The sequence below is a fragment of the Falco peregrinus genome, chromosome 6, assembly GCF_023634155.1.
Source record: "Falco peregrinus isolate bFalPer1 chromosome 6, bFalPer1.pri, whole genome shotgun sequence".
Taxonomy (NCBI): Eukaryota; Metazoa; Chordata; class Aves; order Falconiformes; family Falconidae; genus Falco; species Falco peregrinus.
In genome coordinates this window covers 33851792-33923880 of record NC_073726.1, presented here as the reverse complement: position 1 = coordinate 33923880, position 72089 = coordinate 33851792, and the positions used below count along the sequence as shown (strand labels likewise).

The 72089-nt window shown below is 43.2% G+C and overlaps 2 protein-coding genes across 6 annotated transcripts; both read right to left on the bottom strand.

Moving 5' to 3' along the window:
- Positions 1-22918: 22918 nt before the first annotated feature.
- PHLDA1 (pleckstrin homology like domain family A member 1) lies at positions 22919-30851 on the bottom strand. Of its 2 annotated transcripts, XM_055808975.1 has the most exons (3): positions 30033-30634; positions 29554-29811; positions 22919-24026 (listed from the first exon to the last, which is right to left on the bottom strand). In XM_055808975.1, exon 1 carries the CDS (start codon positions 30488-30490, stop codon positions 30038-30040), a length of 453 nt encoding a protein of 150 aa, XP_055664950.1. In that variant the 5' UTR covers positions 30491-30634; the 3' UTR covers positions 22919-24026; positions 29554-29811; positions 30033-30037. The 2 variants fall into 2 exon arrangements, with proteins under 2 accessions (XP_055664950.1, XP_055664951.1); XM_055808976.1 differs by lacking the exon at positions 22919-24026 and having other exon boundaries at positions 25950-29811; positions 30033-30851.
- Positions 30852-38474: 7623 nt separating this feature from the next.
- NAP1L1 (nucleosome assembly protein 1 like 1) lies at positions 38475-70317 on the bottom strand. Of its 4 annotated transcripts, none has more exons than XM_055807893.1 (15): positions 70170-70317; positions 56243-56277; positions 55461-55549; positions 51212-51314; positions 47993-48134; positions 47467-47547; positions 47097-47225; positions 46527-46598; positions 45736-45875; positions 43869-44014; positions 43766-43785; positions 42441-42563; positions 41392-41424; positions 40938-40988; positions 38475-39192 (listed from the first exon to the last, which is right to left on the bottom strand). In XM_055807893.1, the coding sequence occupies exons 2-15, from the start codon at positions 56257-56259 to the stop codon at positions 39157-39159; spliced, it is 1182 nt and encodes a 393-aa protein (XP_055663868.1). In that variant the 5' UTR covers positions 56260-56277; positions 70170-70317; the 3' UTR covers positions 38475-39156. The 4 variants fall into 4 exon arrangements, with proteins under 4 accessions (XP_055663868.1, XP_055663870.1, XP_055663869.1 ...); XM_055807895.1 differs by having other exon boundaries at positions 40878-40988; positions 70170-70300; XM_055807894.1 differs by having other exon boundaries at positions 47097-47222; positions 70170-70300.
- Positions 70318-72089: the final 1772 nt, after the last annotated feature.

Genomic DNA, 72089 nt, shown 5'->3' with positions numbered 1-72089 from the left:
CGCGCGGATGCAGTGGCAGGCAGCCATCTGCGGCTGCTTGGTTTCCCCCCCCCAACCCCCGGCGGGGGGGTCTGTAAATACCAGGGGCCGGATTGAGGACCCTGGGGGGCCATATCCAGCCCACGGGCCGTAGTTTGAGGACCCCTGTCATAAGCCTAACCAGCAAGCAGGATCTTTAACAAATATGTAAGTGGAGAAGTACCTAGGATGAACATCGGTAAAGCCAGCTCCGGACAGTACAGGCTAGACTCCCCACCAAGACCATGGCCCAGCAATGGCAGCTCTTCACCCCATCCCCTCCAGGAGCCAATGTCAGCTGTTGTTGCACAAGGATGTGAGAAGCCTCAGTGGCTCAAACACAGGATCATACTAATACTGCTAGGCAAAGCTGACTTGGGACTAGCTGGCTAGGGACATGCCACTGCTGGCACACATCCATGCAGGCACTCCACTGAGGACCTTGCAATTTTAGGCACCTCTAAGATTGATTAGCATTTTAGCAAAGGCTTTGAAGAGTGCATTTCTCAGCTGATGATCTTACAGTGGTACTGAGGTGGTTCCTGTTTGTTTGTCTGCCTAAACCCCAATTATTTGAGAAAATGTTCCTAGCAAAGTTACAGAGTGAGCTTTACTCTTTGTGCACTTAACACATGGCTAAATTTTGTTAAAGCCACTTCCAAACCCCATAGTCCTTAAAGACCTTGGAATCTGAACCATCATACCAACTAATTAGTTAATATCTGTGGCCCAATTTGAAGTAATTATGGTAGTTTCACCTTCATTTACTTGAATCAGAGTTTATCCTGCGTACAGGCTACGTAAATTGTAAGAGACTTCCAAGGATTAACCAGGTTACAAATGATCCCTGCATAATTAATTTTTGTTCAAGTGCTTACTGAATTACACATGTATGCCCCATACAAGATCCAGTAATTTCAGAAATTTCATCTCCGTGGTAAAAGTGCTCTGCCATAAGGACTGGTCAGGTTCCCAAACTGCATCCATTTGTTTGCTGAAGAGATCTCTGGTTACAGCCTCCCTCCAAGACCCCCGTCCAACACAGGACAGTTAAAATCTCTCCGTTTCCTAGTGAGAAGGTTTTGTGGCAAGGAAATCTGGGGGGAAAAAAAGAAAAGGTCTTGTATTGTCTGTCTTTTTTTTTTTTTTTTTTGCCTGCAAAATCTAATCGTGAACGTCACTACATACCAACTCTTGTTTGAGCATTGAGAAATGGAAACAGCATCCTGCTGTCCCTCTTTTTTACAGGAGTACTTTCCCACATGAAGTTGGTTTATGCTGTTACATGTGTCTGTACAGGCAGCCATCCACGGTGTCCACAGGAAACTTGGTATGTTATGGGGATATCAGGGTGAATGAGACAAGTCACCTGTTAACACTACAATCCCTTTAAACAAAGCTTTAAACAAAGCATCCCAAAATATGAACCTTGACTTGACCTTGAACTAGTTGCGTTCAGGCCAAAGTTCTTTTACCTCTCTCTGCCTCTGCATTTCTGCCCCTCCGGGTGTCACAACATCCCTAAGGTCCAGCCCTCTCCTACTGGCATCATCAGGACTCTCTCCCCATGGGAACAAGACAAAGCCTCTTATTGATACCCTTGTCCGGCATCTCACTACCCTGTGACAAGCTACCTGAAGTACCATGGCATGGAGGGTTAGTCTGCAAATCTCAGGGATCTTGGTTCAGAGGAATCCTTATTCCTTCACCCTCCCCTACATCTCTTCCTCACCCACGGTCATGGGGATCTGAGTCCCTATTGGCACAGTCCCACAGAGAGATGTTCAAAATAGAGACGGAGGCAGGCCAGGGAACCAGCTCCCACAAGTTCCTGGCAATACTGGTGCAATCTGCAGGAAGCTTAATGGACCCGTGGAAGGAGGGTGGGAATCAGAAAGCTACTTGCCTTCAAGATGGGCAGCCCAGAGGCACTGCAGGAGTGGGGGTAACTTCCACTCAGTGGAGGAAGAAACGTGGTGAGAGGATATAGGTGGGTTTTGTGAAACCATGCTCATACCCACTGTTATCCAATGCACATGAGGCTGTGGGGGTGCTCTGCTCTTTAACCACTGCTACACAATCTGTGTTTTAAACATCCTTAAACTGAAAACTGTGTTTATCCAATGTTGCCTGAGGGTAGCTCTCCATTTTCCCTCATAACACCAATCTGCTACCAAGACAAGGAAAACAAATAAACCAAATGTTACAATTAAGCAGGTAACAGCCTCTCTGGCCTCTTGTTCAATGGAAAAACTAGATAAGAGACATGTCGGTCAGCCCAGGAGGATGTGATGCTGCAGGCTGGACTGGGTTTCCCTCTCGGTGCTGTGGGGTAGGGCTTGTGCCCAATGGCAACAGCGTGTCCGCCGCAGGAGAGGGGCACGTCCTGGCCTCCTGACCCGCGAGGGGGTGAGCCTCCAGGGCAGCCAGGTTTCGGGATTCAAACATGTGCGGAGGAGCACAAAGAAGCCCTTTATGCCACTGCAATTGCAACATTAGATTTCAGTTTTATTCCCAAACATGAGCTGAGCTCTCAGTCATAGACAGGCTTTTTAATCAGCCCTGGCAAAGATGAAAAGCCTGAGAAAGAGAGGCAGTGTCTGTGCAAGAAGGCCTCATTTACATTAAATAATTATCCTGAAGGAGAGAAACAGCAAGGGAGCGATTTTTTAATTATAAAGAAATAATTGCCATCTGGAGGAGTATCTAGAGTCCTAGCTTTGTTCTCTGTAAGTTACCTATTTGCAGTAAAACCCAAACAGTAAGTTTGAGAGCTAGGAAATATTTGTTTGTTATTATTTTCAAAACAGAGTATCATATGAGAAGGAGACAGGGAAATACTTCTGTACTCCCAAAAGGCTGCTGCTTTTATAATGTCTCCTCTGCACAGCAGGACATAAAATCAGTATCGCAAACATAAATGCTAAAAATACAAGAGCTGACATACAAACACATTCTGTAATAGGTTAGGAATGATTCTGCCGATGAGCGTGTGCATATGTATGAGAGAGAGAGAGATACAGCGTTGTCATACAAGCGTATCTGTCTGCTACACAGCCTGCTTGTGCAACCTGGTATGGGCTCTCTCTTTTTTGATATTGCTTATTTAGTAAAAAACAGAAATGATTTGACTCCAACATTTCCCCACAAAAATGACTTTTGAGCTGAGATGAAGAATAATAGTACCAAGTTTCCAGATTAGGAACTTTTCGTAAAGTTCTGAGGAATTTACATCAGGGGCTTCAATCTGCGCTGTGGTTTTGGGATTAATTCCCTGGATAGAATAGAAATCCTGAGCCTCCTGGCAAAGAAGAAAAGCTGAGTTTCTACCTAAGAGTACATGGCAGTTCCTGCTTTGCACCTCAGCTTTGCCCTGTCACCAAAATCAGGTGTTGGCATGGTTTATCAATTCACATAAGCCTGACTTTTTACACTGGTAAGAATCTGAAGTACTGGTTTCTACCTGTAAGCGAAAGGGGGCTGCGAGCTAACAGTCAAATACCATCTTCCCGTGATGATAAAAATGGCTGCTGCTGAGTCATGGCAAATGTAGTATTAGTACATAACTATTGTATTGCACACAACATAGCTTTTGTATTGCACACAATAGCAGAAAAATATATAGACAAGTTATACAAAAATTGCCCTACAGAATAAAATGAGCAACGTTAATTCCTTCATAAGCCCCTCTAAATTTTTCTTGTTTTCTTATATTCCCAGCAAACCTCCTTTTTCAGGCCCTTCAAGCTACTGTGTTTGGAAATTTAAAGGCTTACAACAGCAGATACATAAATCAGACTGTAGTGTCCATCTATACAAATGTCACTGGAATGTGACCACCAGGAACACTGATTTACATTTAGAGCTCTAGAAATAGGATTTGCTGTCATGGACTGTGTCAAGTACCCAGAAGAGCATAGCAAAAGTTAATGCGCACAACACATTAAGCTAATGGGATTCAGTCAAGGGTGAATATGTCTCTTTGAGCTAAGAAAGCATCAAGTCTGCCCACGTTTTCTGAACACTCTGCAGCCTGCCGAGTGCCTCTGCTATGGGCATGAATGGGAAACCAGATCAGGAGAGGAAAAGAAGCAAGGTGTATCTGAGAGAACAGGGCTGAAAAGCTGTCAAGGAACACTAAAAATGGACAATTCTCTTCAGCTGGGAAAAACAGAACAAGTTTCTTTCATATGCCTATTCTGAACCGAATCCAGCCTTGAGAGGCTGACCCCTCTGCCTCTGAGCAATATGGTCACAACAGCATTGTTTAAGGTGAAGTGGATTTAGAGCAGCAAACTTATTGTTTCTAAACACAGGTGAAAACGTACTTCCCTCAACTCTTTTATACAGGTGACTTCCTCGCACCTCCACTCCGCCATGGAAGGTAATAGGGAAGAAAGTTCAAAGACTGAAAATGAAATCTGAAGAATAAAGATAAATACCTTTGATTCAATCAATTATATTTCAACCTGAATCCATAATATTTCCACAGATTAATAGAAACAGAAGCTCCCTGCCTCTTAGCCAGGGCTTCCAACAGCCTGTTCCTTGGCTTCGTCCCCTGCCTATAAGGAAGCAAGGGAAGGGGGAATTTACTTTTACTTAAAGACAGCAGATGAGTGAGTTTTCCCAAACACACAGAGCAGTCTGGAGTACAGCCAAGAGTTTCTCCTGCAAACTCTCTGCTTGCAAAGACTGAATTGGCACTTGTCTTCAAACATCCACACATACTTTTTGAGGTCAGCTCCTAAGACTACAGCTTTTCAGCTGTTTCAGATGCTAATATAGAATTACATTTCCTGTGTGGCTTGGTCAACAACTTTTTTTTTTATGGTAATGCGTTTTATTGCAAGATTTCAGTATTTTTTTGTTATTCTCAAAGAATTTTAGTTTTAAAAGCTGAGGAAATTCTTCTTCATAAAGTGTGAGAGAAAATACGGGTAAAACTTCCAGCAGAGCACATTCATATAAGTATTAGTAGGTCCCTGATACGTCTGTGTTTGAATGCAGGGGTCTAAACTCAGCATGTCTTCTGATCCAGCTCCTTGCATTCATACTCTTGTTCCTTGATATCTGCTGTTTGCCTTGTCCATATCCCACCAGCCCACTCAGGTGTGCCTCTGCCTTCTCTTTTCTGGCTGGCAGTCTGATCTCAGGTACTTGTAGCTCCCCTGTACCATCGTATGTGCTGGAGCCTTTCAGGAAAGGTTTTGCCACATGGTGCCATCACAAAGACATGTAGAATACATGTGGCAGGAGGACCTCCATTTACACCTCTGCTATGAGATGGGTTGAGTTTTCTCTACAGGTGTTCCCTGAAGGTTGTGGGCTTTCCTCCCTTGGCTATAGGGTTGCATCAACACACTTTAGAAACAAGGCAAGTTTAAACGCATATGTGGATGAACATAACAATGGTGAGGCACTAAATATATCAAAGGAGATGATACTACGAAACACTGCTATTCCTCAAGTCTTTCTAACCTGACTGCATAATATAAATGGGCTTGTTTCTTCCACCCTTCCTTTTTTTCCACCAGCACTTTATTACTCCAGCTGTCTCTGAACTTACAGTGTTATTTGAGGAGTGAGCAAGTGGCTCAGAAACATATGTGCATGTGCAGGTAAACATATGCACAATAATAAAAAGAGGTAAATTAAAAGTTGGGGCATTTGGAAGTGCTGTCACCCCAGTCCCTCTGGGCAGAAAGAGCAGACACTGGCCTTTGGAATGGTGCTGTGGCAGGAGCCCCCTTCCCGCTCACTGTGGGCTGCACACACACACGTACAGGGGAGTAGTGAATGTAAAAGCATTTCTCTCCCAGACTGTACCAAATACGATGATATTCTCAGGCATACCAGATTCACTTTTAAATGAGGCTCACAATTAGTCAGCACAATGGAAACCGTACAGTATTTCCCAATGGACAGAGATTTTTCTAGTGTGTTGATAGTGTTTTCCTGAGTGCAAAAAGGCCAGAATAAATTCAGATACGATCATATCTCTAAGCTAAGCACTAACTGGTCATCAGACTGCAACGCAGATGTGGTTACGGGCTTAAATATTGGTCTAAAATGGAAGAAACCTGGTTGCCTCTGGAAGATGTATCATACGTCATCAGTGACCTCTTCAAGAACTCAGGAGAAAACTTAAAAAATGATATTTTTTATTTGGCTTCGTGATCTAGCAGCCAAATTCTAGCCACATTTTTAGGGAAGACGGAGAGATCAGGACAGAAACAAGCTATGAAATGTTTTAAATACTTGGAAGCCTAGAGCAGTAATGCTTCCTTGTCAGCAAAAAATATTAAATCGTATAGGTGCAGATTATGCTGCACTGAGTCTTGCCCTGGAAGTAGATCCACAGAAATAAATAAAATGAAACAGGACTATTCAAAGACTTCATTATTGTTCACCAGAAGGATGTCAAAATATGGTCTCAAATGAAGTATGATCTGTTCCTTCCCCTTACTAATCTTACAGTGTGATTTGCAAAGCTATGATAAGTCACATGGGCCAGTTTTTAATTTAAAAAATTAAACGTTAAAGTATTGTGCTAACATGAATACTGGTCATGACCCGAATGGCACCAAGTTCTGAAATAAGAGAAGAAATTTACTGTGGCAAGTAAGACCGTCCTCTGAAAACCCCTGTGGAGGCTAGGTGCAGGAGAGAGTGCACAGGCATGTTGTCGGGGCAGGCTAAGCTCTTGCCACGGGACACGGGTGAGCAGCTCTGCATTCAGAGGCTGGCAACCTACTGGCTTCATTCAATCTTTACTAAATCCCTGAACCTGAATCCTGATTACAGGTGGTCATGCACAAATAAATCCAGGCTGAAAGGCAGCAAGTGGCGGAAGATCTTTCCTAGAAACAAGAAGTGTACTATTTTAGTGGATTTCAGTTGAGACTGATGCCTGATATGCAAGGAAACGAGCATGAGATAACGCTTTCAAAATAGACTGTGACACTTCTGCTGCATCGGGTCCATGGTATTCTGATGAGTAATGTCCGTCCTTATCAACGTGCCCAACGCGCCGTGTGATTCATGCCCAGGAGCCGCGCAGCCATGAGCAGGGTCCAAATGCCAGTCAGTGCCACCATGCCCGCCCTGTTACACAGAACAGCCAACGTCAGCTGATATAAACCTAAATTTGCTCCCTCGAGAACAAAAAAAATTGTTTGCCTTGTTTTCACAGCTCTCCTTGAACAAGGCACCCTAGTCAAGAGGGTTTGGGGGTGCAAGCACTTTCCCGAGATGCCACCAGCCCAGCCATGGGGCCAGAGTGGCATTGGTGGCCCTTCATGGCAACCCCGACACCAGACCTATGCGCCCCCTGCGCAGGGCTGTATCACAGCACAGCTACTGCTGGCACCGGCACAGAATCTGGGAGGGCCTGTCTGTGCTAAATTAAAATTCTCATACTCTGGAGACATGTCAGCTCTCCCACATTGCCAGGATGGCCAAGCACACGGTATGAATTACTGCAGGGAAGGAAGTCAGAGACAAGAGGCGTATGGAGCACAACCAGAAGGGTGAAAGCCATATCCCAACAGGATTTTGTTGTGCTGGTCCTGATAAGCTGCCTGAAAGGTCTGGCACTAAACCCAGCTGGCCCTATGGGCAACGTGTCTTCACGAAAGGTGGAGTACTGCTGAAATCCTTGTAGCAGCCCACATCCTATGCCATGTGTGGAAAGAAAATAATTCAAGGACTGAAAAAAATCATGGCGTCTTCTAATTAGAAAGACATGAGCCAGGTTTTCAGTGCCATGATATACATGTTCTTGTATTCGGTGTTTACAGTAGCAATAGAAATGTTTTTGTCACTCAAAAGTAACAGTTTACATCAAAAAAAGTTATTTCCTTTCTTATAATTTCTCTGGATATTCATTCTTGTTCTTTTCTCTGGACAGATAGTACTTGTTAGTCAAACCCCCAAAATGATAGAATTTTTTCCCCAATAAAAGTACATTTTTCTCTTCACTTGATCCTAGCCTGAATTTTTTCCCCTAAAAAAAAGTACATTTTTTTCTTCACTTCATCCTAGCCTATTCTTCTCCCTTTCTCCTTCATTCCCCTACCTCATAATAAAAAATGTAACGTGGAAAATAAGGAAAACCAGATTACATATCTAAACAGATGGAGAGGTCCTTGACCCTTTCATAGCCCAGCCATGATTCTGGAGTAGAGTGAATGGGGAGGGAAGCAGCTCAGTCCAGGTTACCTGTGTCGCATTATGCTTTAGGAATTACTTTTTCTTATTTGAAAGAAGTTACTAGGTAAAAGGAATTTCACGGTGCACCGATAGTCTTTCCAAACAGATACTCTCCTTCATGAATCATTTCCTCTGAAGTTAAGGAGATGAGGTACACAATCGTATCATTGCACACGCTTGTATAAAAGGTACAAAAGGCCTTTTCTTTTAAAGTTAATAGCAGGAGAATGAAATAATCTCTTCTTTTTTACAAGAGAATAGTTTCATTGTTCTGCCCACATACTCTATTTGTTGAACTGACATCTGTAATAGTAAAATGGAAGAGGAAAGGGAAGCGGATGAGAGAAATACGTTAATTAAAATATTTGGGATAAGCTTTTGGAGAACACTATAGGACTATGTTTGAGTAAACTTGACATGATCTAAGCAATAGCACAAATAATCAAACACTGAAGGAAACAGTCCACTCTGATCTGGTTGCAATCGTTGAACCTCTCTCATACATCACCCTTCCTACAGTATTATTCTGATTTGCTTATAAGGCTGCTCCCTGAAGGCCCAATTCCCCTTTGTGAGTAGAAAAAAAAAATTCCACTGTGGTCCCAGAGTTGTTTTTTACTCTAATGTGTTTGTTTCTGATAGCAGCTCACTGTGCTGGGTTAACTCTTTCAACTTACATTTGGTTCCTCAGTTCTAGATGCCCTGTGGGGTTCACACCATACTGCTTTGGGATGGTGCTGAAAATATCTACTCCTCAGCAGGGCTTGGCAGTCTCGTCCTGATTTCCAACCCAGAGTCCAGGAGAGATGTCAGCTTCATGGCCTTGCAAGGTATGAACCAACAGGTGGGTGAAAACGGCCTTTACATCCCTCTTCTGCCACAGAGGACCAACATGTGCCCAACACCAGCATCCTCAAGCCATCACTGCCAGGAGTGTGAGGTCCTGCCATGATGAGCGCCCTTGTCAGGGCGATAACTCATGAAGAATGGGGCTTTCTGGAGCGCCAGCAGATGTCTGACTTGATGGCTCTGCTCCGGCCACTAGGCACTGGCATTTGTGATGGAGAGAAGGAAGCGGCAGCTGAACTGCAATAGGAAAAAAAATACCCCAAGTTCTGCAAAGTTATTCTGATGAAGGCAACAGTCTTTGCTTTCCTTCCTAGTGCCAAGGACCTTGCTGAACCAACATGACTGAGGACCTTGTGTAGCAAGTTAGAAGAATTTGATGATGTGCAAAGAAGTCCCCCAGATTTTGCCAACGTTTCTCAGCAACGCTCCTGCTTGTTAAATATTCTATGGGTGTAATGCAAGGGATAGGTTCATTAACACGTACGTTTTTATGTGGACCAGCTGTCTACTCTGTCCGTTGTCAGAAATGCAAAGTCCTTTGGGAATCCCTATGAGAAAACACACTTTGTCTTCTAGGAACAGACTGGTTTTCTTTTAATATCCACTTCAACTGTAACTCATTTAGCTTATAAATCTTGACAACAGATTCTGGCCACTGATGTATTGTTTTCTTATGCTAAGCCTTTTTTTTCTCTCCTTCCTCCTTAGATACCTTATACTCTGTGTTTAAATGTGAGACACAGCTGTCTCTGCCAGCAGGAGTTCACATTATAAAAATCACCAAGATTTACACAACAGGTGTTCTACCAACCCACTGCACTAACATTTTCTCCATGCAATGAAACAATATACTGGGCTGGGATAAAAAATAAATCAAATTAAAGGAAGAAGAAAACATTGCTAGCTGGAGGTTAGACTTGGTGCAGCTTCAGCTTATTTTTCTTAAATTTCAGTCTTTATTTTTCTCCTACAGAAAAACTAAATAGCTTCCATAGAAGTGGATGGGTGAAATTATTCAGGCAGAGAGAGAGAGAGAGAGAGAGAGAGAGTGTGTGTGTGTGTGCGCACGTGCGTGCGTGCGTGCGCGTGTGTGTGTGTGTGTGTGTGTATTTAAAGGAGTGACAACTCTGGGACAATATATACATATCATTTGTCCTGATGCCACTTCATTGACTAGTCCAGGGACACTTAACAAAGCAACAGAAACAAGGCCACAGACTAATGCATTTCAACCCCGTGCAACTTTCAGTCCTGTAAGATTTTTCCAGCCTATGATGTGCAGAGTCGTGGGTAGAGATTTTTAAGACTATTGGCTTTTTTTTTTCTCTTGTAGTCCCTTTCTGAAGATCTTTCAGTTATCCACAGACCACTAGTTTAAAACCATTGCTCCAGCCAAACAAGCCTCATAGCTGATGAGAGCTCCTCACATCCCCCAAAAGCTGACAACAGCTACTGATATTTTTAAAATATATGCTGTGTGTATACAGTATATGTATATATACAGTGTCTATATATAATGTAGAATGTTATTATATTTAGACACATGATACATAATATTATAGCAAAAATGCCCCTGCTGCCGGGCAGTGGCAGAGAGAGGAACAGTTTATGTGTTTTATTCAGTGCAGTAATGAAACATTCAAAACTGCATACAGTGTGTATATAGGAGATACATTGACACATGGTACTCAAGCTTTCGGCTGGATCAGATTAACTGTCCCTCAGGAGGCAGGGTTACGAGCTCAGGAAATGCTTGAGCACTTATCTGCACGCTTTCTTCTGACAATGTGTTGGAAGGCAGAAAGTGGGGACAGCAAGAAAAACAGCCATATCATGGGAGAAATGAACAGTATAGAAAATGGCACCCAAATTCTGGGAACGGGGTCCTCCTCTTCACACTTAAAAGAAAGCCAGATTTGGAAACTCAAAACCCTTTGCAAAAAGGATTTTCACCCGGGCATGTCTCCCCATCTCTTTCCTCTCCCCACAGCAGTGCCAAGTGCTTGAATTGCCTTAATTCACACTCAGGAGTAGGACCACACTCCCTCGAGAGCTGAGCGGTTTTGAAGGCAGGTGGAGTATTTCACTCTGCCTTCTCCAAAGAGGTTTATGACAAGAGATTTCAAGCAAAGAAAGAAGACAAGCCAAAAAGGAAAGCTGGAAAAAAAAAAAAATCATTGTTGGCTTGCACACAAGATGGTTGATCCGAAGAGTGATCATATTGAAAATATGAGCTAGTGCTGACCATGACCATACATGTGTGTCCTTAACGCCTAGTAACATATTTACAGTACAAAGTCTTGAGTATTTTGTTCAAACCAGAGGATTCACTATCAAGCCATGTAAAGAAAAACATGTCAAATAGCTGTAACTAGGGGAGAGAAAATGAAAATGTGGAAGGATTTTTGAAGTGCAGTCACTTCATGTTACTGACTTGTGGGTACCCAGTGGAAAATTGGAGCGTTAAGAAACCGGGCACAGTCCAACCTGGAAGAGCATTGTGCAACCTCAAAATTATTTTATATCCCTTCCTCAAATATCACTGATCAGCCCAGTAATATAAACCTACTGCCTTTCATTAGGCACAAAAGAAGCAAAGTCTCCAAGAATTACTGTGCACCTGAACAACAGTATCGATAAGCTCTTGAGGGAAAGAAAAAGAAGTAGCTCCAGCCAAATGTTGACTTTGAGGATTTGAAACTTGCTGAAACATGTGTTTCACATTCAGGCTTTTCCTGTGAATTAGTGTGCTGTTCTGAGGATACTGAAGATATATGAGAAAGTCTTAAAGTCCTAAACTGAATGGAGGGATTATATTTGTTAATACTCTGCCAGAGAGCTCTAAATCCCTGAGGATGAACAATACCTTCCCGTATATGTGACAACTGCCGTGGCGATTTGGGGTGCCTCTTTGCTAATCGCGATGCAGCCATCAGCACTAAAAGCATCCAGCACAGGACGTTACATTATTCAGACAACCTTTGTTTTTCTGCAGTGATCGGAGGTGGCTATGGATTTGCTTTCAGAGGAAACGATCTGGCCTTCAGATGTGTGAAATGCTGAGACTTCATGCTGCTGGTTATTTTAAAAACAAGGAAGTGTCAGTCACCGTCAGCAGGGCAGCAGTGAGACCTGCTCAGCTTCGGGAGCCGCTCTTGCATCACCTGCTGCACTCGCAGGAGGCCACAGGTGGGTAGTTTGTTTTGTGCTTTCTGTTCTTAAATAAAGCCTCCTCTCCCTGCTGCATGCTCAGCCTCTCTAATCCCAGACATAGGCAGGATTGCACCACCGACTGCACATCAGCCAGCCGGAGCCCGCCAGCAGCCAAGCTCCCGCCGTGGCCATGCTGTGTCAGCGAGCTCCATCTCTGCACAGGGAGATGCTGCAGAAGATGTCCAGCAAAGCCCTGCCATAGTGGGAAGGCCATAACGCACAAGCACAATGCTTTCCTGGGCAGCCTCTCCAGCATGGCAGGTGGGATACCCAGGCAGGCTCAGCCGATGGCATCCCATTGGTAGCAGTGCAGACCCTCCACTTCTGGGGTCCTTTCCCTGGACAGCAGCCCTCAGGGTCACTGTAAATTGGGTGACTTTGGCCAAAGATAAAGAAGCTACAGGAAATGTATTCCTACACAGTGCAAGGGCAGCCAGGGGTGCATTTTGCCAGCGACAGGGTACAGTTTAGCCTGTCACTACCTGTGCTGTGCAGAGAGGGCTGCTGGTTTCCCTCGCGCTTACTGCAGCAAGCACGGCATGCCTGGAAGCAGCCTTGGCAGGAGGTCTGAGCCTCCCAGCCCTACCATGCCTTGGAGTGAGCCCCCAGAGCAAGCCCTCCCCTTGCCTGCCTTTCCTGCCTGCTGCAAGTGAACGCACCCTATGTTACCCTCTTGTAGCTCATCTCCCTTTTAATTAGATTTCCTGCCTTACACTGACAACTACCACCTTAGGGCCATGGCCTTGTGGCAGTGGTGCGAAAGGCCAAGCAGAAAGCCCTGTGTTGCTCTGGGACGATGCTCAGATGGATGCCCTGTCAGGGAAACAGCTGGGAGTATTATTTGGAAGCAGCTTACTCAGGAACCACCATCAGGCAACATGCTCCCCTTCTACTTTTAGCCCCTCAAACCTCTGCCCTCTGTCTCAACAAGCAGGGATATATGACTCCAGCTTCTGTGGGAGCGCTCCCACAGTGGGGTGGGGATGGGATGGGCATGTTTCCCTCGCAGATGTCCGACAGCCGAGAAGGACCAGGCATCCGCAGCATGGGCAGTACCGGGGCTGGACAGGCTCCGCTTGGCCAAATGCAGCCAGACCCTGCCAAGTGCCTGAGAAAGCCCAGCCTGGCTCTTTCCACCTGTCCCGGCGCTGCCAGCCACATCTGTGCTGGGACAAAAAGGCATGCTGGAAACCTCGGAGGGGTCTGGTGAAGAAGGAGCCTGACTCACCTAATAGTCCTAATGGCAGCACTAGAGAGCGCAGGGGAAACAGGGCAGTGAAAATAAATAGCTCTACTCTGGAGGAAGTTTTGAACATTTTAGAGCTTGCAGCTGGGCAGCTTTTCTGGAAAACATTTTAATACAGGGAATTAAATGTTTTCCCTGAAAGCCTGAACTAAAACTGGATCACTTGACTGAAAGGATGCATCCTTTGGGTGGTAATTTGCTGATGCTATTTCAAAAGTGTTGAGGTAGATCACGTACAACCTCTCTCAGCATCTCTGTCCTTTTAGGTTTTGTGCTCTGCACTGCGAGGAGGGACTTACTCCATATTTTTGCAGCTCATAACACAGCAGTACCATATTGGCTCCTTGATGTTAATACGCAGACAAAACCTTGTGGCAGCATCACTTCTTCACCAACATGGACATTTTGTTCCAAGGGATAATCAGTCCAGCCTCAACTACTCTGTTTTATTGGGTTACTCCCCTTTGGAGCATCTTTCCCCTTCCATAACGAACAGGCATTTCAAACCCAAGCCCATCTTCCTAATAGAGAAAGGCATGCTAAGCTTCCCTCCGTCTTTTTGCTATGCAATATTTGATTTGCCATCCAGGCAGTCATACATGTGAATCCTTGCAATACTTCCAGGGGCAGCAGTGTTTCTCACATACATCGTATACGATACCTACAGAACCTACAGTTTTAAGTAAACAAAGGTATTTGTGACCAGGGATATGAAATGGTGATGGTAACTTGGCTGCAACGTCCAAGGGTCACTTAGGACCTGAAGGTCTTTTTCTTGGAGATTGTTGCCTCTCTGGGCTGCTGTTCCATGACTCACTCTGCAAACCAACCTCATTGCCACAGCCAGGAGGAAATGATTCACAAATAGTGACCTTTCCCCTTGCCACCCCTGCAAAATGAGGTCTGTGTATAAGCACTCACAGAGCTGGAGCCATGGGAATTACAACTAGATAAACCATCCGCTGACAATAACATCACGCAACTGCTTCCCTGCCTGTGCTAGCTAAAGGTGGAGAAGTTTGCTGTGAGCCGGGCACACTCGCAGAAGAACAGATTAGATTTGGGGCAACACAGAACAATTAGGCAAGGAGAAGGTGAGTCAGAACTGGGGAGGCCGAGAAGGAAGGGTCAGAGCTGGATGACATCCCTTGGTCTCCTCTTTGCAGATACTACAAAGTCAATGTCTCATGGAAAAAATACGCACTTAGAGTTAATAAAACCAATATCCTCCATGCCACACTCAGTCTGTGGGATTCACCGTGGTAGATCAGCAGTCATTAAAGAATAATATTGCTTTGTTATTATTTGCAACATCCTCAGGACACAGGATGCCCAGTCCTGGGTGACCAGCCTGCTGTCAACATGCTGCACGGACACAAGGTGATGAAAGGTTGTGACCCAAAGCACTCTCAGCCTGTGCTCCTGCCTCCAGGGTTGGGGGCAGCAGATGGGGAGCAAACACAAGGGGGAAGGACAGATTCCTCTTTGTCTTCCTTTGAACCACCCTCACAACCTAGGAGGTCCTTACCACTTCCAGGCAGACCTCTCATCCAAACTTCCCAGTTTAAACATACAAGAAGTGACTTCATTCCAAATACAAAGACAACCCAAATGAACCAGGCTTTCCATTTCTTTATCACACCCTGTTAGGCTTGACCCATGCCCTGCAGAGTGGTATTCCCAGGGCTTGCAGCATGCCTCATACAGCTATACCCAGAAACAGCTGAGGTAACCAGCAGGAATGTCACCAGGACCTGGCAAACGGGACTTGCTCCTTAGCTTGAAGCCCATGCTTCTAGGAGAAGCTGCCACAGAGGAAGACAGTAATGGCAAACTGCTCACCCTCCTTCAGTGAGAGCTGCCTCTAACAACGAGGTGCAAGTCGCTCTTCACACACTAGATATAATGGACCCTCCACCTTTGGGGACAGCGATTATGGGTGGAGGGTATAAAAGCCAACACGTGCTCACAAGAAAAGCATCAGTCTTTAGAGGTGGGAACATTCTTCAAGCTGAAACATTAGGGCTGGACCCAGCTCTGGCACACAGCTGTGGCTGGCCTGTAGCAGGTCCCCCTCATGGCAGGCTGCCGTGGGCACTGCTGTGCCAGGGTTTGGGGCAGCAGCCCCCTGCACAGCATCGCCCTGGCACGCCCCCAGGCAGCTGGTTTTCCAACTGACCAGCCCACAGCCACTATTGTGGAGACAGCGACTGGCAGCAAGGGAAGGATGTGTAGGACCACGGGAAACCTCACCTCATGCAAAGACAGACTGAGCACCCGCTCCTTCTCCCAGCACCCTACGATGAATTTGGACTGTCACTTGTTTCCCCCAGCATTAGCAATACCCTTGAAAAGAGGGGTATGGCTGTGAAACCACCCTAAGCGTGGGGTGCATGGGGTGCTGGCTGCCCAGCTGCAGGCAGCTGCCTGGCAGAGCATCCCTGGGGCAGCTGTGTGGGAGTACAGTGCTGCCTCCTTGATGGCCCCGCTCCCTGGGAAGTGGCTGCCCTGCACAGCTCTCCTTGCAGGCGGTGTGGGACAGCATGTCAGGGCTTGCAGGCAGCCTCAGGGATAGACAGCATAAACATGACCCTGGTAGCAGGGGCTGGCTCAGAGGCAGAGTGAGCAACAGAGGGGAAGACAGCTTAGTAATTGCTTACACTGCATAGAGAAAAGATTTATTAGGCAGCTGTTGGCAAGCAGGCAGAGGTACCAAGATGAGCCGAGCTTTGCAGTTTAAGAGCAGCTCTGGGGAACCAGCAACCGAGAGCAGTGTTTCAGCCACTTGGTGCCATACAGCACCTGGCTCTGCCAGCACAACAGAGGTTTGCCTTCCCCTCTGCCGCCCTCAAGAAGCCCATACCCAACCAGAGCATCGCGCTGGTGGAGCAGCACCATTGATGCCAGACTGGTGAGGGAGTCCAGTGGGGCTGGAGCTGGGTTGCCAGCACCCTAGGAAGCCCAAGAGGAGACAAACAGGTCCCTTCGGGCATGGTGCTCGGGGCAGCCATGAGCACATTCCCCTGAGGGGCTGATGAGGGCAGCCCTGGGCTTTGCTCCTGCTTGCACGCTGCTGCATAGGTTCGTGGCAGTTTTGCAATACAAAAGCAAAACAAGCTCGAGCAGGGATGAAGCTATGCCACAGCCAGGAGGCTGGGGAGCCGATTCCCACCCTCAGGACAAAGTTTGAGCAGGTGTTGGCACATCAGGATTTGCACAGCTTTTACTTGAGCAGGAGTAGCCTGGGTCTGCTGTTGCAGAGGTCCCATTCTTTTCAGTACCCCTTTGCTAATGCTGCCACATTTTTCTCACATTTCTATTATCAGTATCATGAGAAAAAACTCGTAAAGTTCTATAATTTCTGGATTGTTGTTGAGAAGAGGCCAATAGCTATTGTTCCTGCATAGGAATGTAAGTAATGAGGAAGGTGGAAGAATTTAATGAGCAACACCTATTTTGTTACCACTGACCAATTTTTAATTCCCAAAGAAAATCAGGAAAGTGGAACGGTGTCAAAGTGGCTGCTACAGGCCAGCATGTCCCTTCAAGTGTGTGCAACTGGGGACTGTGTGTCAAACAAGCTCTTTCTTCAACATCTAAACAAGCACTGGAGCTTCTTCTGGCACCTACAAGGCTCGATTGTCAGAAATCACCCTGGCAGGGGGTGAATACCTGAATGTCTGATGCTTTTCCTTTTTGGTGCCTGCCCCTCCTCCTTCCAATAATGAAGCAGCTAAAACAAATTCTGACAAATGCAACTGAACTCTTTTTAAGCATCTGTTTCATATTGGCTATTGAATAGGATCCCAAACTTCCTGTTTTGATCCCGTCTTTCTAAATGGACAACTCCTTCACTGAAATCAATGAGATTTTGTCATAGATTTAAGCAGTGCCATAGTTTCACCTCTAGACCTTTACTCTTTATTGACCTGCATGCCCTGTTTTTGGAAATTTTCGGAAAGGTTTAATCAGTGCTATTACCACAGCAAAGGCGGCTGCCTCAGAAACAAGTTTGTTCTGGGTGGAAGGGTTCTCGAGGCTGGGTGGTGCTTGGCCAAGGAAAGACAGGCCTGGTCTTTGCTAAATCTTTCACCAGCATGTTTTGAAGTCTGTTAGAAAGACTCCCTTGGATATGGGCACAGTAACTAATTACAAGGCCAGGGAAGGGCAGGGAGAGGCCCTGGTGTCCTGTATCCTCAAGAACTTTATGCAGAGCTGCTGGTCACCATGCTTCTTAAGCCATTTCACCAATGCGTCACTCCCACTGAAGGACCGAGGCTCTCCGTATGCCACTGGGTAATGCTCAGGCTGAAGGGCAAATGTTAAGGTACGGTGTGCCCTTCCCTCTGGGGCAGCCGGCAGGATTAGGAGATCATATTGCCAAGGAGGCCAAGCAGTTAATCAGAGGAAGAGCTGTGAATTATGCAGCCTCCTCCACGGTTCGCTTTCCATCAACATGTATAATGATCGCCAGCAGCAAATCCATCCTCTGCAAAAAAGCCTTGCAGGGTGCCAGGGGACCACAGAGGAGGAATCGGAGTTATTTCTTGATACTTCCATCAGGGACTCACCCCCTTCATGGGCACCTGGGCTCTGGTGCTTGCTGGGGAGCCCTCAGTGCCCCACTACTCCCATGACCTGCCCTGGGGGTGCACACATTTTCACCTCTGTGCACACCTCCACACACATAGGTGTACGGGCTTAAATTTCACAAGCAGAGCAGACCCCAGAGCTTTGCAATCCTCAAACATGAAAAACTTTATTATCAAGCGCTCTCCATGTCCTGAGCTGCAGGATGTAGGAATATGACAGCTTGTCAAGGGTGGGCAGTTATTGAACATCTCTGGCTGCTCAATAGACTATTTTTTCTGCATTCCTGGCACTTTACCTGTGCACGTGTCTGTGAACGTGAAGGATCTGAACACCATGAGTAGGTGGCATGCAAACCTGGGGGCTGGAGATCTCTTTGAAGCTGCTGAGAAACTTAAGAGCATGGATTCTTGGAGGAGGGAGGGGAAGTATACAAAAACTGTGAAGGGAGAACGGCAGAGGTTTTTTATGGTCTGGGAGTGGGCAGCAATTAAAATAGCTGACTGCAGTTCAGAGCTGTTTAGCCTGCTGACATCGCAGCATCTATAGAAACACTGTTAAATTGACCACCAGCAGTAAATCGCAAATACAGCTTTCTAGTGTCATGTAGTCAACATCTGGGAGCTGACAACAGCTGTGTCCTGGTGCCCTCATGCACAGGAACAGGGGGGTGACTCACGCGGGCCCCTAAATCTGGGCTAACCCTGCCGGCTCCCCAGAGAAAGCCATGCTATTGGGAGCTAGGCACCTGCGTAAGAATCATGCTGAATGAGGTCCTGGCCCGCTCACATGTGTTTCTCCATAAAATGGGAATTCTTTAGATTATAAAAGCATTTTTCTTTTCCAAATGGTACACACAAACCTTGCCACCCTGAGCCTGCCTCTCCCAGGCTGCGGATCAGGGAGCTACTGGATTTTACAACAGTTGTGTAAAGTCAAGGTTAAAGAAAGGCCACAGGGCACAGGACTGGAAGACCTGTTAAGAGTATCACGTAAATAGACTGTGCTTTTAGATCCGTCCCTGCTTTCAGTGCACCTTAACTCTTGCCTGCAGCAGAAAGACAGCAACAATGGCAGCAAAGGCAAACCAGATCTTACCTTAATCAATCACATGCAGGCAGCGATGTTAGCAGCTGAAAGAGGGGAATAATAATCCCATCTGCTGAATGTCTGTGAATGCTTTTCAGTGACTGCAATAAAGGTTTGGCAATAAAAAAAAGACCACCCTGAAGGGCATCGGTGCAGGATTGCCATTGTAGGGCTTTGCCTACCAAGTACCCCTGGGCAGGCTGTGACAGCTGAATTAAGAGCAAGCACCAGCTATGCCAGAGTTTTGTTTTACAAGGGCAAACCTAATAGATAACGGCTGTGTACAGACGGAGCAGAGGATGTAGCTGTGGCTGCTCAAGGGCTACCATATCTTTACAAAGGACTAGCCTCATCAGTAAGGCGCACAAAATGGATAGCAGAACAGCTGCTAGCATCATGGTTTGCAAACCTCTCCCACTAAGTGCTGCGTGCTAAAGTCAGATGAGGAAGGAAAAAGAAGGCTAGAGAAAGACTAAGCATATCCAGAGCTCAGCAAAACTAAATTACTTCTCCCGAATTCAGCTTGATTTAAGGCTTCAACTACATTTTGAGTGAATGCGTTGAAAAAAATCCTAAAGTGAATGCTCTGAAAATTAACCATTAAATCCGCTCAGAGTCAGTTAAATTAAAACATTAGGAAATCAAAGCCAGCGAAACAATCTTTGTAGCCATGCCAGCTTTGCAGATACACAAAATCTTTACTTTTATGCAAGCTTTGCATTGTGTTAGAGCCCTGCCGTTGCCCAGAATGAAAATTAAGTATTACATTAAAGCTACCTGTGTAAGTACTTATCCTTGCTCACTGAGCTTCAGTGGCTCAGCTGAGATTGCTGCAGATTTTCAGCTAACAGAAAAATGACAGAATTGTTTAGAATTACCTTTGAGAAAGAAAATACCCTTTGATAGGTGGTTCTGTAGCTGGAACAAGTAGAATTAGGGAAAACCTGGGAACAAAAACAAAGGCCCCAGCCCTGCAAATGAAGGTGCCAACCGCGGGTGCTATGCTCCCGCATCTGCAGCAGCTGGCAGCCTGCTTACAGGGCAAGGGGACCCTGATTCTTGAGATAAATGCATCTCGCACGTTCAACTCAGAGTACCTTCTCCCCAGCCCCAGTTCAAGACAGGGCAGCAGAGCTGTTTCTGAGGTTATTAGCAGCAGAACTGCAGGGCTGAAGGTGTTTTGGAGACCCCTGTTAAACTTTCTGAAGAAGTCCTCATTCAGCTGCTCATCCTGAGTGCCAGCACTCACACAGCTGCGGTGAGGGATGGCAGCGCTGGTGAAGCCGCCAGGAAGGTGGTGGCATGGCTCATCCTCAGAGGGGTAGCGAGCGCCTTGGAGATCATTTACAACAAAGCCCATTCCTATTTCACACGCACAGGGGCCTTGGGAGCTGGGGTGGCCCAGGAAGGCGTCTCCTATCAGACGTGACCAGCACCACTGGATGGAGGCGAGCCCCCAGCCCTCCCAGCTGCCATCCTGGAGTCACCCCAGGAGGCACCCACTGCCCAGGGAGCCCCTCCTCGGCCACCCGCCCAGGTGACTAAGAGCGAGGAGCAGGGTGGCAGGGAGCCGACCCCCTCCCCGGCTGCCATTTCACAACACAAGACGTCTGCGGGCCATGACTGGGAGCTTCATAAGCCCTCAGGAAAACACAGAGGAACAATTTCCAAATTGTTTGGGAGTGAGTGTAGCAGTTCCCTGAGGCGGCGGCAAAGCGCTCCTTTGCAGCTGCTGCTCCCGCTCTCTCTGGGCTAATTCTTAAACACCAGAGTGGGCCCATGGATTAGCTGCAGAAATGATCTCAGTGTCATCCCAGACATACCCACCCAGCGAGCCGTCACCTGCCTTTTTATGCAAGCTACTGTCTTTTCTCTAACAATGAGAATGGGGGTGGGGCATCTTAGAGTTGATAATTCTCATGATTTTGTAAAGCCTTACTGCTCTCTCAGCACGCAGACGCCCCTCTCTCTTCACACCCGACCACTCGGCTTGTGCCTGCAGAATTGTAGCAGTCGCTTTGGGTTCTGCAGCTTCATGGGTCTGACTCCTCCCCTGCTCAGGATAAGATGGGCTCACCATCCCTCTCCATCTTCCTCAGCCCTGGATGGACAGTCCATCTATTTTAGAGCTACCCCCCTTCCTGCCCCCCCGCCTCGAAACAGCAGCCTTTTCCCAGGCCGGCTGGGTGCCCTGGTGAGGAATGCTGACAATCTGCTGTCCGGGAGCGGAGCTGTCAGCATTACTTCCCTGCTGCTGAGCCCTCAGTCATCACTCCGATGAAGGATAAGCTCGCAGCCCGCTGCCTTGTGACAAGAGCTGTGACTTTGTCTAGGAGGCAAGCACTAGGAACGAGCACCAGGGAAATGTGGCTTAGTGGAACAGGAAATATTAACAATCTGTGATAAAAAATGAAAAAGGCAGCCAGTGCATGTCTAACTCAGCTGGAGGCGCCACTCCGTGACTGGCCAAGAGCAGTGACAGCTCCCAAAAAAAGCCAATAAAGGAATAAATTTTCCACTTCAAGGCTGACTTCTTTTAAAGGAACGGAGTAATTTTCCTCATGTTTATCTGTGTACGAGAAAAGCCCCCAAGCAAGGTCATCTGCAAATTGCAGTAGCTGCTGGCACAGGAGAGGGTACGGAGTTTTCAGCCCCGCAGCTGGTTTAAGGGGCTGTTGCGAAAGCCCACAGACTCACCCAGCTCTGTCACCTTCCAGCAGCGGGTTAGGGTAAGATGGTTGTCTATGAGCTACTACAGCTCTGTGCGTCAATCAAAATTTTTTTTCTGGTAAAAATACCACACAATTGGGCTAAGTGTTTCTGGCTAAAAGGATTTCTTTCATAACTCCTAATTTCTGAGTGAAATGGTCAAGTGATAACAGAATGGTAGAGAGAAAAAAATTGTTCCCCCTTCCCCCCCCCCCCTTTTCTTCATGTGTTTTAGTTAAGGCAGTTAGAAGGCTGAAAAAGCTGTATTAATGCTGGATTCATATCTACACAGACCTTTCAAGTTATTATGGGGCTGATAACCTCTCTTTGTCCTTGTAACATGCAGTAAACAGAGGAGCTTAATTGCTGCTGAAATGGGTAACAACTCACGGATCCCTTCGCTCCTAGTACGTTGTTTGCACAGTACCTAGCGCTGGGAATAACCAGAAGCTGATTTAATAACCTGAAGCCATTCAAAGGCTGTGCTGAATCCCATGTGAAACTTAAGTGTTTTGTCTTGCTCTTATTCCCACTGGGCAAGTAGCTGCACCATGGTGAGGCTTTTTTAAGGCTGGAACTTACCTGTCAGGTCAGTCACACATGGGTCTCCATCCAAGGACCTGTGGCACCAGCGGGGGACTTGGACACTGCGTTTGCAGTTGGCTCTAAGGAAGGTCCCTAACAAAGCACAGAAATTGAAGGATCCTCTGCTGCGAGAGGCAGTGGTTCTCATGCAGGGACAGGGACGCTGCCTACAGTTGGAACGCTGCTCTCCATCTCCCAAGGCACGACCTTGGGCAGGCGGCACGGGCTCTCTGGTCCCGAGTTTCCTCTTCTCCAAAACAGAGATATGATATACAAGTGGGCTGAGAGCCTTGCAGAGAGGTGCTATCGCTGGTACAGGGAATTATCATCCCCAGGCCCAGGTCCAAAGCACACAGCAACATGAAGGAGAGCCATTCCCTCAAAGGACCCTGGCTCTAGCACCCAAGCCAAGAGCAGGCTGGATTTGTTCTCAGACTTGCAGGTTCACTGACATTGCTACATGCTGTACTTTTACCTTTGTAAATGGCAGTAGGTGCAAAAGATCCTGAAGGCTGAGTGACAAAGCCCAACAAAAATTACAGTTAATGAAACAATCCCCTCCTAAATGGTATATGACCCAATTCTTGAGCCTCCTACAAGTTATAATCAAAACCATATGTACAGTCATGAATATCAGAAATATTTACAAAACACTGACAAGATCTTAAAAACAAAAGCAGTGATTTCCTCATTTCCCTGGAAGCCTTAGAAAACATGCGGTAAAACTGTCCCATTTAAAATATTCTGCTGACCACAGAGCCCTGTATGCTTCATTGTAATGATTAGTCATTCTACACATATTTACTGGTTCGGTTCACCTACTATGGCTGGTTACAAATTATTGCAAGACAAAGATGATGAAGCAGGGTCAATAAAATCTTGTTTATGTGAAATGTCATAGCACAGTTTTACACAAAAAGGTAAACCAAACCCCCATCCAAACACCCATTTCCCCTGCACTGGTGGCTGGTATCACTAGAGACATCTAGCAGAACGACTTGGAATGGCTGTAAAATTGGCTAATTTAAAGTGTCTGTGGTGAGTCTGTATTGGGGTAACTGCCTCTGCTTCGATGTTTTCCTAAAAACCTAAACAAAGCAGAAAAATCCCAAGTACTTAAGCACAGAAGCCTCACCTCTCGCTTTCCCTACAAGTCTCCTAAGGAAAACTTTAAGGCACTGCAATCAAACCAGGCTGTTGACACCGAGCACCAGCTTCACGTGGTTGCCAGCTGGCAACACAACCCCATCTGTCAGTGCCTCACCTGGGAGCTCATGCCCCCCTCCTTGTAAATTCAGTGTGTGAAATAGGCCAAGACCCCGCGAATAACTGAGCCCCATCGTGAGGTTCCAAGCAGCTCCCAGGTCCTTTGGGTGTCAGGACACCCTGAGGGTGTTCAGCTCTTGGCAGGACCAAAGTCACCATCTTCTGCTCTGCCCATCTTCAGCATGGAAGGCACCAAGCAGCGCTGTGAGCAGTGGGTAACAGCTGTGTGGCGTTTCCAGGGTCCTCACTTCACACATCAAACAGCCCCCAGCAGAAAGACAGAAAAAACATTGTCACAAACACCCACAATACCATTTAAAACGTTATAAATTCAAAATAAGCTTTTTTAAAAAAGACTGAAGTTGACGGTCTTCATAACAGTTGATTTAAAAACAAAACAAAAAAGAAAATACAGGTAGGTGAGGAGTCATTTAGGCACTTTCAAGGAAGGACTGAGATCTTGGTGCTTAGAAACAAAATAGTAAAGGCTTTGGTTTAGTTCTGATTTGGGTTCAGTTACAAAGAAAATTGTTCCATTTCAGCTGCGCTATGAATTCAGTGAAATTGCAAGAAACCGTTCTGGTCTAGATTTTGTTTAGGAGGGGAAAGACGACGTTTAGATTGGTCTTTCTTATTTTATTTTGCTTGGAAAACCTAGGCGTTATTCCATCTTCATATTCCTCTCCCCCTCACTTCATTGGAAAAGATGAAAGACCAGCAATGTCAGTGCCATCCTGATCACACACCATCACTACTGGCACAGATCATGGGCAAAGGTCCAGCTTCTGGGGTTTCATTCCTGGGTTTTCTAAACAGAAGAAGAGAAGCAGGCACTATTTTTGCAAAAGATCAAAATCTGTCTTAGTCTGGAAAAATTCCTGTTGATTTCAATGGATTTTGAATCAGCCCCAGATTTTATCTCTGTACCTTGTGTTGATCCCTAAGTTTCAGCATTCTTCCTGTCCTACTTTGGATCAAAGAAGATGTTCGAGAAAAGCCTATTAAGACTTTATTCCTCACTAGGAAAATAATGGCCCTGTTTCTAGGACCGTTTCATACGTACCACGAATATGCGAGCAGCGTTCTTTTATATCCTCTTAGTCAAAACTTAAAGCAGCGAAACACATTTTCATTGCATCTTTACAAAGACATTACCATTGATGCAGGAGCAGAAACAACAAGAAATTACTACATTCTTGTTCTACTATATTTATGCCCTTACAGAGATGTCTGTTTATCACTATTATTAAAAGCTCAGAGGGGACATCTCTAAAAGCTGTAAACAATGGTGGGCCCTCAAACAGACAACAAATCCACAGATGCTTAACTGGCTTTTCAAAGCTGCCCAGCACCAGCGCTTGTGAGAGGTCAACTCTTTAAGCCATCATTAGTGTATCAAATATTAAGCTCAAATGCCTACATTTTGGATGCTTACTATTGAAAAGAGAGCTTGTACTTGCTACAGCAATAGCTTTCTTATGGAATAGGTTACTGACATCTCTCCAGCGAAGGCAAACAGCACCAATTAGTCTAGGTCAATGCACACTGTGCCACAAAAGTTAATACACTTACGGAAGATGCTTAAAAACGAGGACCTGCTGCAACACAAATACACCTCAGGGGAGTTCAAGCCATCCAAAGGGCTGCAGTTCTGTGGAGACCCCAGAGCAGCAGAAGTCATCACATTTTTTTTTTGTCATACCTCACTTCTTTTCCCACGCAGCTAGAAGAGAACGTGTCAGGGAATATGCTGAATGGTGGAAGTGTTCTTTCAGGACTACTTTCAGGTTACTTGAAATTCAATTACAGTTCTTCAGATACATACAAAAGAGCAACAAGGCACATTTAATGCTTCGGTTTAGATTCTTAATGTCACACAGAGCAAGGCATACACAGATACGAGATTATGAGCCTGAAGTCTGTGTCCCAAAGAAGTGTTGGACGTGGACTGTGGCACCAAGTGGAGTATTACTGAAATTAGTAGACTCTGCGTGGGTGCTCACACATTACACACAGCAAGAAGCAAAACTGAGGACTCTGAGCCTCGTAATTGTGCTGTGTATAAAGATTAATTGGAGCATCTAAGTGGGTCTTTCCTTTGGAAGGTATTGACACAGGTTCAAAGTGTTCCTGTTAGGGCCTTAGGTTGAGCTTAAGACATTGGAAAATCTCAGATCAGGCTTTAATCATAACAGACAGCCCACCCAACAACCATGCCTCCAACATATCAAGAGCTCTTTCAATAGATACCTCTTTATTTGAAATGGAATGCATCTTGAAAAATATGAAAAATAAATCACATCTCTCAGAAATCATTTATGAGTCATATTTACACACCATTTTTTTTGACGACACTGATATTTCTGCTCACATTAGGATATGCTAGAAAACATTTGGTACATCACTGCAGCTATCAGAAGCTGGCATTTGCATATCATGAACCTTAAAAGAAAAGGAATTACTTCAGGATATCACTGATGCAACATCCCCTTGATCTTCCTTTTCCCCCAATTTCTAAATTTTCTTGGTCACCACAGCTTGGATTTTCTTGCTGAATCTGCCCCTTAATCACTTTTTTTCTTTTTACTTAAGACATGTAATTTTGACCTCTTTATGAACTGACTGTCCACGCTTTTGCTACCTATACCAAGCATTTGCCTCTGTGTGTTTTACCAGCATTTTTGTTTGCTCTCTGATGATTTAATGATTTTACTTCAGCCACATGCTGTTGGCTTTTTTTTTTTTTTTTTTTCTTTGGTAAGGGGAAGGACAACCCGATTTCTTTGCTTGCAAAGCTCCAGTAAGACGGAGCACAATCTGCTGGACATACTTTCATAGCCATTGCTTACAAGGCAGTGCAGAGAGTATTTAACCAAGTAGCTCTAATAAAGACTATGCAGTAGTAGAGGGGCAAACCAAAAAAGCTCCAGAACTACGTCATTTATAATACTTATAACAATGTCTTGGTCTAAAATTACTATCAGTCAAGACAAAAAGAAAAAGAAAAAAAAACCAAAAACACAAACAAAAATCCATACAAAAAAAACCCAAACCAAAAACAAACTGTGGAATTCAGAGCGTGAGAAAGCTGTCAGATTGTCCACGTCAGACAATTTAGCCTTATTTATAGTGACATGGCATGAGCCACACAGTCCGAATGTCCCCGGGGGGACCACAGCCAATTTGTTCCCATTCAGCTTCCAGGACACAGTTGGGAGGCACAAGGGGGAGGTTTGATCCTTGCACCCATCACATCAACTCGGGCTGCAGGCACAGGAACAGCTCAAGGTGGATTTTGTCAGGTGACCACCACTCATGCTAAGAGTTTGGCTGACACCAACATTTTTAAAAAGATAACACAGCAGGCAATGGCAACTGGCAAAAGTTGGTTGGTGAACTATATCAGTCCAAATGGTTTTGAGAGCATCCTTCAGACCACCTTAAAACAAGAAACACAAGGTGAGAGTGGGACATTGACCTTGAACTGCTGACAGAATGGCAAATTTGAAGTGAAAGCTGTTTTCTCAAACCTTAATGCCAGTTATATCACTAAAATTGTCATCTTTCATTTTCAAAGTACAAATACTTCCAGAAGAGCAGTAACATTTCAGCTTTAGACTAGATCCATAGACTTTTGTGGCATTCAGGGGCTTGATTCCACTGAGGACAGGAACCTCTGCCTCTCATACAGAAATACATGTGTCTCTGATGACACAGGAATTAATGTTCATCAATTATATTTATCCATCAGTAGGCTAAAACATATTTTAGTAGGTGAGATGTCAGTGATACGTCTGTGTATCTGAAAAGGTGGATTAGTTACTCAGTAAACTGTAATTAATAACTCTAAAGAGAGGAGCCAAATTACAAATTACAGTCTATTTTGTGAGTCTTTGACTAGCTCATTAGAGAATCCCCTTGCAGCTCTAACATCCAAGCATTAGCAGAATGATAATGGCAGACGTACGGAGATGTGGAAATTGGCAATTACGACTGCCAAGACAGTGATCTAATCCTAGAAGACGCAGGGCACCTTTGATTTCAATTAATCTCAAAGTAGTAACGTCATTAGGACAGCTGTAATCTACCACCCCAAGCCTGTCATGCAACCTTGTCAAGAGCCAGATCGGAAAGAAGCACTCGGGAGTAACCACGGAGGACCACCATTCAATTCTGCACCACGATGTGTTTTGCATGTCTAGGTACGTGACCCTGACACCTGGGGGCAAAGAACAAAAGCGGAGGGCTAAAAGAGACCTTGACTTGTTCCTTATGGGATGGAGCTTAAGCTCAGGGTGCAGAGGAAGGGACCATCATGTGCCATAGCCAATTCCGAGATCTTCCCCTGGGCGTCACTTCAGTCTTTTGCTTTAAACACTTACAGAAACAACTTGAACCATGAACGGGGGACTTTTACAGTCAAGCTACACCTCAGCCACACAAACAGAAAAGTCCTGCATGTGTGGCTTTGATTTTGTTTACATTCGTGTAACTCGTAAACGGGCCAAAAGCAGTTTTCCTCACCACCTGAGTTAAAATAAATAGCTCCACGGCTGCAGCTTTTTACCTTCAACCAGCGATACTGGGCCACATCGCTCTGTCCTGCTTACGACCTTGCCGCTTAATTGACACCAGAGATCCGGGCTGTAGCGACACACACGAAACCACCCCTCGCCTGAAGGGCCCCGTCCTAGACAGCACGCAGCCTGCGCCCGGCGCCTCTGCACCGGGCGAACAGCTCCAGCCCGCTCTCGCCAGCATCGCCAGCCAAACTCCCACCGACTTTTAAGAGGCAGAGGAAGACACACCAGCTGTGCAATTAGCCCTTTGTTTTCCAACTCCATGGCTTCGTCAACATTTTTAAGAGGCGAGATCGCATGCCTCTCTCAACATCTGACAGTGCTAAACACCAAAATTAATCTAGTTTATCTCAGCTAGAGAGCAACTTTCAGCTTATGAAAACTGTGACCAAAATAAGCCATTTGCACACTAAGACATACATAAAATGGATTTTTAAACTAGGGGCTACTTTAATGCATGACATTTAAAAACCGCCATCAAAATTCAACGCAGGTGGAGAGCCCAGATCGCTTACAAACCGACGGTGTAGAGAGCACCCTGAACTTGGACACAACGAAACGTTCAGGAATGCCTCTGCGCTCTGGCCCTCCAGCCTCAGCGCAAGAACACCAAACCGGGCACTGGGATCCAGCACTGGGGATCCAGCTGCGGTTCCCGTTACCGCAGAAGTTGTTGGTCGGGTTCCCCTCTGCTTGCACATTAGGCAGACTGGTTTTAAACTCAGAGTGACAACCAACGTTATTTTTTGGAATAACCAAGTGTGAATAAGTTTTATCATCTTCCACCATGCATAATGCTTTAAAAGAAAAATTATTTAAAACCCAGACTATAGTTGTTATTCTCGTTAGAGAAAATAGTTTTTGTATGTGGGACGGGTTTCAGCCAAAATCCAAACTTCACATCACATTTTCCATGTTAGCGTAATGCAGCATATTTTGGGTGAAATTGAAGAAAAAAACTGAACAAACCTCTTGTCAAATCACGCGTGGCCGAACTACCCAGAACTTTTTAGTTCTTTTAGGGAGCTAATGTACATACTAATTTTTTTCCCTTTGCATTTTTGATACGGCCCACATTCAGAAACATCTTGCAAATAAGCCTTAAAAAAACCCACCAACAAAACAACAAAAGAAAAACAAAACCAAACAATCCTAATAAATAAAATAAAATACATTAAAATAAAGTTACAGTACATCATGTGTCCTAGATGTCCCATCACACCAAAGGATCCTTTCCAAGGTTCATAAATAATAGATTTGAAATGCTTCTCGGCACCGAGGGTGGCAAAGCAGCAGCGGCGGCGGCTGGCGGGGGGTGCCGGTGGCCGGGGTGCCGGTGGCCGGGCCGCTGCTCCCCGCAGCTCTGGCGTTTGCCCGGCTTTCGCCCAGCCGAAGTCCGTCCGCGACGGGCGCGCTCAGTCCCGCTTCCCCGCAGCGCGGCGTGGGCTTCACCTGCAATCAGACAGCACAGCGCGGGGCCGTGAGCCGCAGGAGGGCGGCGGGAGCGGGCCCTGCCCGCCGGCAGCCGCGCCGCGGGGATGGGGACGGGGACAGGGCAGCGGCCGGCTCCAGCCCGGGGCACCCGCGGGGCCGGCGGCGGCGGGGGAGCGCGGCTCGGCGGCCCCGGGCCGGGAGCGGGTCCCGGGAGCGGGTCCCGGGAGCGGCGGCCCTACCTGCGCTAGGCGGAGTTGGAGGCGCTGCGGAGGCGCGGGCCGTGGGGCTGCGCCAGGTGCTGCTGCTTCTGGCGGGTGGAGCGCACGGCCAGGATGGCCTGGCGGTTCTTGTACTGCACCATCTGCAGCGTGATCGCCGCGTTCCAGCCCTGCTCCTGCGCGCACCGAAAGTCGATCTCCTTCCCCTCGGCCATCACCACCGTGAAGTACACGTACTTGCCCTTCCGCTCCACGCAGTCCACCGTCTTCATGTTGGAGAAGTGAAGCTCCTTGATCTTGGCCGCCGGCTCGGCCGGCAGCGGCTGCTGCTGCGGCGGCGGCTGCTGCTGCTTGGGGGGGATGAGCAGCAGCCCCTCCTCGGTGAGGATGCAGCGCTTCTTCTTCCAGAGCTGCAGCAGCCCGTCGCTCCGCTTCTCCAGCACGCCCTCCTTCACCGCCTTGCAGCCGCTCTCCAGCATCCTTCTGGCAGGGGCCGGCGGCCGCCGCCCGCGGGGGCTGGGCTCGGGGGGCAGCCGGCACCAGCCGAAGACGCGCCGCCCCGCGCCGGCGCCCAGGCGGAGGGTCGGCAGCGCCCCGGCCCGCAGCAAGCGGAGCGGCTGCCACCCGTGCCGCGGCGTGGCGGGCGGCGGCGGGCGCGCTGCCGGTGCGGGCGGCTGTGGCGGCGGCTTTTCCCTCCCCTCGGCTTTTGAACGCGCCTTTCCCACCCCAGAGTGACACCCAGCGGAAGCGGCGGCTCCTCCCGCCGGCCGCGGGGAAGCCCAGCGCCGCCGACGGCGCGGCCGCTGTGCGGAGGGGGGGGGGCGGCCCCGCCCGGCCTGGGGCGGCCCGGCGGCGGGGCTACGGGCTGCGCTCCCCGGCGGCGGCAGCGCTCCCGGTCCGGCCCGGCCCCCCTCGCCGGGCAGCGCCCCGGCCGCCCCTCCCGCAGCGCGACGGCGCGGGCAGGCGCGACAGGCTGCGGGAAGGGCCCCCCCGCCGTGCCGCGCTACCGGCGGGCAACCACGGCCATCAGCCTGACGGCTCGAACGCCCCTCAGAGTTCCCCCGCTTTCACCGGGGTCCCCCAGCAGCACGTGCTGGGAACAACGAAGCCCCCCCCCCCGCCCATCCTGCGCGGTTTTGCTCCAAGGCCGGCACGACCGGTACCCAAGCGCTCGCCGCGCTCCCCCGAACAAAGGGCACGACGCGGCCCAGGGCTCCAGCCCCGCGCCCCCGCGCTGCCCCCGCCTGCGCTGGGCAGAAGCGGCTCCTACTGCATTTATCAAATAGACATTACTCAAAACTGCTGCAGAGACTAAAATAAGCAAGTATCGGTATGTCACTTTCCAAAGGAAACACCACAATCTCAGTACTTGGAAATCTTAAAAGCAGACTAGGAAGAAAAACAAACCCCAAACAAAACCAAACCGGCAGCTAGCACCATCTTGCTCGTTGTTCTGCTCTGTTGCTACACATTTGTTGTTTGGATTCTCCCCTGCAGTTAGCTTTTGAATTCATTTATTTGAGTAGAAAAGTGACCTAAGGTTAATATTAAACTCTAAGTCCTTTGATGTATTCGATGTAAATTTGGCTGACACCACCGATGTGAACAATGCTGGAAGTTCCGTGCCATGTTTGAGAGCAGTTTTGCTAAATACGAGTTTAACAGCACCATTAAAAAATACTCCTCACAGTAATCCTGGCAGCTAGGAAGCAGGACACGCTGTAGCATAGGTCAGTGGGAGCCCATTAGAAAAAAAAATAAAATTAGTATTAGTGATAGCTTTAATGGAGTTTATCTCCAAGAACATTTAAAAAAGGATTTCCTCTTATATTTTCCATTTTATCAAAACTAACTTTAAACTTAAATTGAGGTAAACCATTAAGGAAATAACAGCAATTATTCAGCTGTTTTACCTTTCCTGAGGTAACTGGAAGACTCAAATCAGTAAAAGGCAACTTGCTAGCCACAAACTGAACAAAAAGAGACATGAGTATCTTAAACATCCATTTATCTAAAGAATAGTCCCTTCTCCTTAGAGCTTCATAGATGCTGGAAGATACAGTTCATTCTTACTTATTCATCTTATGCTTATTTTAGGAGAGGCACATGCTAATTTTCAAGATATCTGTATACCATTCACAACGGCCTCAGTCTCCAGTTCATTGCCATGTGAACCTAAATTCCCCAGCACACAATCTGTGCCTTCAGCTGCTGGTGCACGTACCAGCAGCCTCACACACAGCTTGAGTGAGGAAAGAGAATTCCTGCTTTTTCACCCAATGTGTTTTGCATCTACCATCTACTTCTTGACTCCTGATTTAAGTGTATCCCACGAGCAGAGACTTAATTTTGAAGTTATCCAACTAGAACATAAACTGGTTAAGAAGTATTCATCTGTATCAAACAACTTAATTAAAATACTGCATTTATGTAAGGCATGGGACATTGAACTAAACCTACAGAAGACTAATTCTTCCAGTAATTCACCCGTTCAGTTTTGGTTGCTGCTCCACTGCTGTAAGTGAATAGCCATTTGATTCTAAGGAAATGCACTAACCACTAGTATGGAAACCTGTATTACATTTGGGAGTCCCACACGTTGCTCTGTAACAAGCATTCAAGAACTTCCCCCCACCCCACCCCCAAAATACGGCACTGTAGCACTTGAGGACATCACCACATAATCTGTTATCTCCGTGTTTTCATGTGAGCTTTTCTGCTTGTTCTCAGTGCTAACAGTAATCTGCAATTCATCAAAGAAAAAAAGCGAGACTAGTGTGGAAGGCCAGAGGTTTTCATCAAATATACAGGAGGAGAAAGGGACTAAATTCACTCTAGTTTGGTCTTCCATGGCATAAAGTTCTCCAAATGTTGCATATCAGATTTTTAACCCAACTCTAAACACTGATGGACATACTCTGCTAATGTACAGACTCACAACTGTTTACTCCTGGTGAAATTCACCTAAGCATGTGATCAGAAGTAAACACGCAAAACATCCATTGAAACGTGCTCTAGAAGCTAACAAGTATAACAGCCATTTAAAACACACTACATTTGACCAAAACCACCAGATCAGTCAAAAGCTAGGAGACTAGGTAAGCTGAAATAGTGACAGTTTCATCGAAAGAGAACAAGATAACTCAGTTTAGTTGTGCAGAATTTGCCAGTAAAGGGTAACAAACTTCATTTTCCTAGACGGGAGTCAAAACTGAACATCCAGAAGTGCTTCTTACATCAGTATTTTGAAAAACCCCATTCACCACATAACCACAGTTAAGCATACTACATTATCTCACTGAGATTTTACTTTTCTTTAAATATCTATTTAACCCATTGCAGTTTTATCGAATGTTCCATGTCTACTACCTTTATTGTAGTTTCACTAAAAACTAGGCAGGTTCTGCAGCTGTTCCTCCTGAAATCTCTGATGTGCAGATGCCTCCTACTGTCAAACCTGAAATACTACAGCCCGAACCCCACCACCAGACACTGAATCTGATCCTTGGAAGTCTCTACATCCAAGATGCACGTATTCCTTACTGAATGCTTCCACGTTCAAAGCTGGCACTGGTAACAGAAGTGTCTGGTTGTTAAATACACTGGTCTACCATAGCATCAGCTTCCTAACTTCACTCAAGTAGTCGAAAATTTTTTACATGTAACCTTGAAGAATAATTATGGTTAAGGATAATTAAAGTGTTCTTTTTAAAGCCCGAGGCAAGTTAAACATCGTTTTGAGAAGCCACCACGAAAGACTAAAAAGCCTATAATTTTACTAGTGTTCTCCTGGGTAAAGGATCTGCAGACAGCAGCGCAACACCATCAACTATTAGTTTCAAAGGGATGCTAAACATGTCCCGAGTGACCATCCTTAAGCATCATCACTTCTTCCATCACTGAGAAGTGGCTAAACCAAAAAAAGGGTTAAGAGGGAAACCCAAAGGAAACACGAATCATGTGATCAGAAGTTCTGGCCATTGCTAGGCAGAAGGAAAATGAGGGGGGACTGAGGGAAATAGTCAAGGGCTGAGAAATACTACAGTGCATTCATTTGTCATGTGTGTGATTAAAGCAGTTTGATATTAAGTGGCAGATACCTAAAAGCATCTTCCAGACCTTTACCCATCTCCCAGTAATTTCATCACTAGAGCTCGCTGCTGACCGGACACTGAGGCACTGAACACGCAATCTGGGGGGCAGACTTCCCCTTTTATGAACTCCGCCTCACAGATACTTGTATATACGCAGTAAACCAGGCACAAATCAAAGACTTACCCTAACGATCAACCACACCGCCCCATGCCTTAGCATTCCCTATAACCCATGGCAGTACCAAACAAAGAAGCTGTGTGCAACGCACAGTCTATTGGCATTGCAGCTGCTCCAGCCTGGCTTTTCCAAAGTCCCTCACACCTCTGAGATACCAGTCTTCCAAGTATTAAAACACTTAAGCACACGTTGTAGAGCAAAGCCAGCCTGTAAGCATTTAGAATTTTCCCAGATTTAACTACCAGAGTAAAACACTACAATTGCAGAACATACCGACTGCTTCTCATCAACTGCAGGGGTAAACTTAAGTTTGGGCAGATACTTACAATGCTTACGCATACAAAGCAAAGCTCACAACAGCAACAATCAGGAGCTAAGCTCCCTCTGCAGCTGCAGACAACATTTTTGTCAACTCAGCACACTTTGGATACCTGTGAGAACAAGAGCCCTTCCGTCACACCCCCACACTCCTTGTGCACCATTTGTGGCACACACCAAGCACACCAAGACGCAGATCAGCTTATCTTTTGCTTGGTGGGCTCCATCTTGTCTGCTTTACTTACTCTGCAATTTTCCTACAAAAGCAGAGACACAGGCCACATGTGGAAGGCTACTAGGTCTGAGCATAAGTCTAACAGGAGGCTTTAAAGAGTGATGAGACAAATCTTACCCAACATGCCATGTGGCCAAACTTCCAACTCCTCTTGATAGTGTACAAAATTAAGACTATTTCCAGTAGATAGATTTATGTTTGCTTCAGGTAAGCATTAGCAATTGGAAGTCATTATTTCAACACCCTCTTGAAAACTTGCAGGGAACCAGTGCATCTCAAACAGAACTGAGCACTTACTAAGAAATGAAACTGAAGATGTGGTAGAAATGACTTCTCTGACCTGTACAAGTCTTTGACTGGAGGAGGCTACGCCTGCACAGAATGAAGGAGGAAGCACTGTAGAGCCAAATCTACCTACTCCATCATCTATGCAGCTCCAGCCCCAACCTAGCAGGCCTTCAAGGCTGTTACATACAGAAACACCTGCATTATCAGACCACCCCCTCTGTACCAAGGAGTTTAGCAATTTGTTTCTTTAAGCCACTGTGAATACCAGAGCACAATCCTCCTACCCAACACGAGGCATCTGAGAAACGGCTGCTGCACAGGCGCCTTTGGAAATAGAACCTTTCTGGTAGACAGGCTAATAATCCATTTACATTTAAGTTCCCTATCAATTTCTGAATCAGGTCTACAGCAGTGGGCCTCAAAACACAGGGAAAGTTTAAGTACCAGCTTGAAGGCAAAGATGAACACATTGAATTCCTGCAAGTTCTCTACGTTCTGCTGGGTATTTTTTTCCCCCCACTTAACTAAAACCAAGAATTACAGTATCTGCTATTATCTTAGGAAACATCAATTCCATGAATCCAACTCAGAATCTGAGCTTATGAAACTAGTTAGCTGTAGGAAACATTGGTAAGGAGTGTTGCTATGTCTAGTGTTTAAATAATCCAAGGCAGCATTTCTCACTGCATCTGACATCACCCTTCTCCAAAATGTAAAACTTAAGAATGATAAGCTTAAATTTGGTCTACTGTTTTATTTCAGGATACTGTCATTTTTGGATTTTGTTGTTTTTACATTAACAAAGTCATAACAGACAAGAAAACTCTTTAATAATCAGGTAATCTAATCTACGTTTGCTAAAAGCTTAATTACCAAGAAGCATCACTCTCCAACAATAAGCTCCGAGCACCCTTCTCCCTCATCCAAAGTCTCAGTTAATTCTCCTACCTCTTTCCTCACCAACTCCCCATTTTTCCACCAAGATAATTCTCCCTTCAATACAGCAACCAAAACTGGACAGAAGGCACCATTTACATAGATCTTAAATTTTGGTGCAGTACTGCAAGAACTGACCAAGAAATCCTGTTTCAGTGATACATTTTCCTAGCCAGAACTTGTTAACAAGGTAACTTAGCCTCCTCAAACTAAATGAGGAATTTATCTACAGCTGGTATAAATCCATGAGAAGTGAAAAAAAATGAGTCACAATACTCCAGTCAATGTTGAAAGTTTAATGTTCCTGCTACATACTGCCTTTCAGAATTGCTGAACAAGTGTTGTTGATCACAAAACTACGTTAAGCACCAAAACAGTTTTTATTTCACGGATGCCATAAGAACTGGCACCTCACTTTGTATGATTATATCCTTCCTTTTGCTGCAGTCTGGAGAGCATGAGAACTGCTGATTTAGAACTAGCAAGTCAGTCTAGAGAGAAGCTTACCAAAATCTCTTGACAAGAGATGGATTCATGGCTCTGGATCTTGCAGGCTGCAGGTGAGCTTTGACATCTGCTAACTCCCCTTTTCAAATATTGTATCCCATTGTATGATAAGATAGTAAATGAGAAAGCAGGCAAAACAAGCCAAATTTCTTAAGAACAGTGACTTCTGAAATTCACTGGACACCTTTTATAAGTGCTTTTTTTTTTTTTAAGATACAATTGCCAGATGCTCGTTGTAAAAATGGGCTAGATCTAAGTAAGGACTTCAGAGACTTTTCATGTCCAAAAATACAAACCCCACAACCCTGTATTAGTGACTGCTTGAGCTCATAACATATCATCAGCTTGGTCTCTGCATGCCCTGAAGTTTAAACTTAACCCTGGGACACATTCAGAGAAGAGACCAAGTTAAACCCAAACAGCTGGTGGGGTACCTGGCAGGGTCAGTGCCTCAAAGGATAAGTATATTCTGTCAAGATTTGTATCACAAGAACACAACTAAATCTACTTTGACATGCAGCTACCAGAAAGTGTGATGATACCATTACTCTTTTTCTATGCTATGATCTATGCATTACCTAAAAAAAAAAACCAAAAACACAAAACCACCACACTTAAAAGCACAGCTTCAACAGTACAGTTTTATATACATCTATAGATAAAAGCTCCTTTTCCCAAATCCATGAATATCTGGAGAAGAAAAAGATCAAGCCTGACAGGGATTCTAAAGTGAAGCAGTGTCTTCAAGGAATTAAAAAAAAGAATCAGTTTAGTAAGAGTACACTAGACCTTCTTCCTCTCGGGGGGGGGGGGGGGGGGGGGGGGGGGGGGGGGGGGCGGGGCTGAGGATTGAGAAGCACTTGGGATAAACTTCATCCTGTATTACCCTCCAGGCAAGAGACATGCTAGAGGAACTCCTCCACCAGCCTTATCCTCAATGTGACTCTTGCCTCCTGCTGGCCCTGATCTTTTCAAACCTTTAACCCTTTATGGCTAAGTCAGTATATCAGTGGTAATAAAGTAGCTACTGCAGAAATAGATCCACAGCTAGCTGGACACTTCTTTCCAACCCTACGAGGACCTTCCCATCCCTCAAAAAGTCATCTGGGTACTTGCTTAGAAGATCCTAACTTCTATAGTTATGTGAAAGACGAGACCACAGAGAGTACATTAACATCTTACTGACTGAGAAAACTCTAATGGAAGACATCAGTTCATAGCCTCTTCAAGCCAAGCACATTCAAATCACATCTCCACAGCACCTCCGCTGCTAGGCTAGAAGCAGGGTTAGTATGAGAAAATATCTTCTAGCCCATGTTTGAACTGACAAAGAACATACAATATGGACAAAGTATGAACCAGAACATGCAAACATAAGTGTAGTGAACAGAACATTAGGTGAGGAGGGAGGAATTCCTTGGGTTTTGTTTCCTCCTCTCTAGATGCTTGATACAGTGAGTACAACCTAGAATACAGCTAAGTGTTCTAGCACTCCTTTAGGCTGCAGGGCAGGTTTTCTTCAAGACAGCCTAGCTCTCTCTACACAGAGCGGAAATCCAAGGCAAGTTCCTTGGCTCCACATTTCAAACTAACAACCAGTGCCTTAGTCAGGCATGGCAATACCGAAGTCCTTTATCAGATCTAGCCCCTCTTCCAAAAACTTGTCTTCTCCAAAATGGCAGCGTTGACCAATCACTGAAACACCTAGCTCATTCACAAGTATCACACTGCAAGTGGAAAGGATGGATCAAACTTTCCAAACTATTGTGTTTGTTTTTAAAAAGCTATACAATTTGCTTTTTAGTAACTCAACTTTTGTTACAAGTAAAAAGTGAACTGCAGCATGAAAGATATGCCTTACCAGTTTACACATGCAGATACACACATCATAATAAAACAAGACTAGCTTCTGAAAATACTAGGTTTTATTCACACCCCAGTGGTAAACAATAACCTTAATATGATGACTAGTTTCTTTTGTAGATCACTATGTCACATAAAATACAAAACCCATAGCATAAACAAGCTGACAGTTATGAACGTTTAATGTGGTCTCGTTGGAAATTAAACAAGTTATACTAGTCTTCTCAAGTAGTCAAATTCAAAATGTATCATCATCTCCTAGTTAGTACAAGTCACTGCCATTTCTATAACGAAGTAATGAAGGCACAGCTAGTGCAAGCAGACTTAAACCCGTTCAGACTACTGGGCTGAAAAATACTTTGGTTGGTTCTTCAGGAGAGTTTTCTCTAAACAAATATTGGTCTCAGTTAACAGTTCTGATAATCTTCACAGCTGCAGTCTAATAGCTACATGACAAAGACTTCACAAGAACCAAACTATGCAGCAATGAATTAACATTCATGCTTTAGGGGATTTACTGCATTCTACATATTGGCAGAAAATTATACTGTTAAAATGCTAGGTAGATTGAACCTACATTTTTAAACTGGTTCTTATGTGTCTGATTTCTTTAACAAATTGGTTACTTAATTCTACCAAGATACAAAACATAAGGCTGTAAGTAACTAATATTTGTGTTTAGGCTATTACAGTGCAGGTAATCCTCAAGGCCACATACACACTGCTTCACTGCTGCTTGCATTCTGCTGGGTTTTGATCCTTCTGTTGAGATAAAAAAGGAAATATCAGTTTACAGGTATCAGTGTTCTTTAAAGAACTGTTAAGACCACTAAGTATACTTTTCTCAAGTTCCAGTATTCAAGTTCTTTCATCTTTTCCCTTAAACTAACTGCCTAGTATTCGTAATACCACTGTCTCTAGATGTGGCAACATCCACAGTGCGTTTATTTTTGCCTTGCTCATGCATAGGTATATGATCCAGAACAAAAATCTGTTCAGAACTAAGTGTGGTGGGATACTCTGAAAGCCACTAAAACTGGAAAAAGGAGGATGAGTTATGCATAGTAACAAACAACCCAGCTCAGAAGCCACATCCAGGCCTGCTACACACTTTGAGGCAAAAGAAACTTCCTATAGGCAGGAACAAGGGTACTGCCTTACTCCAGAAGCCACTGTAAAACAACACAATGAAACACCAAATCATGGTATGTTCTTAAGACTCTGGAATTACCTTTTGCAATAAATTCCAGTTATTAAGTAATTCTAACATAGAAAATTTCTTGTTATATCGAAACAACCAACCAATAACATCTCACAGTAATACCGGAATTTAAAGAAAAAGTGAGTTCAGTTGCAGGCTTCACTCCACTACCTTGGTTTTTAATAGATTCAGTTGGCTTTCAGCCTGTGACCAGCTTACAATTATTTATTTTTATGTCTATACACTACGGTACTGTCTCTAGCCCTTTGGTAGTTCTCTCAAACTGAGCATACAGTCTTGCCCTTTCTCAGTTCTGTTTAGCCTAGGAAAGCAATCTGAAATGGTGGAAATAAGGAGCCCATCTTGCAATTGTTTCATTGCGATTCCAAAACTTTCTTGAATAGGAAGTAACTTGAATATACTACAGCAGATGAAACATCACCAACAGGCTGTACATTTTGATTCACAAGTTTTATACCCTATATCTTTCTAGGTACAACGCTAAGATTATGCAATTCTTTCAATAGTACTTTGATTGTAGCTCAAACCATTCCTACTGAAAAATATGCTGTGTCCTCAATTGAAATTACAGCAGACATTTTTAGTTCACACAGACTTCAATTTCATGACTGCAGCTTTCACCTACCACCATCAGATGCTTTCAGGTGGCCAAATGTGCCTTTCTCTCAGCTAGGAAAAAACTATGAACAGAGTGGCTCACAACCACTTTTCCAGCAGGCTGCGCCTGACTAGTGATTTGCCCCCTCCATGGAATAAGAAAGTTGCCAGTTGCTCTTCGTTGTTCACATTTTAGTACATGACTGTAGATGCATTCCTGAACCTTGACTTCTGCTACCTCAAGCAATGAAAGACTTGCCATTATCTACCCCAAAGATGCCTTGGTTTTGTATTCTGCTGGGAAAATCTGTGCCAGAGTCAGCTTGTGACAAGTTCCCAAAAACTGAACCTGGATTACACAGTTCTCTGCATGTCCTTACAACCGTTACAGAACATTTTCATCATTAACAGCAACTTGCTGCGAGAATTTTATAGAAAAACAAGCCTGACTAATTTCAGTGGTCAAAGCCAAAAGTTACTTTTACAAAATGATTCTTGGATAAAGAACTTTTTAGAAGTTGCTCTACTAGTCTGCCAGAACTGGGACTGAAACAGCCTCAGCCAAGATATACTCACCATAGGAACTATTGATTAAATACTTAAAACTAAAAATCAAGACTTAACTTACATAAAATTTTAAGTGCATGTATGCATACACAAACTTCAGATATTCTTTTCAATTCCTTACTTTTGGGTCATAATCGGGATCATTTTCTTCATCTGCTTCTTCTTCCCCCTCCTGAAAGACGATATTTGTTTATATTTCTCTAGCTTATCCACATTCAGCTTCCTAGGCTGTTTTCATGAAAACTAAGATTAAATTTTACTCTTAAACACATTAATTACCACTAAGTTACGCATATTGTATTAGTTTGCCCTCCACAAAGCACATCATCTATTAACATCAATTGCAGCTTAATTTGTAAAATACCTTAGGGTTGTCGTCTTTGGGTTTTTTGGTTTGTTGGTTGGGTTTTTTTTAGTATTCACCCTAGAGCCATAGAACAGTACGTTGTACCTTATGTTTGTAAGTCATACCAAAACTTAAGTGTCCAGAGCACTCAAAAACTCAAGGAACTCTTATTCCAGATAACAGACTACAAGAGGGAAACTACTGAAATCAAGGCCATCTGTCAACTTACCTCATCATCTGCCTCTTCACCTTCTTCATCATACTAGGAAAGAAAAGGAATAGTTTTGATAGTGTCATAAATGCAGTCATTTATGACTCAAGTACAGCCAGATAACTCAAGTAGATGCCAGAGACCACACTGTGTTGTGCTCCAGGAGTACCTTTCCTTTATCTGACAGACTTAGAAGTGCTTTATGCATCAGCATGAGCAGCGTTCAATCTCTTAAGCTATGCTCTGGCAGAGAAAACAATCTAGCTTAAGTTCCTTATGTGCAACACTAGAAGAGCTTATTGGACTGTGATAACACTTCTGGTCAGCAGGGTGTCTCAAAGCTTAAAGTGATCATCAGCCACTTGCCTCTTCTACCTCCCTGAGCCAAGGCTTTGGACTAAGGGCTAGCATTTTACATTTTAAAAATTAATGTTAAGGCAGGATTTATCTAAGCTCTTAACTGTCAAACTGTTCTTGTTTATGTGGAGGAGGGGAGAGAATATATTTTCTCCATGTAAGTTCTGAGGGTTCGTGGTTTCCTTTTCAATCATAGCTCCTTTAAAGCACTTATTTCAAGCTTTTGCAGAGTTTGCTTTGCATATTTTGGTATGCTTTGAATGTATTTATCCATCATTTTCTAATAGAGTTCCCTCCTGAAAGGGTCAGGCTTGAACTTCAAGGAACTTGGTAGCCCAGTAAGCTACTATAAGCACAAAGAACAGGCTGAACAGCTACACAGACTGATTCGTTCTCTTGCAGCTCATTATGCCTCTACCAAAGTACTAGCTATGCCACCCTAGGAATGCCTTATAGACAAAATTCTACTCTGACATCCTCTAAATGTTCAGCTTCTACCACTACTTTTGCCACAAAACCCTGAAGTCACTAGTTCAAAGACTAATCACATTTGCACTGCTCTTTCACTGACACTCTAGGAAGCTCAACTGAAATTAACACTGATACATCCCATTCTAACGATAGCAACATTTTAAAGTTACAAATTACCCAAAGTCTTTAAACAGCATTATTTCAAAACTTTTAGCATTTTGAAAGAACATTATACTTACATCATCATCATCATCTTCAATAGCTTCTCCCGTAAAGTACAATACTGATCGGGGGACTATACGTTCACGCAAGAAATGACCTATTTCAAAGTCTGCAGCAAGGATTGCCTCAGCATCATCATCCTGCATAGAACAACAGTATTTCCTAAACCATAAACCAATAACTACTTTTGACAGAAAACCATAAGTTGCACAGACTTTGATGTGGCCAGATTTATACAAATCCCACGTACTGGCTTTTTTTGTTCAGGAGTTACTATACAGAATTGCAATTGTGAAGCCTAGTTTTACACTTTAAACAGCCTACCCGCATTATGCAGTGGAGGGCTGCTTCTTCAGTAAGCTTAATTATACAAAATTCTGAAGTTTAAGTTTTATTCCTCCCCCATCCCCAACTTACCATTATTCCAAGTAGAAAAGCTGTTTAATACCTCCCACAGACTTTCATTTCACACACAAAATACCCTTAAGAACTAAAGACTAGCCAGGTGAGCCTGTATAATTAAAGATTTTACAAGCTACTTCTGATTTCTGCAGTGCACCTCCTACATGATTCCCATTAAGAAAGCCATTGTGAAACACCTGAACACCTAAAAATGCTCTCTAAGCCAGTCCCCAGGTTTTCACTCCTGTTTACACACCAAGTTCTTCTGTTTCCCATTTGAAAAGTTATCTTCAATTCAAAAGGCTGCTTCTTTTAATGTTATTGAATACAGCTTTTAGTGTCCAACAGCATGGTTCTAGAGGCTTTAATCAGATTTCTCACTCAAACTGCATGATGTATTCACTGCTAAGTGGTTTTGGCAGTTTTTCCTCCTTACAGTAACATGCCTTATTGCCACAGAGTTTTCTACTAGTGAGCACACAGAAGAGTGGCTCTTGCAGTTTTCTATTCTTGTTTATTACTTTTCCAAGAGTTAACAGCTTGGGAAATTTTTAACAGCATAATACACAAACCAGACACATGCAGCCAATCATCCAAACAATACCCAAAGGGAGAAACACCACACATCAAACCAAAGGCTAAAAATGAAGATCACTACATCTGTATAACAACGTAGTTAATGTTAACATTTCACAAGGTAGTTTTCAGGGAGGATAAGCTGTTAAAAGTTTACTAAACTGAACTCCATCATCCAACTCAAGAAATACTCCTTTAATCAAGAAAATTTAAATACATACTATCCATCACAAGTATTCTCAGTTAAATACTGAAATGGTTAAAGCTAAAAAACAGTTTAAAAAATACCCAAACAATTTCAACACACACTTTGAATTCTACAGATATTTCCCTCCACCTCTGTATTTTAAATAAGCCAACTTACCAGGTCTCCACTTTCAGGAACTGTAGAAAAAAACAGAAGGAACAAGTGAGTGAAGTTCATGCTACATTTGAAGTTAAAATATGTAAACTAACGCTCAGTTTACCTTCAGGAGGACTAAAGAAGTTGAAGAAGGAGTCATTGGAAACAGTTTTTGTCACTGTTCTAACTGTTCCACGACCCTTATGCTTCTGCTTCTTCTTAATGGTTTTCAAAGTAACATTCTTTCCTTTTTTCCAGTCTATTTGGCAACTGAAGAGGAAAGGAAAAAAGGTGCCGCTTAATCCCATTCCACTTGTTACAGATACCTACTAAGACTATCACAACTACAAGGGATACAGTGAATATCAAACAATAAGGCAGTATTTACTCAGTGCTATCTTTTAATTGTTTATACATTGGGAACAAGAATAACAGGTTCTCTTTAGGATTGAAGTGTTTTCATCCAAAAGTTACTCCTTCCCCACTCAGTCTGAAACGCTAATTTTCAGTAGCTACCAAGTTCTGCACAGTTTCCTATCAAAGAGTAGCATCACGCCATTTTAGAGTTATCTATCCATTATAAAGTAATGTCATGTTAGTAATATATCGAGGTTTACACCATGCCTAGCGTTGTCATCACTAAGTCCTTAAAATAATGCATCAAGTAGGTGTGTAGGTTTTGGTTGGGTTTTAGTTTGTGAGGGTTTTGCCTTTGTCTTGATTTGTTTTTTTGTCGTTTTGTTTGTTTGTTGGTTTTTAACTCTACCCTGCTTACAGAGCAAAATCACACCCACAGACTTGTTTCACACTGGCAAAGAATTCTGGGGACACATAAATCAAGAAGTTACATTAATAAGACTCTGCATTTGCATAAGTTTTGATTAGATTCCTTTAAAGGCTCAGATGAAGGGGCTGAGTTTGGGGATAAGTGAGGCAGTCATAGTCAAAACACAAAACAAGAACCAGGAATAAGCCATTTTCTTTCACAGAAACAGAGTCTCATCTTGCCCTCTGCCAGGATTTACATTTTTCAAAAACAGTCAAGCTGAGGAAAACACACAGGTTGATCAAAGCTACTCAAGCACTTAAGACCAAATCTTACAGAACATTTGCAGAAAAATCTTAAGTTAAGTGACTGGGAAACAAAAAGGTAAATAGAAGTCAGTATCAGTAACTGCAGATTAATGTATGGGTATTACAACTATGCAGTAACAGGCTCTAAATTAGTTATCGCGCAGAAGAGCAGTCAGAACATTAAAGAGACATTAACACAAAAGCAACCGAACAGGCTGTGATGCATAGAGCCCTGATGCACCTGTAAAGCTAATTATGTACAACTCTGGTTTCTCTCGTCCTTCTGCTCACAAGGGGTATGTACAGAATAGAGATCACTTAGTGTGAGGAATAAGAGCTAATTTAGAACAAAAGACATCACTGAGAAAGGAGTGTGACAACTCTTTAAAATCATTAAGAACTTGGAGTTAATAGGAAATGGCTGTGTGCCACTTCTCAAATAGATCAACTGAAAGACACTCAGTGGCAAATGTTCGACACTTAAACAAACCAGACAACTGGAATATAGAAAGTAAAACTGGAACAGACTTCCCAAAATGCTGCACGTCATGAAGATTAAAAGCAATCAAACAGATTTTGAGAAAAGCCATCAAGGCCTACAAAAAGATAACATCATCCACCTACCAATTCAGCTTTAGTGATTGTGGAATAGTATTTCTAGATAAATATCGATTAGATTTTTTTATTTATATGCATATTACAAGTATTCTATACTTATAAAACATACAATACATAGTTTTATATATTGTATTGAAGTTACTGAAAAACACTAAAAATTCAAGTCAAACCCAGCTGTTTACAAGTTATTAGGTAGTGCTACCTTTTCCAGCACCTTCCCCAGATGTTCTAAGTCTACGGCTGGATAATGCTAAGGAAGGAACTGTTACATTGCCTGAAAGTTATTTATTAGTACTTACCCTGTACAACCCATGATTTCCGGTCCGTCAAAGGAGAAAGGATCAGAATCATCTGGCTCTGACCTCATTCTATACGTCTTTGACAATACTTCATTTGTGAAGTAGTCATTTGGTTCAAAATGGAATTCTAATGTGAAACTCTTAAAAAGAATTGCAGAGCAACAACTTTAGCAACACGTACCTTTAACTTCTAAATACCTACAGTCCAAAACCAAAAATACACATGCAACAGAATATATCCATCCCCTCCAACACTGAAATGGTACACATACGTAACTTACTCTAGAACTTGCTGCCAATTTGTACAATAAATTTTCAAATGTTTTCATTTACATGTTAATCTTGTGCTTATTAGTTAATATACTGCTTGCAGTAATGACAAGAACTCCCAGTGCACAGCTTTCCTGGTGCTATCATATAGAAATAACTTAAAAAATTTAAATATTGGAACTTAGCAAGTGATCTGATTTCTTCCAAGGAAATTATACCCTATTATAGCAGTTATACAAAAAGTACCTGAAGGTATCAAAATTTAAAGGTTACTAAGTTTCACCACATATTAAGGCCAAGTTATTAACTCATCAGAATTTGCAGGTTAAGCCAAATGTAATTTCATTCATACAGTACCACAAGACTAGTACCAGTCCATGTACTTTTTTCAAAAGACAAGAAGCAGCTCCATATTTCTCATGACTGCCATAAGACAATTGGCTATCACAGACCATACTACTAATACACAAGCAAGTCTTAAGACAAACAAGATTACTTTTGTGTTAATAGGTTAAACTAACCATAGGCTGTCCAACTTCTGAAAATTTCACTTTTATATCTTTTAAGTGTTTCAGGATTGGCTCATCATGTTCCTGTAAAGAAAACAGTTTACTCAGTTTTCATAACAATCAAGTTTACACAGGCTTAAGACCCCGCAGAGATAAAAAGCCATTATTTAGAATGAGCTTTTACACAGGGCAAGAACCTTGCTACAGCACTGAAACATTTTCATGAACATGACCAGCAGATGGCAACAACGGCTGTACAGAGTTTCTACTACAGTACACAACACAAATCCGTGCAACCACCAAGTACGTTTTTCAGCAATATCTAATACACATCTCATATGCATACTCCTATAAGCAACAGTGTAAATAATAAAGTAAAATAAGTTCAACACACACAGTAAGAAGGTATTTCAGAGTGCTCTGTGCTCTCAGTTTAATAAAGTACCAGAGGTGACATTCAAGTACTTCTTCCATTTTGCTCTCCAACAGACACATGCAGTAACATACTATTTCTACTCTTTTCTTAAAAACACTTGGATTGAGGACTAATGCAACTTTAAACAAGCCCAGGTCATGACCTACCTGAACCATATCACTGAGCAAGTCCACGTTCTTGAATACTGTCAGCCAAAACTCAGGAATTCCTTTAGGGTCTTCTTTTTCTTCATCTTTTTTTTCCTCTTCAAGTTTGGCTCTCTCTTTCATTTCCTCCTTGATGGAATAAAAATGTTACGTTTTCTTCATTTCAAGAATGCTCACAAGGTTTGTTAACAATTTTATGCTGATACCAGTACAAGTTAAGTTTTATGTGCATGCTTTAAGCAATCATTAAGAATCATTATCAGCAAGTAATCATTATGCACCCCTATTTTTTTTGAACTTTCACTACTGCATTGAATCTTGCTTCACACTACAGCTTGAACTATTGATGAGACTCAGTTAAGATACTCACTGAAATTTCTTCCTCAACGTCTGCTTTCCATTCACACTCTTCCTCTGTAGGTTCATAAATTGCATTGATGATTTCACTTCGCTGGAAGATTAAACCAAAAACATTTTCACATTTCCTAGTCACTGCAACCAGAAATACCCTAATCATTAAGTTACACAATTAGAAATACATTAACTATTTACCCAAACTTTTTCCTCTGGCCCCTAGAAGACAACTCAGCAGTTACAAGCTTTTCAACACACTAAAATAAGCACTGAAGTTCCAGAAAGGTTATCATACCATCTGACATAAGTTCAGTTAACAAGAGGAGGCCTGGTATATTGAAGTGATTTTGGTAACCATGGAACAGACCAAACCTCTCTCCCCCTTAATCTTAGTCAATATTCACATGGATGGTAAAACTGTAACAACTGAATTGAATGGGCACATATGAGACCAAAGTAATTCAAAATATAAGCCTTCAGTTAATATTCCCTTGTGTTTTAGCTACAGCTTGTAAGCACAAATCAGATTAGCATTAAAATACCTTGTCAAATAAGGGCTGATAGAGAGCAGCATACTTTCTTTCCAGCTCATGAACTTCCTCATAGAACTTTGCTTCTATCTGCGCACACTGAACCTGAAGGTTCTTGAGAGCATTCACACGTCTTTTAACAACTTTAGGCAAGCTGAAAAATTCAGTGACAGAACCGTTACTAACACCGCATTCTAAGCACATATTGACCCCTCCTCAACCAGTCCCCTTTCAAGTTAACCAACTAGCATCAAGACAGATTTTATACTTTATTTTAAGCTTTAGAAAGCTGTGCAAATCTAAACTATGACCCACTGCACCATGCAGATTAAACCTGTTAGCATGGGCTCTTAGAACTGAGGCTTAACCTCAGTTAGAGCCAGAGTATTCCAAACACCTGGGTCAATCGTGAGACAAAGCTAGTTTTAGTTTTACATTGTCAATGAGCAGTACAGTAAACTTTCACTAATTGGCTTGGTTTTATGAAAGAAAGGTCAAGGCAATTGAATTATTCTTTGCCAAGAAAGTTATCTCCAAAATTCACATTTGTTTCACTGAGGAAAGCAGCTGGTACTACTGTCTTGTAACATATTAACTGTCACTTCCAAAATGAACAAAACCAGTTTTGCTAAATGAGCCACTGTATTATACATGTGTAAAAGGAAAGCAATTAATGCAATCATTATAAACACTTGTCAGCTACACTCTTTAATGCTACTTCCACTTTAGTAAGCTATGCTAACACAGAGTTACTGTAGCCTTGATGTAGGTAACTTTTGTCCTACTGATAATGGGGTAGACTGTCAGCCATCTCCACTGCTTGTGAGGTAAGCCAACCTCCAGAAGATTACTTCTCATTTAAGCAATTGTGCCACATTATTTAGAACACAGTAGTAAACAAATGCTTTTAGGCATCGTTAGGACAAGGATTAGAGGAAGTAACCAAGAATGCATTAGCTCAGTTAAACACCGAAGGTTCATATTAACCAGTAAAGCTATCTTACTTCTATCAGGTAGGACAAGGACGTGCTACAACATCCTTGTTCACTTTAACACACAGACCCCTTCTCCCCGACAGCTTTATGCTCAACATGAATATACCATTTCTGGTTACTAAGATAACATGCTTATCACCATTAAATCAAGATTTCCCTTAACCTTTCAATTTGGGCAAAAGTACATCTGCTACACAAACTATGAAAAACACTTAAATTTAGACATGTATGCTTATAAAGCTTGGTAACATTCTTGTTATTCTAACATTCTTCCAGTCAAGTTCATCACTTGCTGCAATTTTATCTTCAAGCACAGTATCAGAACTAACACTGATTTAAATAGCAAGTTCAGTTAAAGAAAAAGGTGTTAAGGAAGAAAATTAACATGACTGCACAGGTAAGTCATACAATCACCCATAATGCCACACACATATATAGACTAAGAGTACTGGTCCTAGCAATTCCATATAAAGCACTATGAAATTTCTAGGAGGTGGTGCCGTACATGCAGTCTGTCCAACTCCAGTATATCAGAGTAAAGATTTTAACCTCTTTATTAGAGAATCTAGATTCTCTTGCATGTGTCAAAGCTACATTTCATTACAGTCCATGCCAACTAGTTAAAATTTCAAAAGCTGCACATCCCACTACCTTTACAAAATTCTGTACTTATTTAAAAAGTAGCTTCATGAAAGAGACCACTCTTACAAGTAAATCCAAAATGGAGAAGCAGACCAAGAAATGTGAACTGGACTGCGCAAGTACAACAACACAAGTAAAAGCCGTCTGCTCTGAATACAAGCCACTAGATCACACAAGAATACAAACTCCTGCAAGCAGTTGAAAGAAATTATACTCAATGAAAGTAAGTTTCATGAAAATAATTGTCCAGGCACAGGTGAAGTAGTAAATTGTTGGACAGCTGCCAAGCAATTAGCAGATTCTAAGCCTGAGCAGACAGTTGTTTTCCTAGAACCTATTCAGTTTCCTCCCAGCTTATGCATCTAGTTCCTTAACAGCCTATGTAACAGGCTTTTAGGATCCCAGATTTCTGCTGACTTCAGGGCCATCTCAGTGTCTAGACTCTGTAGACAAATGAGCTCAAAGTAATACTTGGGAAGACACGTAAGAGGCACCTGTAAAGCCTGGTTAAGTCGGCATGCATATGTTGAGAAAGTGCAGATTCAAGTTACACACATTTTCCAGTTATTTCTGCATTGCAAGTTAGGTAAGCGTTTAGTACAATACAAAGTTGCAACACTTTTCTGATAGAGAATGCACTACTGTACTTGGATTTGATGAAGAAATGGTACAGTATCTTAGAGAGCAGTTAACTAGAAGAATGACATGTAAATCAATGTTACCACTTCTGTTCACTTCCTTAGATCAAGAACCTGAAAGATTAGTAGAGGTTAATCTGTTGAAAAACTGAGGAAAAATATTGGGTATAGAAAATCTGTAGTGTACAGTACCTAGAAAAGAAAGAACTTGGGTACCCTTTGACTCCATGCTCTTTCTTAGGCCAGTATTTATTAGGGAAAGCTGTTAAATCTGTTTTTCTTCCATGCTATCATCTATAACAGGAAAGTGGCAGGAGTAGCAGCAACAGCTCTTACTCAGCAGCAGCCTCAGTTCAAGTCAATAGCAACATAGGACACTACCACCGCAAGACAGTTGTATGCCTCAAAATTCCTGTGGATGTGGTGAAATGTTTATACACAACCACAACATACATAAGAGCCAGAAAATTCTACCTGTTAATGCAGATCAAGAAAATGTTAGCAAGGGGTTGTTCCAAGTTTTGGTATGTAAGGAGACCATGTGAAGTACTGATAACATTCCTAATTTTGTTAGCTACTGGTTACACACTAACCAAAAAATGTCTATATTTGAGACACTGGGTCGCCAAGTATTTGTCCATACTTAAGAAAACTGACATTTCATGATTAAAGCAAAGCTGCAAAAGATACTGCAACTACCAGGAAAGTATCTTTTAAAACTGTGCTTTTAAAACTGTGCCATATCGCAACTGCAGGGGACAGCGTCAGCCACATTTTTTCCTTGATAAAAGCCCAAATAACCCTTCAATTGTGAGATATACTACAGACAGACTATATTAGCTTTCCGGCTATCTGAGCAGCACAGTTGTTTATGACTATTAATGCTACAGACGATACTGTTCAGAAAGCAAAAGAACCATTTATACCACTCTGCTCATACTGAACAAATACTGTACCTTTCTATGTATCCTGTAGATGTTCCTACCAGACCATCAAGTCTTTCCTGAAGGGCTGCCAGAATCTGAGGGTTTTGCATCATCTGCACAGTCAATTGCCGAGCTAAGTTAAAAAAGAAAATTATGAAAGATGCACTTTACACTTACAAACTAATCTGAAAAAAATTACTTAAACACTACAAAAGAGCAGTATGTTTACTGTGTATACACTTATAAAAAGAAACACAGGCAAAGCAGTATTTCAAGAGCCTCTCCATTTTGGAAACATGGATCAAATCCATCCCATTCTGAACACGGAAACAGCACCTGGATTAAAATGGCTGCTACTCAGCAAGCTGAGCTTTTTTGTTAAAAGGGGAGGTTTTATACAATGCCCGTAAAGCATCATTTTTGCCTTGACCGCTTTTATTTTGAATTAATTACGGAAAGGCAAGATAGAACAATTTGTGCTTTTAACTTTAAGGGAATAAAAACTGGAATTGGGATTTTCATTCCATTTAAGGTAAATGGAAAGAGACAGGACAGTTTCAGACTTGGATTTAACACTGCTTTAGAAATTTTCCTAATTTTTCCTGCAAAAGAATAAATTATTCATTAGAATAGTCTGACACATTTTTTACTACAGAATATCAGTACTAGGTCCTTGAAGTCTATCATCTCTAAAAAACACTGTCCAAATGGGAAACTTGTTTCAAACTACAAGGTAGAAGTATATTTAGAAAAAAACCAGGGATTCCTAGCCTAAGTGGTTTTTTTATCCATATTAACAGCAACCATTTTACTTCAGCTCAAAATCTGTGCCTCAACCTGCAGAAATTTCACAACTTTGTATTTTTAATAAGAATTTATGAACAATTTTTATCATTCTGTTTTGCCCTCTTCCCCCATCCTCAGCATCTACAGATAGGCAAACAAGTACTTCGCACTCCTTGTAAGATACTAGGTATATACAGCATTCCTCTCACACATTCAGAGTGAAGCTTTTTAATCCTTCCTGATGCACAAAGCTTTTGGAAATAGCATACCATTTTCCATTTCTACACCCTTCACTACAGTAACCACACATGAATATTCTCTTCCATTTTTATGTCCTAGCACTGAAATTACATGCTGAAAAGTTGGGGGTTTTTTGATGTCTCTTGAAAAATAAGTGTCTTGTTTCTCCCTAATGATTGTAATCAGTTTATATTTTAGCAGTAGAAGCTGTAATAACTTCTCAAAAGGTACTACCTCACGTTAGTCAACACTACTCCTCTTATCAAGGTATCTAGTTTTCTCTGGTCTTATGATTCATTAATCTTTCCTATACACTTGAAAAAATACCCAGTGATGACATTTGAGTATGTTGCCAGTTATTCTTTATTACTAAATCAGTATACACATCATACACGTGGCATGACAATGCCAGCAGTCACATCCCCTTCAAACTGAAATGCAACCACATATTCTGTTCTGCAAGTTCTTGGTTGCATGAACACTATTTCTTCAAAGAGCTTTTTCCTGAAAGCATCAGTGCTTTAGTGTCCACAAATGGACCTTTTTAAAAAAAATATTTTAAAATGGCACTATCTAGGTTAAAAAATGTAAATTAGTAAAATCTAAGGAAAAATTGTGCATTAAAAATACTTGAAAACTAGACAAGCAAGAATTACAGCCCTAAAAAAGCTGTTTAACACTGTGTCAAGTTTCGCTACTAATGAAACACGTTTCTGATTCATGGAAAGCAATTTCCCTTCAGGATTACAAATCACAGCCTGGTCAGGGTCAGATGGGACCTCTGGAGATCATCTAGTCCAGCCCCCTTCTAAAGCAAGTTCACCTAGATCAGGTTGCACAGAATAACATCCAGACGGGTTTTGAATGTCTCCCGAGAAGGAGACTCCACAGCCTCTCCGGGCAGCCTGTTCCAGTGCTCTGTCACCCTCAGGGTAAAGAATTTCTTCCTCATATTCAGATGGAACTGCCTGTGGTGCAGTTTGTGCCCGTTGCCCCTTGTCCTGTCGCTGGGCACCACTGAAGAGTCTGGTCCAGTCCTGTTGACACTTGCCCTTAAGATATTTGCATACATTGATAAGATCCCCCCTCAGTCTTCTCCAGGCTAAACAGGCCCAGCTCTCCCAGCCTTATCCTGCTGATGGGTGCTGCAGTCCCCTCATCATCTTCATAGCCCTCTGCTGGCCCCTCTGCAGTAGTCCTGTCTCTCAAACTGGGAGCCCAGCACTCAAACTGGTGGACCCAGCACTCCAGGTGCTGCCTCACCAGGGCAGAGCAGAGGGGCAGGATCACCTCCCTCCACCTGCCGGCCACACTCCCCCTAATGCCCCCCAGGATCCCACTGGCCTTCTTGGCCACCAGGGCACACTGCTGGCTCATGGGTGGCTTGCTGTCCACCAGGGCTCCCAGGGCCTTCTCCGCAGAGCTGCCTCCCAGCAGGTCAGCCCCCAGCCTGTGCTGGTGCCTGGGGCTGTTCCTCCCGAGGTGCAGGACCTTACACTTGCTTCTGCTCAATTTCATCAGGTTCCCCTCCACCCAGCTCTCCAGCCTGTCCAGGTCTCAGTGAACAGCAGCGCAGCCTTCGGGTGTATCAGCCACTGCTCCCAGTTTTGTATCATCAGCAAACCTGCTGGGAGTGTGCTCTGTTCCTTCATCCAGGTCACTGATGAGTAAGTTGAACAGGACTGGACCCAGTACCAACCCCAGGGGCACACCGCTGGCTACAGGCCTGCAGCTGGACTCTGCCACTGATCACAACTCTGAGCTCTGCCCTTCAGCCAGTTCTCGATCCACCTCACTGTCCACCCATCTCACCCACACTGACTGAGCCTACCTATGAGGATGTTGTGGAGACAGTGTCAAACACCTTGCTGAGGTCAAGGCAGACAACATCCACTGCTCTTCCCTGGTCGACCCAGCCAGTCACTCCATCAGAGAAGGCTATCAGGTCGGTCAGGCACCATTTCCCCTTAGTGAATCCATTTTGACTGTTCCCGATGACCTTTTCCTCCACATGCTTCAAGATGACCTCCAGGATGAACTGTTCCATCATCTTTCCAGGGATGGAGGTGAGGCTGACTGGCCTGGTTTCCTGGGTCTTCCTTCTAGCCCTTTTTGAAGACTGGAGTGACACTGGCTTTCCTCCAATCCTCAGGCACCTCTCCTGTTCTCCACGATCTTTCTAAGATGATGGTGAGTGGCTCGACAATAACACCTGCCAGCTCCCTTAGCACTCAGCATCCCATTGAGGCCTGTGGATTTGTGGGTGTCGAGTTTGCTTAAGTAATCTCCATCACGATCCTCCTTGACCAAAGGAGATTCCTATAGTATAATTTCCCTTCAGATCCTCACCTACAATAGTTGGGATTAATCACTAAAAATACACATTATTCATCTCTAGGTTCCTTTGGGACACCTGAATACCTACCTTTTAATTACTGTAAGCTGTTCTTCAGCTGACCAGTGTGCTCCCCAGAATTTTGCAACCCAGTTTTGATAATACTTTTTTCAATAGATATAGAAAAGCCTCTAACATCATCCTGAGCAAAATTATCCTACTTTTCTTCAGTGTTATTATTCTGTTCAAGCAATCACATAATGTGGTACTATCAGCAGTCCAAATAATATTATTGCAAAGATTATTAATTATTTCTCTTTTGGCTACTTGCTCTCAGGTTCTATTTGTACCCCCTGTCTTTAACTACACGGCATGAGTAAGACTGTTCAGCACAGGCAGAACAGGTATTGTGATACATGTTCAGTTTTTCTTGAGGGAGGCAAAAAAAAAAGATTTCTTGATTTTAAGAGCAATAACATTAAGTATGATTTTTGTTCTGCTCACAATCAAACAACTCAGCAGCAAATTACCAAGTAATTGATCAAAAAATGATATATACACACACGCACCTGGATTTTTTTCTACCCAAAGCTGCACATCGTAACAGCTTTTAACTGTTGTTAGTTTTAAAAGAATTAGTCACATACCAATAGTAACCCTTTCTTTTCCAGTTATACAACCTTACAGGTGGCCAGCACTGCCTAAACTGATACTAACTACGACTAAGATGAGTGACTGCAGACAATCAATAAAAATCACACAACTGGAAAAACAGTCCTTGCTTCAGAATTTAAATACAGTTGTGCATTAGTAGTTATGTTTTATCATTTCCTAATATATTGAGCAGTAAAATCCTTCTAGCACATTAATTAGAAAGCACCTATGCAGCTGCTTAGAAATGCTTGTTTTCAATGTTACCTTTGCTGTTGGCATCTTCACCAGTTTCTTCTTCTTCTACTTCTTCAACATCTTCCATATCCTGTTGATCAAGTTCAGACTGTTCTTTGCTATTAGGAATATTCAATAACAGTAGCAAGAAGTTAATTTTATAAAATACTATAATAAGCTTAAAGAGCCCAAATTAGAGATCATGTGGGTAGAAGCAAACTGTTGCATCAGTTTTTATCTATGACAAACTAGAAGTCTTAATAGCCAAGCAAAGCCAAATTTGCCTTCATAGATTCAAGTTTCACATTCAGCCATCTCAGAACAGTTTAAAGAACTAGCAGCTTTCCAGAATTTTGAAGATTCCTTTTTACAAAATAATTCCTTCAGTTCCTGTTCATAACAGCAAGTCAAAGCCTCCTTCTGCTCTACACATCCCCTTTATTAAAATGGGCAGGCCTTGAGAACTGAGGATAAGTTTACTAAACTACACTCTGAACACCACAAAATACATGCATTTGAAGTATATAAAAAAACACAGAGTAAAACAATAGTAACAGATAGTACTACAATTTTTTGCCCCCTAGAATTCCAACTAATTAGTAAGTTGAGTGGTGCCTTGTCCCAGTTTTAGGTTTACTTACAATTAAGATCACAAATCCATTTGGCATAAGCAACTAAAGCTTTTCTCCCACATACTACAAGCCTCAATCTTGCAAGTGCCAAGATCACTACCTAGACCCTGCCTATCAAGGATCTGCAGATCACAATCTGAAACTGTCAGAACACTTCAGTAACCTACCGATTTTACTTACTTGTCTATGTCTGCCATTCTCCCAGATTTCAAACCCTAGAGAAAAAAAAACAAAAACGTAAGAACAGCAGCATTAGACTTCACTTACAAGGTCTACAGGCAAGTGCCATAATACTAAAATGGAAAGAAACTCAAACCATGTCAGCCTTAAGAAACAGGATAAATACATAGCATAGTCTGAAGAGCAGTGTATCTCGCATGCACTTTTTGAGCTCTCACTCTACAGCATACAGAAATACTGCAAAACTTCGTTCTGGTTTAGAACCCGTAGACCTACTCACATAAATTTAAGTACAGTAAAATGCCATGTTGCCTTCTGCATCATAGGACTGTACTAATATCACAGATGGAAAACTAGTCCTGTCTAAATATACAATAGAAACATAACCTGAGGAAAAACAGAAGCAAAAAGTATGCTAGAAACCTTTTGGTAACTGTTTACTTATTTCCAGCATGTAATTGCAGACAGGGGATACTTGCAGCTAAATCAGTTTCTTTTAATACTAAAGATGCCTTTTTGTGGATTTACTTTTAATCTCAACTTTACAAAATCAATCCAAGTAGTTCCTCAGAATACCCAGAGAACTGCTACATTTAAAAAAATCATGCCAGGTGCCAAGGTATTTGACATGCCTAATTTCCACATCCTGAATTATCAGAATTTTCTGAAGTATCTCAGTATCATCATAAACACATTCCAGACACAGTAACTATATATAGTACATGTTGAGACTATGGCAAATCTCACACACTGTGAAGCACTTTCGTTCTCAAATGTATTACAAGATGAATAACCACCTTCCACCAGCAAAGCAGTACTTCAGAGTCTAGTCTCCAAGAAGATGTTTCAGGTAATTTGAAGTCAGAGACAATACCACACACAACAAAACACCATGTCATTACTGCTGACTTAGGTCCAATGGTTCAGGACACCAAGTATTAAAAAATAATCCACTGGCCCAGGAAGCATAGAACCCGCTGCTTTAGTGTCCCCATTTTAGCTGCTGTCTGGTAAGCTAAATAAATTCAAGTTTCCTTCAGGAAGTTCAACTCCTTATAACATGTTCCAATGAAAATTTTAGTCAAATTGTTGGAGATTGTGTTCCAGAAAAAAATGGAAATTGCATTTGATCTGTCCAAAGTGTGTAACATGAGCACAATCGCAGTGAGATCAGGACATTAACAGTCAGTATGAAGAGACATGTTAGAATCTAGACTTCAGATTTTATCACCTACATTCTATGTAGATATAATCAAGCATCTTTCTCTGATGTCAGACTGATTTCCCAACAGTTACATAGGAAGGAAGTATCTGACATTTTAATTTAGGACGCAACTTTACAGTGCCAACTAAGTATTTAGGAGGCTGCATGCAATCAAGAAGGTTAAATTCCCTAGTATGCAGAAAAACTAGAGAACCAACTACCTGTTAATCTGTTTCAGACTTATAAATACGAGTATTTGCTATTCAAATAGAATGGCAGCACTACTGTAAACCAAAGTACATCTAACAATTCAGTTAAAAAAATCAAGGAATTCCAATAATGTTTTTGACTCATTTTAAGTTTCCTGAAATTCAGATCACATTTGTCTGCCCAGCAACTTCAAGTTTACATATGGATGTAAGCTGCCTATATAACAATTCCAGCAATTCTCAAAATACAGCATGAAGTGAAGATAATAGAAACTGAAAGCCTACTACAATTACAACTCACATTTACACATCTCCATATTTCTTGAGCAACATAATTAGCATTATTTCTGATTTGCAAGAGTTTATCAATGTACAATATGTGACCTTTTCCTTACAGATTTCCTCTTGAGTTATTCATGCAGGACCTTTTCAAGGAGACTGGCACAATCACTGTGCAAAAGAACGCAAGATGCACAGTTCACCTGCCTTTCACACACTTTTATGCAAATGTGACAGTGATCAGATTCACAAATTATTATTGCTCCTTGCAGAGACCAACATTTCCTCTTTCCATTCTCCTCCTTAAATATAGCTTCGCTTTCCATAAAATTAGAGGCAGTTCTTTCAAAGGTATAACCAATGACAACACAAACCTTGCAAACCTTATGGTGTCACCAAGCCAATAAGCTAAATGAAACAGCAGCTGAAACATCTCAGATACACATTTGCTGAAAGAGACTGACTTTATCACAGTTCAAATATTTTTTTCTAAATGAGGACATGAGATTTGCTATGATTAAGTCATGCTTAAAAACTTTAAGAAGTAGCCATCCCATCTTCAATACCAGCCATTAGCAGATGCATAGAAAAAAAAAGCAATGACATAGCAAGAATTCCCTCAGAAGCTCTTCTAGCTTTCAATCCCATTTAGGAAAAAACACACTGGCTCAAGAAGTGAAGGTATATGAAATAAAAATGTATTATGATGTGGTCAAAAACTAGTCCTAACCTTGCCCTGAAACCATGCTGGTAAAATGACGTTATCAATCACATATCAAAGAGCTAAAATCCTGTTTGAGTTGCAACATTCAGTTCAGAGATCATAACTAAGATTTTTCTACACTGGCAACAGTGTGGCAGAGGAAGGTTCACCAGCATTCCTCAGTGGGTCCCTGTTTTCACCATTCTGAACAACAACCTATCATCGGCAACCTTCAACCTTCCACTCTTCACCCCTCTTTCCAGGATCGCTTATGACCATGCCAAAGGCACTCAGCTCAGGTACAGCACCTTGTGGAAGTCTAGCATCTGCCTGCCTCTCTCCTCTTTGCAAGGGGCAGTTACTCACCCTCTGCTTCCTGGCTTCTAAACAATCCATGCAATCACTGTGTGTTTTCCAACTATGGCCCAATTTACCAAAAGACTTTGAATAACATTCTTCAAAGATCTTTTAGAAATTAAAATAGACTGTATCAAGCAGCTGTCAACTTCAAAGCCTCCCTCCAGTGTGTTCCTATCTGCCTCATCCCATTTTCCCTATTCTCCTTGTGTCATCCTTTTTCATGTCTCATCCTTTCATCTTCCCTCCACTTTTTACACAACCCAGTATCAGAACATTTGCAGTTGGAAGAGTTCTTCTGCAAACTGAGGAGATGCTACTGTTAGTCATGACACTGTCATCTGCCAGCTCCAGACAACAGTTTTTGCATGAGGAGACTACAAGGCACTATGCCACCAGAACTACACTGGCAAGCATTTAGACTAATCTGTGCAATCCACTAGCATGGATATATAGTTGTATCACATTTAGTTTATCTTCATTTACTTAAACAACCATAAGCTTCTCTGCAAACACTGTTCTACTGGCAGAAAAACTGCCGAGGCAGAAAAGCACTGAGAAAATGCACTAAGAGCAAACAGCCTCCACTATTTTTGCACAATGCCTAATACAATGTCCCAGTCTAGTATGTAGAGTTTTACTCTGTGTGGATACAGTATGTACCATGAAGAGTAATACTAAAACATATCACTGCAGTATTTCGCAGTATCTCCCCAAACACTAAATCCTTGGATATAGTACTCTATCACTCAGCTTTCTCAAGAAAGATGCAGTCGTCCTTCCCAATTTGTTTCATAGGTGCATTTAGAATTGTGAACAGCAGCTGCACCTTGGCACGTGAGCAGCAAGAGGCATTCTATTCGTGTCACTCCTGGAAGAAACAAGTTGACCAGTCATCAGCGCAGGATTACAACAAACCTGGCTACAGTTGGTGTGTTACTTCAAGCCTTGCCATTTAAGTGATTGCTTTGGACTGAGATACTACTTGGAATCTAGGCCTCATGACTGCAAGAAAAGGCTTATGAGTACTAACAAAGGGTATCTTCCTCCTTGTGCAAAAGCCAGCAGGCAAATAACCTCATTTATTAAACATTCTATTTCCCTGTTACTTAAACAGCTACAGCCAGTAGCACTGCATTATGGTCAAATACAGAGGTGCCCGGAGGCTTCACTCACAAAGTTTTGCTGCTCACTGGAATAATATGCAGAGGAAAATAGTTATCTTTGCAGGGTTTTAAGGAGAATGCATAGGAAGTTCATGCTACAAAAAGGAAGCAAAAGCACAGAAAAGCAAGCTGCAGTGCCAGTTTTCTAAAGGCTAAATCTTAAAACCTCTTTCATACAGGTAGCTTAAATCACAACCCTGTCTGCCATTACAAGAAACATGTTCTTTTCAAAATGGAAAGCTTAGGTCAAAATGGAAAGCTTAGGAGACTTAGTCCAGCGCAGGCTCAGCCACAGTTCTGAGTGCATCCTGGAGAATCACTAAAAATTAGCAGAACTCTTAAAAATTTATTACCAAAACACTATGAAATTTTGCTTATTTTATAATGTTTAAAGGACACTTCACCTCTTAAATCTGTCATGTTTTATAAGAAATGTAGTTCAATACATGCAGAAACTAGCAATGATATTGCCATGTGTTCATCCTCAAGTTACCAGTTAGTAAGCTTTCAGTTTTCAGGGGTGATTGTTTCTTCACTAAAAGTGACTTTGCTCAAGTGAAGACAGAAACACAAACTGTAAATAGTCAGCCCTTCCCAGTCCCTCCTTTTTTCCCAGTTTGCCTTTATCCACACAGAAACCAGTCTGAGCTTGCACAGCAGCACTAGCTATATTACTGCAGCTAGGACACAAACGGTCTGTTGAGAAGCCTTTTCTTTTGGAGTATCAGCTTTAAGTGACCCAAGTAAGCATGCCAGCATTAGATTACCCTGACACCCGCTCAGCCTCAAGACGACAGGTTATAGTGAGGTGAATTAGGAGTCAGCTGAGGAGGCAAGACATTCCTGAGACAGTTCCTCCAGCAAAACAACAGCTTTTTTGCACAAGCCCTAAGGCTGGCAGGCCGCCAACAGATCTCAGCTGTTCAGCATCTCTGTGGATACCATACCACACACCATACCCATTCCCTCCCTTTCAGGAAACACCATTTCCCCTTCTCTAGACACAAATTTCTCACACAATTAGCTCGCAATAGCAAGTAGAAGAAATTTCTCAAGTAGTTCAAGGGACACAAATGGGCTTTTTGAGGACACTGGACCCAAACTACAGCCAAGCCTTGTTTACTCACGTCTTTAAAAGAAACATACCCTTGATGCCCAAACAAATTTCCTCAGTAGTCAGTAATTCAGAGCACTGCAAATAAGTCAGCCTATCCACAGAATAGCATTATCAGCCTTTTTCTGTCCCTGGCAAGCCTTGGGCAACTGAAAGCAATACATTAACAGAAAATACCTAAAACAAATGAGCCCTATGTGGGATTAAGAAGCTGCAACACAGGACAATGAACTAAGTGGACTAAGTTAGATGTCAGGGAAAAAAAGAGAGGTCCAGCTAGAGGACAGCTAGTTGTATAAAAAAAACTATCAGGATTAAGTCCTGTAAGCTATTTGCAATGCCTGCAGAAACCACAGGTGCCAGACAAATGACATCATACCAGCCAAGTTCAACTCTTACTAGACTGGGAAACTCAAGAGCAATATATTCACCGAAAGCTACTTCAAACTGATGTTCTTGTCTAGCATTCCAGGAGGGCAACTTTTAACATTTTCCTTCATACATTTAGCACCCAAAAAGAAAACAAAAATAAAAATAGTAGTGTAGAGATACATTAAAAGACATTATTTGACAGCAGGTGTTCAAAATAACTGGAGTAGTTTGCTCACAACCACTAAGAGAGGGTTTTAACTTTGAAGTGCCAAGATGCTCTGCATAGTGCAGTTTCATTCACATCAATGTCAGAACTGGGTGAACTGTTTAAAGAGTGCACAGTACATAGCACAGAGTTGCACACTTCAAATTTGTTGGTACCAAGACCTGAAGAAATGTATCTATCATTTCACATCTGTTAGCAGAAGATATGGTACCAACCACCATACAGGAAAACTGTTATGAGAAAGGATCACAGTTCAGTAGTAACTAGGAGAGCACTTAGCTCCTTTTCAAAAAGTAGTAATTAAATAACGTATCAAATTTTAAAATGTCATTTCAAAAGGTAATCAAGCAGAAGACCAAGTGTTTCCTTTTCACTTGTGTGATCAAATTCATGAAATAGATATTAACATTAGCATGGAAACTGGCCATGAAACAAGGGATATTGTACTAATTAACATGGCAGATAAGCAAATTGTTACAAACTGATTACATCATTCATATTACAGAAAAATATGCCTTCTTAGGAAATTTGAAGGTCAAAAAAAAATAATCAATCTCAATTAAGTGAGCAGGGTAGTCCTATGCTGGATAACCATGATACCACGTCTATTTGACGAAAGACATTATCAGCCACTGAACTCTCCAGAGAATTTCCTTTTATTAGTGCCTCAAAGTTCTTCTGCTAACAAAAGATTTCTGACTGTTAACATAGGAGAGCAAAAACTGACAAGATTAAATTTTCAAATCTAGAGTAGATAATTAAGATTTTCTGCCTAAATACAAGCACAGAAAACAAGAGAATGAAATAATAAACAAGATAGTACTAATATAAGGGCAATCAAGGCCTGATAAAAAGACTTAAGGAGCTAATGGCCAATGGAAGCAATGAATACAGGTTCCTCAATACACCAGCAAGAAGGTGCTGCTGGACCCTTGCAGGAACTAAAACAACTGTTTCGTTGCAATTGATTGTGTAAGCACCAACTCATCCACTATGTCCAAAGGACACGCACAGTCAACAGCAGAAACACTAACTGGCATGGTTATGATACAGGAGAATCTTCAACAGATGCTTGAGTAAGGCCTTCTGGACCAAGAAATTCAGATGAGTAGTGGTGTTTCACAAAACACCCTCAGAATTTTTAGCTACATGCAACTGTTAAATTGACTAAGATGGTAAACACTCACACTACCCCAAGGGAGGTATGCCCCCTTCATAAAAGGAACAGCAAGTTTCTCTGCTTAATAATCTTCCAGCCAGCTAAAGCCAATATAACTGGCAAATGCTGCTGGAAAAGCTTATCATGGTTCTTCCTTAGCTATGCACACTGTCTTCCTTTCATCAGCAATGTCTGAACAGCTATAAAGCAGGAAAAAAGTGCTAGGTATTTCTCTGTACAGGGCTAGGCCTGCAGCTGCATGAGTAACAGCAGAGCCAAGAGGTGGTAGCCACCACAGGCAAGTACCTTTTATATAAAAGCTCATGAATAGGGTTAGGCAAGTTTGAAGTTTCTGTGAAACTGTATGCCACATTTTACCTTGTGGTAAGATGGCAAAATTCAGAATCTGTAAAGAATAAAAACACTAGAAAATGATAATGCTGAACCTAAGTAACACAATTAATTGAAACTGACTGCTCTTTCCCCTTAAGAGTGGTTTTTTTTTTTTTTGCTCTTCCTAATAATTCCCGAGGTAAAATCACAAACTTCAGCCATTTGCCAATGCAACTATTCCACTAGGGCTTGCAGGCCTCTGCACATTACATGTTATGGCATGAAAACACAAACTTTCCACATTTCAACTTTCAACTGCTCTACAACTTGCATGAGAACGCCAGTTACATGATGGGAAAAACTAAAATTCTTCAAAACAAAACAGTTACTAGTAACCACAGAGTTTGTTTCATTCATGTGGAAATACTTTCTAAAGCTTGCCCCTTAAGTAGTTTTTAAATCAGGAAATTAAGACACAGTCAACAAATACTAAACTCTATTTTTGCAGCACTTTAATTTTACATAGTGTGAGTTTACTCTTGCAGCAAAAAATAGTCTCCATCAGGAAAAGGAAATTGACTACAGAATTACAATTTAAAATTAGGACTGAATTTTATCTGCATGTTTGTCTGTGCTACCGATATGAGCTCCCTGATCACATTCTAAAAATAGGGTAATTAACACACAACATGGCCTTTGTTCTGGATGCCAAGATTCTGTAGCAGAAAACATACAATTTCTATTTAGAACAATCTCTTATTATTAGAAAAGTAATACAAAAGTTTAAATTCAAATCTGAAAAACCTAAACAAGGATTGTTGATTTTTTTTTTTAGAACAAACTAATCAGTATAGCTTGTTGTAGTTTCTCCTTTCTGTCACTGACAATGGAAAAACAGCAGCCATCCTAAAGGGCTGAAAATCTTTGTATCCAAAAATATATTTAAGATTTCCTAAGAGTATTTCTATATACAGTCCATGTTGGTACAAGTATTCAGTTTGTTAAAAAGTGTCAAAGTAATACAAAAACTGTTTTAACAAAATTATTTCAAGTAGCAGCATACATTTTAACAGTTTAAAAGATCAACTTGTGCATGCCACATCAAACAAAGGAAAGAAGTGTCAGTTGACTACTGAGATTGTCACAAACAGCCACATTGGCAGTTACACTACTATGTGCAAGACACACACTGCAGCATTAGTTTTCATCCAGTTTGACTTAAACGTCTAAACATCCCTATCTGAAAAGAAAGTTAAACACTGAAAAATGAGGTTTCAAAAGCATGGGGTTTGCTGGAACATCCGATGAATGCAGTATTTTAAATTCATTCACTCCCCAAGAAGCCACTGAAATCCCTAAAATGTATTTAGCAACTCTTTTGTTAGCTTCAGTTCATTGTTTTTTCCATGGAAACAAAGCCATTACTAAACTGCAAACCTTTAAACACACAGTTTTCAACTAACAAGCTAGCATTCACTAAAAAAGGAATACAACAATCATCTATCTAACACAGTTTTGGAGGCTGTTAGGGGTGAGATGTTACAATTGGTCGTAATACCTAGAAGAAATATACACATGGTTATGGTTTCAGTAAGTCACTTTCAAATTAATACAGGTGCAGAGTCTAAAAAGCATTTGTAAACATATACTACACCTGTAAAAGAGAACTTAAGCCAAAGAACTTGAGCCCTATTTACAAAGTGATCTTCAAAAACTTTTTCTGGTTGGCACTAGCAGAAGTAGCCAACACCTGCATAACAGTGAAAAAGGTGATAAAAGCATCAAGCAGCCATGCCACAAAGATCTCAGCACGTCAAAAACAGTGACCACATTTCTGATTATGGTACCTTGCACACACAAGGAACAGAATAAAGCACTACCAGCTCATAGTTAACCATCTAAAGTTAAGATGAGTAATTTCCAGAACTGTAATATCACAGAATTACGAGATGCTTCAAAGTTGATCCAAGTGACTCAAAATAAATAGTACTAATATCTAAAGTAACATATATTAAAAGAAGCAATTCAAGCTAATTAGAATTAAAAGGTAAAATAAATTGCTGTGTAAAGACACAGATAGAATTGCATGCAGCCCACTGAAGACTTCTACTCGACATGCAGAAGTAGTCAAGATCTGAAATGAATCCACAACGACTAAAACACACAATGCAAAATTGTCACATGCTTCAGTAATGTATCCTATATTCACTGCTGAACACTGCAGAAGAGAGGCTGAAGACCCAGTAACATGAATACCCGAGGAACAGAAACAGTTTAAATTTACATTAATAGTATTTGAGAGGCGAAGAATGAGAAGTGACAAAACCCAAGTTAAAAGGTGTTCAGAAAGAACTGATTAAAAGTTGGTTTGGATGTAAACAATTAATTGTTTTATTTCATGTCACATCCCAACTTAACCTTTCAATGCTTAAGTCAGGATTTTAACTGGAGCCAGAACTAACAGGAAACTTTCCCTCACGAGCTAGTCATCCCACAAGAAATATGAAAGAACTGCCCCTCCTTCCTTTGCAACATCACATATTAAACAACAACTAGATAAAGTAGTGGCCTGAACTAACCTTGCTGCTCAGCAAAGACAACAACCATTTATGATTCTAACCTGGGCCTTAGAATCCTGGAGGCTTGTTCCATTCCAAATTTCAGTCACCTGCTTAATCAAATCCCTTAATCAGAATTTCCAACACTTAATGAGAATAATTCTAACATCTCTCAGGTTTTGGGTGAAGGTTTCTTTGTTGTTTGGTTGTGATTTGGCTGGTGGTGATGGGGTTTTTTTAACAAGATGAAGTGTCAAATCAGCACCTGAATGCTTCATGGCTCCAGATATGAAAATTTCTGTTTCTGGATGTATCTAAAAGAAAGCTACTAAGGATAAACTGCTAATATTTCATTCTAAAGTCTACCAAGACCAGGTGAAACAGCTGATGTGCAACTGCCTGTTCATTACCTCAAGTTAAGCTTTAAACTGAGACATCACCATTGTAAACTATGTCTGTGCAGATGTACATTCAAGCACACGCTCAGCCTTCAAATGCATCTGTGTTCTCCAGTACCAAAATCTAAACAGCTTTCCATTTAGGAAGATATCCAGTCTAACCTTTGACAGTAGTTAAGGTGCAGGTTACAATTTGTTAATACGTGAACTCATTTAAAAGATTACTCTTTAGGGAGAACACTGATTACTTCAAAACTTCAATTATTTATATTTTAAAACTAAATATAAGTATCAAAAGTAAATTAGCAAAGTCTTTTTTTTTATGCAGTTGAAGTTTTGGTCTGCAGCACATGTAGACTTCCTGAAAACTTCGGGTTAAAGTTATCACTAAATACAGGAGGCCATATCTGTAACTAAGATTTTTCCCTTTGCATTAACTTTGATGAGTGTAGTAAGTCCTCAAAAACCTCATGCATTGCTTCTAAATCGCTTAATTTTTCACAAGGTCGTCAAATGAATCCCCAAGCAACTTTTGTGATGCCTTCCAGGCATGTCTGGTTTTCTAGACAAATACATTACGACACCAGACCTACTCTCCAGATTAACAATGTTAGGTGATGAGGAACCGCACTAACCTCTGAGCTGAGTGAAGATCAGCTAGATTGAATTAACTTTAATTATCATCACTTTTGAGCTTGAAGTAATTTACAAATGAAAATTGACCTATAAACATTAAACCCATCATCACAACCATTCCTCAGATTAAACACCACTTGCAAAATGCGATTCTGCTCTATTATTTACTCGCTAGTTTTCTAATGAGAAGCTAGAGTGGAACACAGTCACCCAGACAAGAAGCTAACTCAGAAGACTCATCAGCTCTAGTAAAATACAACCAGCATTAAAAAGTCTTGTTTCTGCCTGCAAAGTACTGTCATCTGTGTAAGTACCTACTAGTACCACACAAATAGCAAAGCACTATCAGTTCATGGAAAAACCCAGAGCTAAAGTTCTACTGAGTGTATACACAAATGCAGAAAAATGAACAGGCATTTAAAGAACACCTGCATCTCCATTTTCTGCAATCTGTCCAATTCCTGAAGTTTCCCTAAAAGTAGTAAGAATCAGATGTTTAGTTCAAGATACAGCATGTTTGCAGCTGTATCACAAGAACCTGAAGATGAACTGGGTTACAGTCATATTAACAAAAAAGTGTAGATACCATAGATACATTCATTACACCCATTACTGGCACAAACTGGCTTTCACCAAAGGATTCAATCAAAAATTCAAAATACAAGATGCTCGTCTTATTTCTCCTGAGATTCTTCACTACTGAAATTCAAATCCTAAAGTTATTTTATTCCCTTAAGAAATACAGTATCTGCCACAATGAGTTAAGTTCACTGTGTTACAATTGCTTCAACTTTTAGGAGCTAAGTAAATAAACAGATATGTACCAATGCGACTAACAGTGCAGTAAGCCAAAATTTCCTTTAAGATCTGGAGTTCTAACACTGTTCCACAGCCTGGAAGACTCAGGTCTCACTCAGGGTTGTAAAAACTCTGTTAAGAAAGCTTCATAACATATGTAACCACAACGCCTGGCTTTCAGTTTCACTTGTGCACACATATTCATTGTCAGTTATGCAAGGAGCTAAGAAAAAACCCACACCAACAGACTACCCATTTTGAGGGTGCTCAGTACGCAGATCACCTTAACAAGTCCCCTGCCTGCTCCCAGGAACATTTTTTGAGTGAGGTGGGGCTAGATGAAGCACAAGAACGGCAAGAGCATGACTGTGCTGCGCACACACAGCAGTACAGCAGATCCAGCAGTATTGGCACTTCCTGTAACACTGGGCTGGCGGCACAGATGCAGCACGGTACTTCTACGCACTTCCAGCAGTCCCAACACTCACTTCCCAGTCCTTAAACATCAGAGGAGAGCCACAGGCTCTGAAAAACACCAGATCTACCACCTGTGCACAAAATCCTTATTCTACAATCCTCTGTCCTCAGAAACCAAAACACATGATATGGAAAACCTGCCACAAAACTCAAACTTTAAGTGAAAGGATGGGAGACAGCTAGCATGTTATCAGTCTCACAGGAGTACATACAGGAGTATATATATCAGTCTCACAGGAGGGCCATACAAACAGAAGATGAGGTATCAATGACCTGTTCTAAGCACTCATATCTACGTTTCAGGTACCTGAAGCCTGAGCAGCCTAAACTTTTGTCTGGTACAGAGGCATCCATGTCACTAAAATGTGAATGTATGCAGGTTTCAAACCCTATTTTGCCCTAAGAATTAGGATAATTACTAGATTTACAAGACACTGGAAGCCAGTCAGCTGGCTTCAATCCTCGAACAGTGCTTTCCTCATTCTTTAAAGAGGGTACCACTGTAAAACAGACGCAGCAGGAAAGCTACTAACCAACAAGCTACTAACATTTTTGTCAGAAGCTACCTGTCAGCTGTACACAACCTTAGGCCTTAGCTCTTCTTTGGAGTTTTATCTCATGATTCAAATGGAAATAACCAGGTACTACCTCCTGCCCGATTAATATAACATCCACCAGCAGACATCAAAGTCCCAGCAGAGGTGGTGAGCAGAGGAAAGTATTTGTCATACCCTGCACCGCCAGTGCCCACTTCTCTTACCTTCCTCAGAGGAGCTAGAGAGCATGAAATGTACACCTATCTCTATAAGGCTTCAAACACAAATAGACATACACAAAACTGCCATGTGCCTGGAGATAAACTGTGGAAGATTCTGACATATTACCACCATGCCACAGTCACGAGAAAAGGCTCATGTTTTCTTCTGCAAGCAAATAAGGCAGGTTTTGTATTAAATACTCAGAGGTATTGGCAGCGCAGGTCCCCTAAGCATGCAATATGGAGTAGATAGAATATGTTTTTTATGCAGATAGATCTACATGAATGCTAAACAGAAGCCAATGCTTCCATCTGTAGTTACTAGATCTTTCAGGTCGCTTCTTTGCCTTCCTTGGTGACAGACATCACGCAACCTCTTGTACCTGCTACTGTGGACAATGGACACATCCACCATCAGGCGGAAAGCAAAGGCCTCAGCCTGGGCGATACCGGCTAGCAGGCACCCAGAGGAGCGACATGTTGAACTCCGGAGAACCGATGCACGCTCTCTCCTGAGGCAGGAAGCGAGCTGCCCGTCCCCTGGCTCAGTCTCTGGGTCCCCCTGCCAGCAGCCAGGGGCACAGCACAGCCCCGCCGCGGCTCCCCGCGCGGCAGCGAGAACAAGGCGGGGGGCCAGCCCAAGGCCACGGCGCGCAGCCACCCGCCGCCCCCTCCGCCATGTGCGCAACCACCGCCCTCCCCGCCCCCCACTCGGCCGCCGAGCGCGGCCGGCACCCGGCCCCCCCGCGGCCGGACGAACACGTACGGCCCCGCTCCGCCCGGCGCGGCTCTCCGGCCCCGCCGCCCTCCCCCCCTCCGGCAGCGCCGGGCGCGCCCCGCGGGCCCCGCTCCGTCCCCACGTGTTGCCGGGCGGACTCGCCTCCCCTCAGCGCCGGCCCGAGCCCCGCGGCCCGGCCTAGCTCCGCGGGAGAGGGGAGGGGACGGCGAGCAGCGCTCCCCGCCGAGGGGCCGGGCGGGCGGCAGCGCCCCGCGGGAGAGGCTCGGGGCGGCGCGGGCACCGCCGCCCCCCCCCGCGCCCCGGCGGCCGAGCGGCCCCGCTAGGCCGGGCCGGCGCCCGCGGCCTCCCCGCGCGGGAGCGGGGCCCAAGCGCCCCCTGCTCGCTGCCCCCCGCCCGCACCCCCCGCCGCGGCGGCGGCGGCCCACGGCGCCCCTCCCGGTACCTGCGCGGGCCGGGGCTGGCGGTGACTCAGGAGCGAGGAGGAGGCGCCGCGCGGCTGGCGGTAAAAAGACCCGAGCTCCCGCCGCTCGCGCTCATATAGAATTAACGTCACCACGTAACCCCCCTCCCCCTCCCCCGCGCGCCCCGGGTCTCCTGGCAACGCGCGCGCGCACGCGCGGGCCCTCGCGCCGGCCGCACGCCCGCCTCGGGCACGCGCTGGCCGTCGGCCGAGGCCGTTGGGGCCTGCCCGGCCGGAGCCCGCGCCGTACCCCGCGCCGTACCCCGCTGCCGCCGCGTCGGCCGGGCCGCGCCGGGCGGGGAGGCGCAGAGGGAAGGCCAGGGGCGCGTCATCGACCGTGTGTCTTCTCACGTACCGCGGGCTGGTCCCTGTCCCCGCCGTGGGCCCGAGGGGAAAGGCGGGCGGGGTGGCACGGTGCCGGCAAGGGCATCCCCCGCGGGGCCGCCCGGCCTGGGCTGGGCTGCGGGCCCAAGAGCTGTTACGCCGCTTGGTGGGCCACAGCATGGCGCTGAAGGCACCCCCTCCTCGGCAGCGGGGTGTCGAGGGTGGGCCTGCGAGGAGCCGGCGGGTAACGCTACCCCGGCCGCTTTAGTGCTGCTTTAAGGACGAACCCGGGGGCGTTGCTGAAGGCACCTGCGCAAAAATAGAAGTTACTCACACAGGTAAACCCTATATGCACGGGCTACAGGTACCGCAAAACGCCAGTCAGCACTACCTTACCTTAAAAGCCCAAGCTGAAAACCACGGTGGTTCAAACGCTGTTTCATCAGAGTTTCGATTGTTCCTGCCTTGGCTGGGATGGACAGCCAGAGGCAGAAACAGCTTCAACCCTCCCATTTTAACTTGGTGTATTTGCCTGTCAGAGACCTAAGCAGCCTGGTTTCCTACAAATGCCTCTCATGCGTGACTGCCAGCTCTGAGTGAAGCCTTCCCTAAAACCCATTCCTTCCTTGGGTTTCTCTCCCATGCACATGATCTTGAGTAAAAGCATGGAGCATACTTGGAGAAGACACTAGATCTGCGCTAAACTTAGAGAAATGTAAATGTCTTTGAGACTTCAGCTCCTCTTGGCTGGAATGAGCCAATGATTTCAAACATAATTAGAAGCAGATGGGATGGACAAACACATAGGGAGATGGCAATAAGAGCTGTTTGTTGAGGATATATCACCAAATATTTAATGTGTATTCTTTACATTTTACTAAATTTTTGCATCTGCTTCTCTGAAGCAATCTGCAGTGTAAGTGTAGCTATTTAAATACTGGAAATGACAACGGAAAGCAAAAGAAGTGGTGGATCTGCTTAGTATCTGCAACACAATCTATGTTAAGAACAAGCAAAAGCTAAAGGATCCTGTTCTTCACTGTACGGTGCCACACCAGTCTTGTTCCAGTGAACAGCAGTAAAATCAGCCCCCAAAGTCTTTGTGGTAAAGAAATCCCATCTGCAAGCAGAAGCTTATGAAGTGAACTTAAGGATGCCATATTCCCCAGCACACTGAATTTTGATAGGTGAGCTTTTTTTTTTTTTACAACATGCAATTTAAAATAGCTAGAAACTGAGAAAGTTTAAGGAGGCAAAAGAAAGATCCAGGCAAAAGGTTGCATAGCATAGTCCAAGTGATAATTAGGGAGAAACAGGGATGGAGATGTTACATGATTCTAAAATGAAAGTACCTGTAGACCCCTTGCAACCCTCAGTTTTTAAAATTGTACTATATGCTAGTTTTTTATTTATCTGAGCTGTCTGGTGCTTGGGAAGATGAAGAAATCAGAGGTGTACAGAAGGCATTTGATAAAAATGAGCAACCGATTGGTATTTATTGCAAGAGCAATTATATGCTATTGCAGGCGTTCCCTTTATTCAATCAGCTAAAGAGGCAATCTTCTATAAACAAGTGAT

Coding starts and splice junctions, on each gene's coding strand:
- PHLDA1 (XM_055808976.1), bottom strand. CDS start 30,490: ATGCTGGAGAGCGGCTGCAAGGCGGTGAAGGAGGGCGTGCTGGAGAAG.
- NAP1L1 (XM_055807893.1), bottom strand. Junction 47,226..47,466: donor ACGTTGAGGAAGAAATTTCA/GTGAGTATCTTA, acceptor TATTCCATCAAG/GAGGAAATGAAAGAGAGAGC. Junction 39,193..40,937: donor ATCCCGATTATGACCCAAAA/GTAAGGAATTGA, acceptor TTATCTCAACAG/AAGGATCAAAACCCAGCAGA.